This window comes from Dendropsophus ebraccatus, chromosome 12 (genome assembly GCF_027789765.1).
Source record: "Dendropsophus ebraccatus isolate aDenEbr1 chromosome 12, aDenEbr1.pat, whole genome shotgun sequence".
Classification (NCBI taxonomy): Eukaryota; Metazoa; Chordata; class Amphibia; order Anura; family Hylidae; genus Dendropsophus; species Dendropsophus ebraccatus.
The window spans coordinates 43,942,245-44,014,333 of record NC_091465.1 but is presented as its reverse complement, the minus strand read 5'-3'; the positions used below and the strand labels follow the sequence as shown (position 1 = coordinate 44,014,333).

At 41.9% G+C, this 72,089-nt stretch overlaps 1 protein-coding gene across 2 annotated transcripts; it reads left to right on the top strand.

Moving 5' to 3' along the window:
• Positions 1-30,095: 30,095 nt before the first annotated feature.
• On the top strand, positions 30,096-63,876 carry U2AF2 (U2 small nuclear RNA auxiliary factor 2). 2 transcript variants are annotated; one of them, XM_069948055.1, is made up of 11 exons: positions 30,096-30,288; positions 35,691-35,826; positions 36,905-37,008; positions 40,671-40,822; positions 41,604-41,720; positions 41,816-41,921; positions 50,482-50,561; positions 55,988-56,110; positions 59,388-59,474; positions 60,812-61,060; positions 63,358-63,876. In XM_069948055.1, exons 1-11 carry the CDS (start codon positions 30,240-30,242, stop codon positions 63,490-63,492), a joined length of 1,338 nt encoding a protein of 445 aa, XP_069804156.1. In that variant the 5' UTR covers positions 30,096-30,239; the 3' UTR covers positions 63,493-63,876. The 2 variants fall into 2 exon arrangements, with proteins under 2 accessions (XP_069804156.1, XP_069804155.1); XM_069948054.1 differs by having other exon boundaries at positions 41,816-41,954.
• The last annotated feature ends 8,213 nt before the right edge of the window (positions 63,877-72,089 follow it).

The window sequence follows — 72,089 nt, the reverse complement described above, 5'->3', positions numbered from 1 at the left end:
CGGCCCTATCGTAAACGGACCCGTAAAAAATGAACAAGACCATTATTTGCGGCTGGACATGCGGCCGAGGATTGACAGGCGGTCCGTACGGAGTACTTCAAAAATAGCCGGCAATGATGCCGAATGCCGATGCCTCTAATAGTTACTATATTAAATTAATCAAAGACATTTTATTTGTAATCAAGACACTTTCGTTGATCAATAATTTATTTCTAACGAATCCATCATTTTGCAATTAAATATACTGTTAAAAAAAATAGATATATAAATAAATGTATATTTATCTATATATTTATTTTTTGACAGTATATTTAATTGCACAATGATGGATTCGTTAGAATTAAATTATTGACAAACGAAACTGAATTTATTTCCAAGAAAATGTGTTTTATTCATTAAATATTAATTAGTACAGGAAGCTCTATAAGCCGGTAATTCATATGCCGGCAATAGAGCATTCTGTACTAATCATCACTTTACTTTAATGAAAACATCAAATGTTTCTTCTAATTATGTTATGACAATAACATTATTAGAAGAAACATTTAGAATTATATGTGCGCTCAGCTGATTGGCTGTTCGGCTGAGCGCACATATAATGAGCCGGTCCGCAGTACAGTGACTTCATTGTGCTGCGGACCAGCGAAGAGGACACATCGGGGTGAGTATAGAGCTCTCCCCACCCCCTCCCCGGCACTGCACCCCTCCCAGCAAGGAAGGGGGGGTCAGTTAACCCCTTCCTTGCTGGGATGGGTGCAGTCTGACATCAGTCTGGCCCCCAGGGGGTTAAGGGGGATGCAATACATCCTCCCTTAACCCCTTGGGGGCCAGACTGTAAGCAGCGATCTGTAAAGATGCTGCATACTGTAAGGTGCACAACACCGCTCACAATGATGGGTGTTGTGCTCCTGTTTGTGTGTTTTTTGTGTGTTTCTCCCTTTTTGTTTTTCAGATATCGGTATCCTGTGGATTACGTCGGATTCCGTGGACTACGTCGATGACCAGCGGTTGTTCTTTGAATTTTTTAAATAAAATGGTCAATGAGGGGTGTGGGGGTGTTTTTATTTGAATAAAAAAATTTGTAAACTTGTGTCTTGTCTTTATTTCTTTACTTTTTAGACTTAGTAGTGGAAGCCGTCTAATAGATGGAATCCATTACTAAGTTGGGGCCTAGTGTTAGCCGGTATAAAATGGCTAACACTAACCCCCTATTATTACCCCAGTACCCAATGCCACCAGGGGTACTGGGAAGAGCCGGGTGCCAGTGGTCCCGGAGCGTCAAAATTGGCGCTCCTGGACCGGGCGGCAGCAGGCTGGTAAGATTTAGGCTGGGGAGGGCCTAAACCAATGGCTCTTCCCACCCTGGTGTTACCAGGCTGCTGTCGTTTGGTTTTTAACCCGGCTGGTTATAAAAATAGGGGGGACCCTATGCGTTTTTTTTTAATTATTTATTTATTTAAAAAAAAATTCGCATAGGGTCCCCCCTATTTTTATAACCAGCCGGGTTAAAAACCAAACGACAGCAGCCTGGTAACACCAGGGTGGGAAGAGCCATTGGTTTAGGCCCTCCCCAGCCTAAATCTTACCAGCCTGCTGCCGCCCGGTCCAGGAGCGCCAATATTGACGCTCCGGGACCACTGGCACCCGGCTCTTCCCAGTACCCCTGGTGGCATTGGGTACTGGGGTAATAATAGGGGGTTAGTGTTAGCCATTTTATACCGGTTAACACTAGGCCCCAACTTAGTAATGGATTCCGTCTATTAGACGGCTTCCACTACTAAGTCTAAAAAGTAAAGAAATAAAGACAAGACACAAGTTTACAAATTTTTTTATTCAAATAAAAACACCCCCACACCCCTCATTGACCATTTTATTTAAAAAATTCAAAGAACAACCGCTGGTCATCGACGTAGTCCACGGAATCCGACGTAATCCACAGGATACCGATATCTGAAAAACAAAAAGGGAGAAACACACAAAAAACACACAAACAGGAGCACAACACCCATCATTGTGAGCGGTGTTGTGCACCTTACAGTATGCAGCATCTTTACAGATCGCTGCTTACAGTCTGGCCCCCAAGGGGTTAAGGGAGGATGTATTGCATCCCCCTTAACCCCCTGGGGGCCAGACTGATGTCAGACTGCACCCATCCCAGCAAGGAAGGGGTTAACTGACCCCCCCTTCCTTGCTGGGAGGGGTGCAGTGCCGGGGAGGGGGTGTGGAGAGCTCTATACTCACCCCGATGTGTCCTCTTCGCTGGTGCGCAGCACAATGAAGTCACTGTACTGCGGACCGGCTCATTATATGTGCGCTCAGCCGAACAGCCAATCAGCTGAGCGCACATATAATTCTAAATGTTTCTTCTAATAATGTTATTGTGATAACATAATTAGAAGAAACATTTGATGTTTTCATTAAAGTAAAGTGATGATTAGTACAGAATGCTCTATTGCCGGCATATGAATTACCGGCTAATAGAGCTTTCTGTACTAATTAATATTTCATGAATAAAACACATTTTCGTTTAAATAAATACAGTTTCTTTGTTCAATAATTTAATTCTAACGAATCCATCATTGTGCAATTAAATATACTGTCAAAAAATAAATATATATATAAATATACATTTATTTATATATATATTTATTTTAACAGTATATTTAATTGCAAAATGATGGAATCGTTTACATTTAATTATTGAACAATAAAAGGGACTTTATTAGACAGAAAATGTGTTTTATTAATTCAATATATTAACCATGAGAGACATCGGCTATAGTGCAGAGGATCGCAAACCCCGGTAATAGCGATTCATGTAAACTGTGTTCCCTGCTTTCCCAGATGCATCCAGAGGTGTTTGCATCACTTTCTTAACATTTTATTTGTTATTTTTAGTTGAACCAGATTTCCAAGTAAATGACCGTATGTTTTGAGCCGCATGTCTATTTTTTCCCACGGCCGGAGTTTCACCCGCACATTTACAGCCGCATAAAAAATACAGCCGCACAGTTACAGCGTGTGAAACCAGCCTCAGGGTGTTTTTAGGGCTTGTAAAAAACACAGTGGGTTGTTTTCTTTTTTGTTGGAAAAACTCAATAAAAATATGTTAAAAAAACAAAACAAAACAAATAAAAACATTTTTGAAAGGGTGTAAAATAGAAAGTGGTGTAAAATTTTTAGCTAATTTTTAGCCTGTGATTGGTTGTGATTGATTCAGGGTGTCTTTTGTTTTTTTTTGTACTTTTTTGTATCTTTTCACACAGACACTTTTGAGAGACTTTTTTGTCATTTTTTTTAATTATTATTCATTGGTATGATATAGAGAAGCCTGTGGAGAAACACATAACAAAGACTCCATACCCTGTGGGATAATATTTGAAGCCACAGATTCACTACAGAATTTAAAGTGTTACTGTAAAAAAAAACACAACATTTGACTAATCACATAGATACTCCAAAACTATTAATTGGTCAGGATCTTAAAGGGGTTGTTCACCTAAATGCTTTTTCTTTCAAATCAACTGCTGCCATAAAGTGCCAGAGATTTGCAATTTACTTCTATTCAAAAATCTCAAGTCTTCCAGTACTTATCAGCTGCTGTATGTCCTACAGGAAGTGGTGTATTGTCTCCTCTCTGACACAGTGTTCTCTGCTGCTACCTCTGTCCATGTCAGGAACTGTCCAGAGCAGTAGCAAATCCCCATAGAAACCTCTCCTGCTCTCCAGACTGGAAAGAATACAACTTCCCGCAGGACATACAGCAGCTGATAAGGACTGGAATATTTAAGATTTTTGTTTTTATAGAAGTAAATTACAAATCTCTGGCACTTTCTAGCACCAGTTGATTTGAAAGGAAAACATTTTTGGTTATCTACCCCTTTAAGATATAGCCAGACCCCCAGGATCATAAGATATAGCCAGGAGAAGTGGACGGCTCAATCCTCTATTGTGTATAAGGGTGAATTGGGATGTGGGCGTACACAGGTGCACCCGCATCCCAATTCAACAGAAATGAAAATAATCCGTCCGGGATGATCTCAACTGATAATGGACGTTCCGTGACACGGCTGGGTCACAGAACGGCCGGTGTCTTACGCCATGTAAACATGGCCTTACAATGGAGGTTTCCCCTACTACAGGTTGGATCTAATGGTGATCCGTGAGTGAAGTGCTCAGGTGTGCGCTTCTCCCAGCTATATCTAATGATCATTATATACTCATGATGATATATATACTAATGAACATTTGACTAGTCTGTCTGACAGCTGATAGTAAAGTAGCAACAACCAACTTTCAACTTTCTTTTACTGTACATCTTACAACATTTCAAAAGTAGTCATTGCTGTGGTGAGTGGGCAGAGACGACATTCATCTGATATATAAAGCTTTAATCCAGTTCAACGTACTTCACATTGAAGGAGTACTCCGAAGGAAAATAAATTCAATCAACTGGTGTCAGAAAGTTATCCAGATTTGTAAATGACTTGTATTAAAAAAAACTCAATCCTTGCAATACTTGTCAGCTGCTGTATGTCCTGCAGGAAGTGGTGTATTCTTTCCATTTTGAGACAGTTCCTGACATGGACATAGGTGGCAGCAGAGAGCACCGTGTCAGACTGGAAAGCATACACCACTTCCTGCAGGACATACAGCAGCTGATAAGTACTGGCAGACTTAAGAATTTTAAATATTTTTAATAGAAGTAACTTACAAATCTGACACCAGTTAATTTAATTTTTTTTTCTTCTACAGATTACCCCTTAAAGCCTAATGTAAGAAACTTCAGTGCTACTATGCCCTGATATGTGTAAAAAAAAACAAAAAACTGCAGAAACAATTGATTAATCCATTAAGTATGGTTTCCTATGATAGTAACTGATCTTTCCCATAGCTAGAAAAGACCATTAGACCAAACACTCAGGCCCAGTTCACATGCAGTACGTGTTATATTATGCAGTACATTTTATATTATGCAGTACATGTTATATTATACAGTACATGTTATATTATGCAGTACGTGTTATATTATACAGTACATGTTATATTATGCAGTACGTGTTATATTATACAGTACATGTTATGTTATGCAGTACATGTAATATTATACAGTACATGTTATATTATACAGTACATGTTATGTTATGCAGTACATGTTATGTTATGCACATGGCCGTATTTGCCACTAGGCACCCGTGGTCCGGTGCCTAGGGCGGCGCTCTGCGAGGGGCGGCACCCGCAGGACACTTTTTTTTTTATTTATTCATTTTTTGTTAAACCCCTCCTCCGCCGCCCCGGCGCTGACATCTGCGCCCGTGCGGTTTGGGGTGGGTGGGTATTGGGGCTCAGGGGAGTGATGGGTCGGTCGGGGGATCAGGCTGGAAAGGTCTCCATCATGCAGGGCCGGCGTGAGCTTCCGGTACAGACAGGTCGGAAGCTCACAGTGCAGCCCCGCGATGCCCGAACCTCTCTCCTGTTTGGCAGCGGCGTGATGACGTCACACGCACGCTGCTGAGCAGGGAGGAAGTTCAGGCATTGCGGGACTGCACTGTGAGCTTCCGGCCTGTCTGTATCGGAAGCTCACGCCGGCCCTGCATGGGAGAGACCTTTCCAGCCTGCCTCTGTACCTGCCGCCCTGCTGATCCCCCGGACCCCCGGCTGGTTCCCCTGCCAGCCGGATAATCCCCTGGACCCCCAGCTGGTCCCCCTGCCAGCCGGCTAATCCCCCGGACCCCCGGCTGGTCCCCCTGCCACCCAGCTGATCCCTCAGCCCCCCGACCGCTCCCTCTTCCTTCCCTGCCTGTCACCTCAGCTGCCCCCACCCATCCTCTCCCCCTGCCACCCCAGCTTACCCCGATCTTCTCCCCCAGCCCCCCGATCTTCTCCCCCAGCCCCCCGATCTTCTCCCCCTGCAACCCCAGCTGCCCTCCCATCTTCTCCCCCTGCAACCCCAGCCGCCCCCCATCTTCTCCCCCTGCAACCCCAGCTGCCCTCCCATCTTCTCCCTCTGGAACCCCAGCCGCCCCCCATCTTCTCCCCCTGCAACCCGAGCTGCCCTCCCATCTTCTCCCCCTGCAACCCCAGCTGCCCCCCCATCTTCTCCCCTTGCAACCCCAGCCGCCCCCCATCTTCTCCCCTTGCAACCCCAGCTGCCCTCCCATCTTCTCCCCCTGTTGCCCCAGCTGCTCCCCCTGTTCCCCAGGTTCTCCCCCTCCACCGGTCTCCCCAGCTGCTCTCCCTGCCCCCCAGCTTCTCCCTCTGCCACCCCAGCTGCCCTCCCATCTTCTCCCCGTCACCCCAGCTTCTCCCCCTCCCCCTGCCACCCCAGCTGCCATCCCATCTTCTCCCCCTGTCGCCCCAGCTGCTCTCCCTGCCCCCCAGCTTCTTCCCCTCCCCCTGTTGCCCCAGCTGCTATCCCTGCCTCCCTTCCCCAGTCCCCCCCAGCTGCCTCCCTTCCACAGTCACCCCCAGCTGCCTCCCTTCCCCAGTCACCCCCAGCTGCCCGCCTGCAGATGAGTTGTGGTCAGAGAAGTCTTCATGATGGCTGCTCCAGATGGAGAAGAAAGCGAAGTGTGAGCGACGGCAATAGGAGAAGACGTCACCTGTGAGTCATTAGTAACTGCACTATAATCACTTCTATAGTGTGCAGAGCCTGTGCACCATTGGGGTCTTAATGGGCCAGTGTATCATTTGCGGTAGTGTACTGACACAGCCCCGGGGTCACTACAGTACACTAGCGCAAATTTTTAAACTAGGACCCAACTATAAGAGCTGCAGGCACTACAACTCCCAGCGTATGCTGAGGGCTGCAAACTGTCAGTAAATTCTGGGAGTTGTAGTGCCTGCAGCTGTTGTAGTTGGGTCCTGGGTGCATTATACACTGGAGGCTTTGTGGGAGATCAGAATACATAGATCTGTGGGGGCTCAGTGCAGGGAAGTGACCCCAGAACATCACTAATAGGGGATAGGGGGAGATGTTTTTGTTCTGTCCCCTATTAGTGATGTTCTGGGGTCACTTTCCTGCACTGAGCCCCCACAGATCTATGTATTCTGATCTCCCACAAAGCACCAAGTGTATAGGACCCAACTACAACAGCTGCAGGCACTACAACTCCCAGCATGTACTGACAGTCTGCAGCCCTCAGGATATGCTGGGAGTTGTAGTACAGCAGTACAATCCTCTCATAACTGTAGACAGATGTATTGCTGGACCTTCAGGGCAGATGGTAGTCACCCACAGACTGCAGCCACCAGGACACTCTGCACACAGTGATTTATTCAGAGACTACAACTCCCAGCATACCCTGAGTTTTAGTTCGACTGAAAATGTTATTTACAAGAGATTTGTCACAGATACAGATGAATCCAGGAAAGGAGCGGGTCAGCATGTTGCATTTCACTGGTTCTATACTGGTGGGCCCCAGGTGCCCCAGTCCGACACTGGACAGAGGCGGTCCCCACTCAGCAAGCAAGTGCCTAGGGCAGCATGAACTCTAAATACAGGCCTGGTTATGCAGTACATGTAATATTATACAGTACATGTTATATTATACAGTACATGTTATGTTATATTATGCAGAAAATGCACCATGTGTTATGTGCCCATCTTCACTAGTAATGAGCAAACTTGAGAAAACTGTCCGGATTTGGCCACGTGGCCGAACCCAAACACTCAGCATTCAGCTCCCGGCGTCTGGAGAAATTGGATGCCGCCCTAGAGCTGCCTGGAAAACATGGATATAGCCTATGGTTGTATCCATGTTTTCCAGGACTCCCTATGGTGACAATACTCATTACTAGTGAAGATGGGCACATAACACACAGTGCATGAGCCTGGCCATAGAGCGTGCATTACCCACCCTGCAGTGGCCATGCTCCAACTAAGCCCCGCCCCCTCCAGGGAGGAGGCAAAATGGCAGTTGGGAGTCATGGAAACATATTGACACAATGTAAGTTATCAATACATCTGCATCCCGACCACCATCAGTCTCCTATAATACATCCCCATAGTACAGGTGTCATCCCGACCACCATCAGTCTCCTATAATACATCCCCAGTATAAAGGTGTCATCCCGACCACCATCAGTCTCCTATAATACATCCCCATAGTACAGATGTCATCCCGACCACCATCAGTCTCCTATAATACATCCCCATAGTACAGATGTCATCCCTATCACTACCGGTCAGTATACTAAATACTTCTCAGTCACCCCCCTCCCCCCAACTCCATATTATATAGTCATTTTCTAACTCACATAATCCGGGAAAAACAGTGGATAGTCCATGTCCTCGGGGGATGGTCCAAATCCACGCGTAGATCCTCGGTCGCTGTCCAGTAGTCGCTGTCCAAAATCTCTGAAATCGCCTAGAAATAAGATAAAGGATGAAAGATTACACAGAGGAAACATATTGGAAATATAAGGAAAGACATAGAAAACAAATAAGAGTCAATGTAGGAGCATACTTACAATCCAATCCACCAACCGCCAACCCTGAATCCAGAGTGAGGCTGCAGCAGTTTGTATTTGAATTTGTGTCATAGCTGTGATGTCATAATGTACTGTCATTCAAATATCCATTGTACACTGTCACCTAGCAACAAGGACAATAATACTATGACAATTTTTTTTTTTAAACTTTTATTTATTTTATTGTATAATAAACTACTGGCAATTGGTATGTGATGTGTAATTATTGTTAGGGCTGATTATATAGATGTGGGGGCCCAACAGCGGTATTTTACTATGCTTTATACTGAATGATGGTATTATTTAAAGAAAATTGAAAATGTGCAAATTTTTGATGATCTATTGCATGGTTTCATTTTAAGATGACTCCTTATAATACAGCCATATAATATAATATGAGAAAAAAAAATGTATAAAATAATGTTACATATGACTTTATATGTGCAATATTTTGGTGCTATGGTGCAAACCTATAGTAGTTATCTGCTCTATTTAAGCAGGTAGAGACTATTATTTATATAGTCATAGATTTATCTAGGTATTTCCCCCTAAAAAATGAGGGTTTATGGTGTACAGAGAAATGCGTAAAATGGAATAGAATTGTGAATATTACAGAATAATGTGGTTATCTCCACTATAAAAGGTGGGATAAAGCTCTAGATTACAGTCAGGACACAGAGATGGAGTCACACATACCTTGTATTGACATACCCATAAACTGGGGTTGGAGAAACCATCGCTGACTATTTTGTATCTTCTGTAGGCGCCATTGCCCGGCCGGCCACCAGCGTCTTCATGTACAAACATTTTATATGTTATTATTTAGGTCATGTTTGTAGGGTGACAAGAAAAAGATATTCCTAGTAGAGGAAGGCATCAGAGGTCAATATAACTGGACCCCACCTTATTATTAGACTATGTTCCCACAATGTAATAATAAGTGACAATAATGGCCGTTCTGTGCACATATTTTTACATTGTGGAAACATAGTCTTAAAGCGAATTAACCAGGTACATTCTCTTTAAGTATTACCCATGTATAGAACGCCGACCATGCCATGGCGAAGCTGATGCTGCAGTCCTTTTTTTGAACTGCGGCCCGGTTCCCATGTACACTGCTGTTCTATTCATGGGTACCGGGCCGGGGCTGAAGCACTGCCCCAGTGGGAGGAAACCCCCTCCCCTCTATGACATGGCTGCATTATAATCAATAGAGCCATGTATTAAACGGGTGGGGGTTTCCTTTCAATGGGAATGGGCCAGACCACCTCCAGTGCTTCACCCCTGGCCCGATAACTGTGCAGTGGCGGATTATAATATGGGCGGTTTGGGCGGCCGCCCGGGGCTCCGAGGCTCCGGGGGGCCTATGCCACGCCGCTCACATTATAATCCGCCACTGCACTGCCGGTGGTGTCCCGTCCTATCCGCAGCAGCGCGCGCATCAGAGAGCTCCCCGTGCGCCTGTGGCTGTGACTTCCGGCGCACAGGGAGCTCTCTGATGCACGCTGATGGGGATAGGACGGGACACCCCCGACAGCTGCACATCGGCCGGGGACAGACCAGGAGGCGAGAGGCTTGACGGGGGAATGGATGGGAGGTGAGTTGTGTCGTGTTTTTTGTTTTTGTGTGTTATCTGCACAGGGGGGGAAGAGGGTGACCATCTATAAAGGGGGGCAGAGGGTGACCATCTATAAGGGGGGGCAGAGGGGGACCATCTATAAGGAAGGAAGAGGGGGACCATCTATAAGGGGGGGAAGAGGGGGACCATCTATAAGGGGGGGAAGAGGGGGACCATCTATATGGGGGGCAGAGGGTGACCATCTATAAGGGGGGGCAGAGGGGGACCATCTATAAGGAAGGAAGAGGGGGACCATCTATAAGGGGGGGAAGAGGGGGACCATCTATAAGGGGGGGAAGAGGGGGACCATCTATAAGGGGGGCAGAGGGTGACCATCTATAAGGGGGGGCAGAGGGGGACCATCTATAAGGGGGGGCAGAGGGGGACCATCTATAAGGAGGGAATAGGGAGACTATCTATAAGAGGGGGCAGAGGGGGACCATTTTAAGGGGGGGCAGAGGGGGACCATCTATAAGGGGGGGCAGAGGCAAGAGGGGAACCATCTATGAGGGGGGCCATCTTTAAGGGGGGCAGAGTGGGACCATCTATAAGGGGGGAATAGGGAAGAGGGGGACCATCTATAAGGGGGGAGGAGGGGGACCATCTATAAGGGGGGAATAGGGAAGAGGGGGACCATCTATAAGGGGGGAATAGGGAAGAGGGGGACCATCTATAAGGGGGGAATAGGGAAGAGGGGGACCATCTATAAGGGGGGAGGAGGGGGACCATCTATAAGGGGGGAATAGGGAAGAGGGGGACCATCTATAAGGGGGGAATAGGGAAGAGGGGGACCATCTATAAGGAGGAAATAGGGAAGAGGGGGACCATCTATAAGGAGGAAATAGGGAAGAGGGGGACCATCTATAAGGGGGGCAGAGGGGGACCATCTATAAGGGGGGGCAGAGGGGGACCATCTAAAAGGGGGGGCAGAGGGGGACCATCTATGAGGGGGAATTCTAAAAGGGAGGGCAGAGGGGGACCATCTATAAGGGTAGCGGATTATAATGTGGGCGGTTTGGGAGGATTGACCCGGGGGGAGGGCCCAGGTTGGGTGGACAGCCCGGGGCCCAGGGTACATATAATCCTCCACTGTAACCATGAATAGAACAGTGGCGTACACGGAAGCCAGGCCGTAGTTCAAAAAAAGGTCTGCGGCACTGGCTTCCACGCAGCGACACTGTTCTATACACGGGTAATGGTTAAAGCGAATGTACCTGATGGTGCAGTCGCTTTAAGGTACCATATTGGTGTGTAAGCATTCCACAGATTCACTGTTCTCATGGTGAAGAAGTCAGTTCAGGTCTCCAGTTTAGGTGTGATTTGCAATTAAGCTCCATTCAAAACCAAACCCCAAACTGGAGACAAGAGTGGTGCTGTCTCCGGAAGAAATTGGCAATGTTTTTCTAATGTTGGATAACCCCTTTAAATGGGTACTCTGAAGTTTGTTTGTTTTTTAACTAAAACATTACTTTAATAAAGTTATACTAGTTTGAAGGCCTATCTAAGCCCTGCAGTTCCCGATCCCCTGCTTTGATCTATCGGTGCTGCACAGGGCTGCACATGATTGTGTCCGGCAGCCTCCACAGAGGGAGCAATGATAGCAATTACCACCTGTAATGGAGCGTTTTGAAGCCAAAACCAGGAACAGACTATAAACAGGGATCAGGTCATAAAAGAAAGACTGGGATCTATCCTCTTTTCAAATTCTTTCCTGGCTTTGGCTTTCAAAATCTGTCAGATAAATCTTTCTGTGTAAACGCACCCTAAGGGTGGGTTCGCACTATGTAATCTGAAAGAATAAGTTTCGGCAGATTCCGCCGCTTGTACCCGCTTGCGGCGCGCCACACCGCTGGCTTCATGGACACCGTTCTATGGCGGGGCAAATTCCGCTGTCCACCGAAAGAAATGACATGTCAGTTCTTTTGGCGGAAGGTGGAATCGACCTGGCCATAGAATGGTGTCTACGGAGCCGGCGGAGAGGCGCGCCGCAGATTCCGTAGTGTGAACCCACCCTTAGTGAGTAGGCTGTGACTGCCCTGTCTGTGTTAAGTAGTACTTATGTGGTGAGCCCCCGCGGTGCTATAGCGGAGGTATGGCCGGTCACATAAGAAGACATTATTACTATATGGGAGCACAGCAGGGGACATTATTAATATAGGGCACAGCAGGAGACATTATTACTATATAGGGACACAGCAAGGGACATTATTACTATGGGGGTGCACAGCAGGGGGGAAGATGATTGTCTGGCAGGTTCTGAAGAAATGAATTGCAGCTTGAATAAATCATCATGGTGGTCTGAGCCTGATGGAGAGGAAAAGGAAAATAGAACAACTCAGATCAAAGTAGACGTCACCTGTGAGTCACTGAATGACGTTTTTGCATTTTGTAGAACGTTATCTGGTAGGAGTTTCCCAAGGTAGAAAAGGTTGGGAAACACTGGCCTAGAGAATAGGAGTTAGGGCAGACCTCTCAGAGGCTGTGTGTACAGGGGGGGCTGTGAAGGAGCTGCCTGGGCAGTTGTGTGCACCACTACCGATGACAGTGACCTTGACAGGAGCCAAAGGCCGGTGCTGTTTCTGCTTAGTCGCAGTTATTATGAGTGGCAGGAATAGAGCTGGGCTAATAGAGCGGTCACTTGATAGTATAGGATCCAGATCTGTGATAGGAGTATAGTGAGAGTACAATTGCATGTTGAGAGATACGTAGAAGGATCAGAGGTGCAGAGAGGAGCATGACAAGATTATCTCCTTGGCAAATCTTTATCTCCCTAATAGAGCCCAGGTCCAGGTGGGGAGGCGACTCCTGAACACTTTTTATGAGTTTGCTGAAGGGGTAATGATTATTGGGGGGATTTTAATTTTACGTTAGATTCAAGGATGGATAACCCATCGGGGTATAGCTGTATATCTACTTCTCGTTTAGCACAATTCCATAACTTGTTGAGAAACTTAGGCTAACAGATGTTTGGAGAATCCAAAACCCTAGAGTTAGGAATTATACATATTTTTCTTCTACCTATCACTTTTATAGCCGTTTGGATTTTTTTTGGGTTAGCCAGCAGATTTTAGCTTGGCATCAGAGAACAGATATTGAGCCTTCGGTATGGTCAGACCACAATGTGATTTGGCTCTGTGTGGAGGTGCCAGGATTGGCTCCGCGTCCGTGGACATGGGTATTGAATGAGAACCTATTGGACAGGAGGGAGTGTGTGGAAGAGCTGCAGTTAGAGGTGGGGGAATTCTTGTCGGTACATGCTTCTGATCAGACCCCCCTACCTTGTCAGTGGGAAGCTTTTAAATGTGTTGTGAGGGGTATCTTTATCAAACATGGGACGCGTTTGAAGAAAAAGAACAGGGCAAAAATTGTGGAGCTATCGGATAAAATTAATCACTTAGAACAACAACATAAACAAAGCCCGGAGCAAGCGACATTATTGGAACTGCTCTCTGTTCGGGAACAGCTGTTCGATCAGAGATATCGCTTCCTCTGTGACCAACGAAAGAGGTTCTTTTATGAGCATTCCAATAAATGTGGCCGCCCCCTCGCCAGACTTCTGCACCCCCGGGTATCACAAAATACAGTGTTTAATGTTCTTGGAGAGGGTGGGGTGTTAGAGCATGACCCTTCAAAGATCCCTGAGGTTTTTCGGACATATTATGAGCAACTGTATAATATAAAGGGACATTTTGAGGACTTGGGCAACGATGAATTACAACAGAAAATGTTCCCTTATAATTAAGAGACGGCTCTCCCGACCGTTCCAGAGGAGGCCCGGGAGTTGCTCGATGAGGCGTTTTCGGAGGAGGAGGAGGTCAAAGAGGCTATCAAGTCCTCCCCGTCTGGTAGGGCACCAGGACCAGATGGCTTTACCCCAGTTTTTTAAGAAATTTTGCTGAATTTTGACCCTGTTTATGATGAGGGTCTTCAACAGTGTTTCCGCAACCTCTCCGTTTGTGAATCAGTCACTTATGGCTAATATAGTGGTAATTCCAAAACCTGGAAAAGATGAATCTCTGTGCTCCAGCTATCGTCCTATATTGTTAATTTATGTTGACGTAAATTTTTTTTCAAAAATGCTAGCAAATCGCTTAAACCCCCTTCTTCCTTCTATCATACAGTGGGATCAGGTGGGATTTATTAACCCCTTAAGGTCAAAGCCAATTTTCGTTTTTGCGCTTTTGCTTTTTCCATTTTATGTTTAAAAGTCCATAGCGCTTGCATTTTTTTCACCTAGAGACGTATATGAGCACTTACTTTTTGTGAAACCAATTGAACTTTGCATTATTTTTCCATAAAATATGCTGCGAAGCCGGAAAAAAATCATTTGTGCTGTCAAATTGAAAAAAAAAAGGAATTTGTTTTGATTTCGGGGAGTTTTGCATTTACGCCGTTCGCCCTGGGGTAAAACTGACTTGTTATGCATGTTCCTCAAGTTGTTACGATTACAATGATATGTAACATGTATAACTTTTATATTATGTGATGGCTTTTAAAAAATTCAAACCATTGTTAACAAATATATGTTCCTTAAAATCGCTCGATTCCTAGGCTTAGGCTATGTTCACACTAGGTATGAGACCGGCCGTTCCGTGACCCTGGCCGGGTCACGAAACAGCCGGTCTCTGACCGGATCATCTCGGCCAGTACTTAAGTACCGGCCGGGTGATCTTTCCGATGGCAGAGCTCTGATGGGGGCGCATCAGCGTGCGCCCGAATCAGAGCTTACCATAGCACACAGTGAAGCAAGCGGCCGCCGCTGAATTCACTGAATTACGGTCGCAGAAAACTGACCTGTCAGTTTTTTTCCGGCGCCGCACGGGATCCTGGCCGGAGCGCATACGATGTGTGTTCTGCGGCGAGAACTACGGCCGTAGTTTTACGTAGTGTGAACATAGCCTTATAGCGCTTTGAATTTTTGATCACTTTTTATTACATTTTTTTCTGGATTTGAATTGACCAAAAATGCGCAATTTTGCAATTTTGAATTTTTTTGCGCTGACGCCGTTTACCGTGCGAGATCAGGAATGTGATTAATTTAATAGTTTGGGCGATTACGTGCGTGGTGATACCAAATATGTTTATTTATTTGTTTATTTATTAATTTATATTTATAAAATGGGAAAAGGGGGGTGATTCGGACTTTTATTGGGGGGGGATTTTTTTTATTAATAAAAACACTTTTTTTACTTTTTTTTTTTACATGAACTAGAAGTCCCCCTGGGGGACTTGTATATACACAGCACTAATCTCTCATAGAGATCAATACTGTGTATATACACAGCAAAGATCAATCATAGATTGCTTTGTCCTGCTGCAGGCCACAGCAATCTATTGCCGAGCCGGGATCAGCGTCATTGCGCCATTGCGGGCAAAGGAACGGATCTCGATGCGATCGCGGGGGGGAGATCCGTCCCACTAGACACCAGGGATATGAAGTTTGAAGCCCTTCAATGCAGCTGTCAGGTGGGACCCGCGCCGGCTAATAGAGGCACTGCCTGGCTGCACATATGAGCCGAGAGCAGCGCTGTTCAGACCCGGCGGTGGGACCCCGCTCTGAACAACCCCCCGCGGCACCATGACGTTCCAGATACGTCGTGGGTCGCTAAGGGGTTAAAGGCCGTGAAGCCAGACACAACATTGCAAAAACGGTATTGGCGATGGCTGTTGCCCAGGAGAAGGGAACACCGCTGTGTCTGCTGTCTGTAGACACGGAAAAGGTCTTTGACCGTGTACACTGGGGCTTTCTTGGGGGCCCGTTTTTAGGGAGAGGGTTATGGCGCTTTATTCGTCCGAGTGAATGGATTCCTGTCTCGCCCCTTTTCAATTCGGAATGGGACGAGGCAGGGATGCCCTCTCTCACCACTCTTACCACTATTGTTATGGAACATCTGGCAGTTGCTCTCAGGAATAGCCCCAGTGTGCATGGTCTAACAATAGGGTCATCACAGGTTAAAAATGCATTGTATGCGGATGACCTATTGATTTATGTTTCCCAACCACGTGTATCGATACCAAGTATTTTGAAGGCATTTTCCAGGTATGGAAACATGTCCAATTTCAAGGTTAATTTAGCAAAAACTGAAATACTAGATGTGTCTCTTCCAAACGGAGAGGGGGAGCATCTGGCATGGGTCTTCCTAGATGGAAGAAACACTCGATTGAATACCTAGGGATACAGTTGGCTAAGGATTTATCCTCAATGTACAGGTTGAATTATGTACCGATTTTGAAGAAAATGGAGAGGGACATGAGGAGGTATGCTGGAAGACCTATATCGTGGTTTGGGGAGATCAATGTTTTAAAGATGGATGTTATGCCTCGCTTACTTTATTTGTTCCAGGCTCTACCTATTGGTCCTCCAGCATCCTTCTTTAATAGATTAAGAGTTTGTTTAGGTCCTTTATTTGGGGAGGACGAGGTTATAGGATTAGCTTCCGGACGTTGTCAAGGTCCATGGATCGGGGAGGAGTGGGGCTCCCGGACCCAAAACTATATCATTCCGCGGCAGTGTTGCAGAGTGTCTTTGATTGGCACTTTCATAGAGAGACAAAGCAATGGGTGGGTTTAGAGGCCTCTTTAGTTTACCCTCAGTTATATAAATTACCATGGGTTTCAAGGGTGGATAGGCCAAAAAATATTAAATCTTTTTTCTTTTCAGATAAGGTTTTTTCTTATGGGATAGAAAATAATGAAATTATCACAGTAAATCCCCACTTTTTCATAATCCCTCCTTTCCTCCCGCTCTATCAGAAAAAAGGTTTATGGGTTGGGACAAGGAGGATGACACTAGATTTTATCACATATTGGGGGGGAAATCACTACCTAGTATACATACTTTACGTGCACAGGCGCCGGGGGTGTCTATCTCCTGGTTCGCTTATAATCAACTATTTTCTTATGTTAACACTTCGAGATTTAAACATTCAATGAGGGCTAAACCCACAGCACTAGAAAGGTTATTTTTACAAAAAGAAATCCCTACACATACACTTTCATTTTTGTATTCTGTCTTATTGGAATCGGTCACACGAGGACATCCTCACTATGTTGGGTCCTGGGAAGGGGAGCTGCAGATTCCTATTGCTGAGGAGGAATAGGATAAAGCATTTGGTTTCCCCCATAGGATGTCCATTGCTTGTATTGCTCAGGAGAGGAACTATAAGTTGCTCTCGGGATGGTATTGGTGTCCTGCCTTATTACATTCAATTCATTCGGAGGTCCCTGAGGTTTGTTGGCGCTGTGGAGCAGGAAGGGGGACAATCCTTCATATTTGGTGGGATTGCCCATTAATCCGGTCATTCTGGAACAAGATTTTTAATGTGTCTGGGTAATGGGAGGTGTTATAGAAAGGTCCCCCAAAGTTGCCTTGCTATCTATTATTCCTGGGTCTTGGCTCTCTATAAAGAAAGGGTTGTTGCAGCATTTTTTAGTAGCCGCTCGAACAGTTATTCCCAGGAGATGGAAAAACAAAGATCCCCCTAGAGTAGTGGAGAGGATTCATGAGGTTAATATAATCCAGAAGATGGAGGAGTTAATGGCAGAAAGGGGGGGAGGACACGATGACACTTAGGGGATATGGGATCCATGGAACCAAATTTTGGGGTCACAATATATGTCTTTGTTGGATTGAGAGAGAGGGGTGGGGTTCTTTCCTTTTTCCTTTTTTTTTTTCTTTTCTGTTTGTGGGGTGGGGGTGGGGATATGTGTGGGGTTGGAACATTATGTATAGCCGAGAGGTGGGCGGGGTGTTCACCTTTTGTGGTAAGAATTAATGCTGTTAGGTGTAGTTGGGAAATGTTCTATCCTCAATTTGTTTATATTGTTTGTCTTTTTAAAAAAAAAAATTAATAAAGAGAGATTGAGATCAGAGAGGAGGATGTTGTGAAAGTCCCAACCCAGGTAGTACTGTGCTCTGCCGGGATGTTGGAGGATGAAGTAGAAGAATACTGAAGAAGAAAGAGAGAATACTTGTGCCCATGTTTTGACCTTTGGGTCTTCGCATCACCTGTTGCCCTACCAGTGTCGGGAGACCCGACCAAGTGGGTGACACAAGCCCCAGACCCTGTAACCTGGGATGAGCGGAATGCTGAGGTTTCCCTGCTGACAATCGCACTGTAAGATAGAGGTCATAGGCTTCTAGAAACTTTGCTCTATCCGGATGAGTTCGTAGCGTTTTGCTCTTTGTGGATACTGTCCTGCACTGTGACTCTCCTAGTCCACAGCATTGGTTGAGATTATCTCTGACATGTCCTCTCCTGTAAGGGGTTTAACACTGCATAGTGCTTAGCAAAGTTGCTTGAGGAGAAACTGTTAGGTGCGACTTGTCTTGCTTTCTCACCATACAGGAACCAGACTAAGACTGCATACGAAAGCTGGGGGACCTGGTAGAGGGCCAGGGCCCAAAGGGACCACTGTAGGGAGCGTTCTAGCTTGCGTCCTTCCCTTACAGAGTCTAGTGACAAAAGACTTCTACCCATGTGACTTCCTATCTCCAGCATATCTAAAATGTGCTGTGAGTGGGTGAAGAGTGCATAAGAAGAAATAAAGTAAGAGCTGATAGGACAGCAGAAGATACTCCCATAGGTTTACAGATCCACGTGACATATAAATGAACAATAACCCTTTCCATACTTCAGCCTTGCAGCAACTAAGTGCATATAACTATAACAGGGACATCTAGAGGCGAAACTTTATCACTACTACATCACACTTACAATAAGTACAGGCTTTTGCGAAGGGTGTAACCAATAGCAACACCCATGGTGGGACACCACACTTAAAGCATACAGTGTGAATTCACACTATGTAAAAACGGCCGTTATTTCCACAACAATGGCCGTTGTTACGAAATATGGCACTTGGGAAAAGACCAGCGCCAAGCATGGGAAACGGGCGCAGTTTTTAAAAAAAGGACAGGCTCACCGGCATCCATGCTTCAGCACCAATCAATTAAGGGAAGGAAAATCAGTGATGTACCTGATATGTTTTATGCCTCACACCCTCCAACATATTTGCAGCCCATCTCTGGACCAATTCTATGTAATTAAAGGGTACAGCAAAATAATAATAACAATAATAATTGTTTCTAATCAACAGGAGCCAGAGATTTGTAATTTACTTCTATTTAAAAATCTCAAGTCTTCCAGTACTTATCAGTTGCTGTATGCCCTGCTGGAAGTGATATTCTTTTCAGTCTGGAGAGCAGTAGAGGTTTTCTATGGGAATTTGCTACTGCCCTGGACAGTTCCTGTCATGGACAAAGGTGGCAGCAGAGAGCACTGTGTCAGACTGGAAAGAATACATCCTTTCCTGTAGGAAATACAGCAGCTGATAAGTACTGGAAGACTTGAGATTTTTTTTTTAACCCCTTAGTGACTGGCCTATTTTAAAAAAGGAGGAGGTCGCGGGGAGTCCGACCTCTGTACCCTGCCCCACTGGCCTCAAAGCTATATTCATTCCAATGGAGCCGAAAGAGGCAAGTACATAGCTCTTCTGCGTACTTGTCTCTTTCCATTTCTCCATAGGAATGAATAGAGCAGTGGTCACGTGCTGTACCCACGGCTCTATTCATTACAGAGCCAATGGTACCCAATACGGAGATTGACGGGGGATAGGGGAAAAGTGAATTGTTCCTGGACAACCTCTTTAAAAGGGGAACTCCAGGTAGAGGTTAAAAAAACAAAGAAATTTGCTGCAGAAGCAGATAGTATTGCTTACCTGTCTAACCCAGTTTTGAAACTACCAAAAATCCATTTGTTTTGGGGGGTTTTATTCTGCATTGTATTTCTGTACTTCCTGGTTGAGCAGTTCTACACAGTAGTACAGGTTCCAGAATGCAATTCTTTCCCTCAGCTGTTCCATCACAGCCCCCCCACCTTGCCTATTCCCCGCCCAAATCTGTTGCAGAACATCTAGGCTGTGTTCACACATTGCAGTTTCATTCTTTTACTGAATTAATTGCAGTACTTTATTATTTCATTGTGTTCTCACCCACAAAGCTCGCTGTTACTACCTATAACGCCAATTTTGGAATAAAGAACTTTAAAAAAAAAAATTTCTTTTCATCTCCACATACATATTATGAAAGAGCATCTTTTGTCTTTGACCTTGAGCCCCGGTATTATCTTACATGGGATAAACTGTTTATGCCTCGTTTTTTGTCCAGGTGGGATTGGCAGTGCTGGCTCTGATCCTCTCTGCCGTTTAGCATCATTTATGTGTTGTGTTACTGCATCATTTTTGTGAAGACGCTGCGGTACTGCAATGAAGCTCCAACATGTGTGAATACAGCCCTAATGTCACTGCGCACTTTTGCACAATCAGTGAAGTTGCAGCAGCTGCTTCTATCACTCCTTGCCTGCTCAGGTGTAGACTAAAGGCTAAAGAGGCCGGTCAGAGATGGTGAATCACTTAGCAGATTGGGGGATGCAGCCAAGCCTCCTGTGACATCACGCCCTGCCCCCTGTCTGCATCATCAGCCTGTACCCAGCAAACACAATCAATGTGAGAGCAGTGGGAGCAGTAGACAATGTGAATTGGCACAGAGGCCATTCTTCACTTCCTGGATGTCAATCAGTGTGGCAGAACCATACAGATATGGTAATGCATTAGACACATCTATATAAATTTTAATTAAAAAAAAAAAACTTTTCCTTATCTGGAGTTCCCCTTTAAGGCCATGTTCATGTGCTGTTAAACAGTGGCTGCTGTCTGTGAGGTTTACCCCGGATGGTAAAAAAAAAAACATACCAGGATTGCAGATTTTTTTATTATATTTTATATATAAACAAATAAACAGTGATCCAAAGTACACAAATATGATATTAATAAAAACTAGAGATCGTGGCGCAAAAAAATAATACCACAAACAGCCCCATAGGTGAAAAAATAAAAGACCATTTTAAATATACCTATTTGCAATAAAAAGTTTTACTGTTAATAAAAATATGCAGGACAATCCAAAATAAATATACTTATATTTCTTTATTAAAGTAGAATTTAATTTAAAATACATACAGAAAAAATAATAAATAATAAAGCACAAAACTTGGGGGAATGAAACAACACACAATACATAGAACGGTGATGGGACATAAAGCAATGTTTTATGAAGTCATATATTGCACATGCATGAAAGTTGAATTTAATATAATCATGGCAGTATAAGCACCCTCCATTGAATAAAAAAATAGTGTAGATAGTATTTAATTAGCAGCAAAGAATAAAGTGCATAAAGTGCATAAGGTAAACAGCCTATTTAAAGCTGCAATTTGCTGAATAAGCAACTATCAAGGTGAAGTCACCAACAAATATATATCAAATAGACATACAAACTAGGAGGATGCGTATACTGCAACAAGTCCCACACACCTACTCACCCTACGCACGTTTCGCGTGGCTCGCTTTGTCAAGGGATATGAGTAATGAGGATCAAACCACATTCTTTTATACTAGATATAACCAATCAGAATGCCTCTACACAGGTGAAATAACTCACCAAGATGGTGACCATGGACTCAGAAAGACGAGCATGACGGAGAGAACCGGAAGTATGTGCCGATCATGTGACACCAGACGTCACACGCGACCGGAAGTGGCGCCGGCAGACCCCGATCACATGACCGCAACACGCGGCCACGTCACCAACGGACACACCTGACCCAAATACCGGTCATGTGGCAGAATGCGTCACACACAGCCTAAAGTGGTATCAGTAAACTCCGGTCACATGACCGCACATGCGGACACGTGACCAAAGAAGACATGAATATATACATATAATGGAAAAACAACAACAAAGCCCAATGAAATGGATGGAAGATAAACCTGATATCGTATGAGGATGGAATTTATTATACTACTATATACAGATTATTACGCATGCGCAGGCACCACCAGACCACAGTTAATAACCAATGTCTGTATAACGCCGTAGCTGACAAATACAAGTATATATATGTGTGAACCCAGTGGCAAATACATAAACGTAAATAAATGGAAAATAAATAATAAATAATAAATATAAAGATAAAGAAAAAAAATAAATAAAATGAAAAAATAAATAAAGAAAAAAATGAAATAAATATAAAAATAAATATAAATATAAAAATAAAAATAAATATAAATATAAATGAATATAAAAATAAATATAAAAATAATAATAATAAATAAAATAAATAATAATAAAAAATAAATAAATGAAAAAAAAAAATAAAAAAAAATATATATATATAAAAATAAATACGAATGTAAATATAAATGTAAATATAAAGAGATGCAAGTGATAAGTGAAAGTGAAAGTGCTGAAGTGCTCAGTGAACCATGCAAACAAAGGTGAAAAAAACAACAAAGTGCCCAAGTGAATACTTACCACTGACTAAATTAATAAATGGCTAAATTAATTGAATAAAAAGATAAATAAGTAATCATGTACAATAAAAATATATAAATATATATATAAATATACATCTCCATACAAAAATAGTTAGTAGTACATGTAAAAGTGCAAGTGCCTATCAGGTACATCATATAATTCCAAGGTGCTAGTTAAGTATGCGCATTTATATCAAACAAATACCATAATACAATACATAACACATACATATATTTCAGTGCATAATCCCTATGTCATCATGTAAAATAAATATCATGATTAGTGTCACATATATTAAATCTTATAAGGAGTGCTGTGCAAATTTGCAGTGCAAAATATGATCGCATAAAGCAGCGAATAAAAATACAATTAGCGTGTAGATAAAGTGTGAATTGAATGTAACAAAAAAGGGGCAAGAAAAAGAAAAAGAAAAAGAAAAAAGGAAAAAGAAAACAAAACAAAAGAAATCCATCCTTAGGCAACGCGCCCATCTCGTATTCATTGGCTTGATACATTCCAGGTTCTTAGTTGATTGCAGATCACAAAGGTTTTTTACTAAAACATGATAAACATAAATCAGACATACATAACAAATAAAAAACTCCATATTAATTATTAAAAATGCGTGTGCCAAAGGCTCCAGCACATGAATTAAAATCAGAGGAAAAAAGAAAACGGTTTCCTCAACAAAGTGATATTACTCATAAGGACATAAATGCAGAGAGAATAAGTTATACGGCGTCACTATAAGAAAGGGGCAAAACTATTGTGTTCATTGAGTCCCAAGGGGGCCATTGTTTTCAAAAGGTAAATCCACCTAGTTTCTTTTTGTGCCAGGCGTTTCTTGATGTCACCACCCCGTATACTGACAGGGATCACATCGATCCCCCGTACCCTCAAGCCACTCTCATCACAGTTATGCATCATTTTAAAATGTCTTGGTAGTGATTTAAGACCCATAGTGTCTGAAACGTCTTTAGCCGCTCGGATGTCCAGAACGTGTTCTCGAACACGTCTTCTGAGCTGACGAGTCGTCATGCCGACATAGATCTTGTCGCAAGGGCATGTGGCAAAGTAGATGACTCCCTTTGTGTCACAAGAAATATGGTGTCTGATCTCATATTGTTTAGTCTTGTCAGAGTTAAAGAAGTAGTTGGTTTTACATATATTTGGACAAGACACACACTTACCACAAGTGGTAGTTCCAAGATTCTTCCTTGCTCCCTTAAAAATTTCTACTGAATTAACTGCTTGATAGTGGCTGTGAACCATCTGATCCCGCAAATTTCTTGAACGACGATAGGTGATGGATGCCTGTGAAGGTAGGATGGTATTGAGAGCTTCATCCACACGTAAAACAGGCCAATATTTATTTAAGGCTTGAACAATTGCGTGACTCTGTCCATTAAAATCTGTAATGAACCTCACCTGTGTCTCCCCAGTCTCCGTCTTCTTCTTCGAATGAAGCAAGTCGGGTCTATGGGCATGTTTTGCTCGTAGGTAAGCTCGTTTGATACATCTATTGCTGTAGCCTCGCTCACGAAACCGTGCTTTCAAATCATCAGCCTGTTTCTCAAATAATTCATCAGTGGAGCAGATCCGTTTAGCCCTGAGGAATTGGCCAACTGGGATGTTCTTGATCAGATGTGAAGGATGGGAAGAGGATGCATGTAGAAGAGTGTTAGCAGATGTTGCCTTTCGGTATAAATCCGTCTGGATAAAGCCAGATTGGTCGACCTGCAAAGAAACATCGAGGAAATCAATCCTTGTGCGGCTGAATTTATACGTAAGCCGAATATTGCGCTCATTTTGATTAAGCAACTGCATGAAGGTCTGTAATTCCTGTGTTGACCCCTGCCATATCATGACAATGTCATCGATATATCGTCCCCATGTGATGACCTGTTCAATGCCTGGCAGGGGATCCACTTGAAAAATCTCCCTCTCCCACAACCCCAGGAACAAATTAGCATATGAGGGCGCACAAGCCGCCCCCATTGCTGTGCCCTGGAGCTGCAGGTAGAGGGAGTCTCTGAAAGTAAAAAAATTGTGAGTCAGGACAAAACGCAGTGCTTCCGCAATGAAGTCACATGTTTCAGGGTTATGGCAACCAGTAGATAAGAAAAAGTAAGCTGCCCGTATGCCATCCTCGTGTCGAATAGAGGTGTATAGTGACTCTACATCACAGGTGACGATAAACATATTATCCTCAAGTTGTACCCCATCCATTTTGGCCAGGAAGTCACTTGTATCCTTAATATAGGATGGCAGGACTTCAACAAGGGGACGTAAGACATAATCGATATATTTGCACAAGGGTTCACACAAATTATTGTTCCCTGACACAATGGGCCTCCCCGGGGGATTATTAAGATCTTTGTGTACCTTTGGCAATAGGTATATTGTAGAGATTGTTGGTGATTCCACTGTTAATGGAATCACATTAACAGTGGAATCACTAACAGTGGAATCACCAACAATCTCTACAATATACCTATTGCCAAAGGTACACAAAGATCTTAATAATCCCCCGGGGAGGCCCATTGTGTCAGGGAACAATAATTTGTGTGAACCCTTGTGCAAATATATCGATTATGTCTTACGTCCCCTTGTTGAAGTCCTGCCATCCTATATTAAGGATACAAGTGACTTCCTGGCCAAAATGGATGGGGTACAACTTGAGGATAATATGTTTATCGTCACCTGTGATGTAGAGTCACTATACACCTCTATTCGACACGAGGATGGCATACGGGCAGCTTACTTTTTCTTATCTACTGGTTGCCATAACCCTGAAACATGTGACTTCATTGCGGAAGCACTGCGTTTTGTCCTGACTCACAATTTTTTTACTTTCAGAGACTCCCTCTACCTGCAGCTCCAGGGCACAGCAATGGGGGCGGCTTGTGCGCCCTCATATGCTAATTTGTTCCTGGGGTTGTGGGAGAGGGAGATTTTTCAAGTGGATCCCCTGCCAGGCATTGAACAGGTCATCACATGGGGACGATATATCGATGACATTGTCATGATATGGCAGGGGTCAACACAGGAATTACAGACCTTCATGCAGTTGCTTAATCAAAATGAGCGCAATATTCGGCTTACGTATAAATTCAGCCGCACAAGGATTGATTTCCTCGATGTTTCTTTGCAGGTCGACCAATCTGGCTTTATCCAGACGGATTTATACCGAAAGGCAACATCTGCTAACACTCTTCTACATGCATCCTCTTCCCATCCTTCACATCTGATCAAGAACATCCCAGTTGGCCAATTCCTCAGGGCTAAACGGATCTGCTCCACTGATGAATTATTTGAGAAACAGGCTGATGATTTGAAAGCACGGTTTCGTGAGCGAGGCTACAGCAATAGATGTATTAAACGAGCTTACCTACGAGCAAAACATGCCCATAGACCCGACTTGCTTCATTCGAAGAAGAAGACGGAGACTGGGGAGACACAGGTGAGGTTCATTACAGATTTTAATGGACAGAGTCACGCAATTGTTCAAGCCTTAAATAAATATTGGCCTGTTTTACGTGTGGATGAAGCTCTCAATACCATCCTACCTTCACAGGCATCCATCACCTATCGTCGTTCAAGAAATTTGCGGGATCAGATGGTTCACAGCCACTATCAAGCAGTTAATTCAGTAGAAATTTTTAAGGGAGCAAGGAAGAATCTTGGAACTACCACTTGTGGTAAGTGTGTGTCTTGTCCAAATATATGTAAAACCAACTACTTCTTTAACTCTGACAAGACTAAACAATATGAGATCAGACACCATATTTCTTGTGACACAAAGGGAGTCATCTACTTTGCCACATGCCCTTGCGACAAGATCTATGTCGGCATGACGACTCGTCAGCTCAGAAGACGTGTTCGAGAACACGTTCTGGACATCCGAGCGGCTAAAGACGTTTCAGACACTATGGGTCTTAAATCACTACCAAGACATTTTAAAATGATGCATAACTGTGATGAGAGTGGCTTGAGGGTACGGGGGATCGATGTGATCCCTGTCAGTATACGGGGTGGTGACATCAAGAAACGCCTGGCACAAAAAGAAACTAGGTGGATTTACCTTTTGAAAACAATGGCCCCCTTGGGACTCAATGAACACAATAGTTTTGCCCCTTTCTTATAGTGACGCCGTATAACTTATTCTCTCTGCATTTATGTCCTTATGAGTAATATCACTTTGTTGAGGAAACCGTTTTCTTTTTTCCTCTGATTTTAATTCATGTGCTGGAGCCTTTGGCACACGCATTTTTAATAATTAATATGGAGTTTTTTATTTGTTATGTATGTCTGATTTATGTTTATCATGTTTTAGTAAAAAACCTTTGTGATCTGCAATCAACTAAGAACCTGGAATGTATCAAGCCAATGAATACGAGATGGGCGCGTTGCCTAAGGATGGATTTCTTTTGTTTTGTTTTCTTTTTCCTTTTTTCTTTTTCTTTTTCTTGCCCCTTTTTTGTTACATTCAATTCACACTTTATCTACACGCTAATTGTATTTTTATTCGCTGCTTTATGCGATCATATTTTGCACTGCAAATTTGCACAGCACTCCTTATAAGATTTAATATATGTGACACTAATCATGATATTTATTTTACATGATGACATAGGGATTATGCACTGAAATATATGTATGTGTTATGTATTGTATTATGGTATTTGTTTGATATAAATGCGCATACTTAACTAGCACCTTGGAATTATATGATGTACCTGATAGGCACTTGCACTTTTACATGTACTACTAACTATTTTTGTATGGAGATGTATATTTATATATATATTTATATATTTTTATTGTACATGATTACTTATTTATCTTTTTATTCAATTAATTTAGCCATTTATTAATTTAGTCAGTGGTAAGTATTCACTTGGGCACTTTGTTGTTTTTTTCACCTTTGTTTGCATGGTTCACTGAGCACTTCAGCACTTTCACTTTCACTTATCACTTGCATCTCTTTATATTTACATTTATATTTACATTCGTATTTATTTTTATATATATATATTTTTTTTTTTTTTTCATTTATTTATTTTTTATTATTATTTATTTTATTTATTATTATTATTTTTATATTTATTTTTATATTCATTTATATTTATATTTATTTTTATATTTATATTTATTTTTATATTTATTTCATTTTTTTCTTTATTTATTTTTTCATTTTATTTATTTTTTTTCTTTATCTTTATATTTATTATTTATTATTTATTTTCCATTTATTTACGTTTATGTATTTGCCACTGGGTTCACACATATATATACTTGTATTTGTCAGCTACGGCGTTATACAGACATTGGTTATTAACTGTGGTCTGGTGGTGCCTGCGCATGCGTAATAATCTGTATATAGTAGTATAATAAATTCCATCCTCATACGATATCAGGTTTATCTTCCATCCATTTCATTGGGCTTTGTTGTTGTTTTTCCATTATATGTATATATTCATGTCTTCTTTGGTCACGTGTCCGCATGTGCGGTCATGTGACCGGAGTTTACTGATACCACTTTAGGCTGTGTGTGACGCATTCTGCCACATGACCGGTATTTGGGTCAGGTGTGTCCGTTGGTGACGTGGCCGCGTGTTGCGGTCATGTGATCGGGGTCTGCCGGCGCCACTTCCGGTCGCGTGTGACGTCTGGTGTCACATGATCGGCACATACTTCCGGTTCTCTCCGTCATGCTCGTCTTTCTGAGTCCATGGTCACCATCTTGGTGAGTTATTTCACCTGTGTAGAGGCATTCTGATTGGTTATATCTAGTATAAAAGAATGTGGTTTGATCCTCATTACTCATATCCCTTGACAAAGCGAGCCACGCGAAACGTGCGTAGGGTGAGTAGGTGTGTGGGACTTGTTGCAGTATACGCATCCTCCTAGTTTGTATGTCTATTTGATATATATTTGTTGGTGACTTCACCTTGATAGTTGCTTATTCAGCAAATTGCAGCTTTAAATAGGCTGTTTACCTTATGCACTTTATGCACTTTATTCTTTGCTGCTAATTAAATACTATCTACACTATTTTTTTATTCAATGGAGGGTGCTTATACTGCCATGATTATATTAAATTCAACTTTCATGCATGTGCAATATATGACTTCATAAAACATTGCTTTATGTCCCATCACCGTTCTATGTATTGTGTGTTGTTTCATTCCCCCAAGTTTTGTGCTTTATTATTTATTATTTTTTCTGTATGTATTTTAAATTAAATTCTACTTTAATAAAGAAATATAAGTATATTTATTTTGGATTGTCCTGCATTTTTTTTGATCCTCCTTTGGATTTTGTATAATACAATTTTTTGTGCGTTTAGGACTGTAATTACTTTTGGGCATTTTTTATCTGGATGTTAATAAAAATAGTAAAACATTAGAAAACCTATGTAAACTACATATCGCTGTATGAAGACTGACCGATAGAATAAAATTGCATTACGTAAACAAGAATATCCCCCAAAGCTTACGGATTTACATTTTTAATTCCAAAGTGATATTTTGGGGGTTCCGTCATTGAATTTATGGTAGATTGAAAGTTTCCATTACAAAGTACACCTGTGCCTGAAAAAAATAAGCCCTCACATGGTCCTTATTATATAGTTATATCTCTTATGGCCTTATTACACGGGACGATTATCGTGTGAAAAATCGTAATATCGTTCGAATTTAAACGATAATCATTCTGTGTAATTGAAGGCAACAATCGAAAAATCGTTCATATGTCGTTGATTTAGATCTGAACCTAAAATTATCGTTGTTCGCTAAATGTTCGCTGTAATTCCACATTAGTTCGCTGTAGTTCCGCATTTGTTCACTAATCGTTCAGTGTAATTGCACATTGTTCATTGTTTTGCTGGGATCAGAAGGAGTAAACGATCGTAGTAACGATTGTAACTAACAACCATCGTTCTGTATAATATGGTGAACGATTTCAGGTTATCGATAAACAAACTCGTTTGTCATTGTTTATCGTGTAATAGGACCCTAAGAAGGCGAGGAGGAAAAAGCTAAAATGCAAATACGAAAATTGGCCTGGTCTTTTAGGCCATTTTTGGCTCTGTACCTAAGGGGTTAAGGTGATGATTAAGCAACGGCCGTTGTGTAATAAAAAATACATTGTGTGAACGTGGCCTGAAGCTTTAGCTGTCCGGGCATGATGGGAATTGTAGTTCTGCAACAGTTGGAGGGTCACAAGTCTGACCTTCTCTTCATGGGGTCCAACACCATAGACTTACATGGTGCTTGGTGTCACACTGAAGATGGGCGGGAAGCTATCTCGTGTAAATTACGTGGCTATTCCTGCCGTAATCCCATATGCTAGTGTGAAACCGGCCTTAGATCTGGGGCTGCATTATAGGGATGTGGGTGACTGATCCTGCAGTCTGGCCCCCTTACCCCCATATTACACATGTATCACCCAGGCCTGGCCTAATTTAGCGTGGAGCACGCTGAGATACCGCCGGGCACTCCGCCACCTCTCTCGCCTTTTGTTCCAAGGTTTTAAGCGGCCCCTCCCACATCTCCGGAAATAGCCGAAGTTTGAGCGCTTTCCTCCATTTTCGTTCCGGGAATAGGCGATGCTCTCCGTAAGCTCCGCCCCTTATTCCGGAAACAGTCGAAGCAGTTAGGTAAGTGTGTAGCTGCTGCCTCGTTCTGCTGTTGGAGCCCGTGCAGCGCGGACAGCAGGCGTGTGCGGAGACGTTCTCGTACAGGCCGGAGCCTTGTGGAGGTCGCCATCATGTCTGACTTCGACGAGTTCGAGCGTCAGCTGAATGAGAATAAGCAAGGTGAGCGGTGGCGGGTGTGTGCGGGCGGCGCGGCCTCCGGCCCGGGGAGCTGCGCGGCTTTGTCCTGTTAGGGCGGTGACTGGGTGAGGATTTAGGCAGCAGATGGCCGCTGGGGAGCCGTGTATAGTACCGCCCTGAGCTCAGTGTGCGCCCTGGTCTCCCCTCCATGAGCGGCGCTGCCGCCACTCTCCCCCTCTCAGGCCTAGTACAGCTGCGGGCCTAGGCCGCGGACGGACACTCTCGCTTTCCGGCATGACGCGGCTCTGCTAATAGGCGCCCAGACTCGTGTAGCGAGAGCCGTGAAATGTCCGCCATTTACGCTCGGGGGTTGTAGCTGTGTCCGGGCGGGGGATGGCTGCGGCCACATTGCTGTGCACGGGGTATTATCCAGTGCTGACCCAGAGCTGCTATTCTACCATAACTAATAGCCCTGCTCTTTAGCATAAAGCAATGGCTGACATAGTAGTGTGGCTGGCGCCGGGGTACGCTTTATTTACACAGTGCATTGCTTTTGTTTGTCAGCCATAGCCGATCATTGTATGGGGATAGAAAATACACTAAAACCTGCCCGTCCTAACCATAGACTGCCTAAGGGTTTCATCCCCAGCCGTACTGATCAATGGTGGCGTCCATGTGGTGGATACGTTACATATCAATTGCTGTGTGGGGTCACCACTAGAGATGAGCGATGTGTGAGCGCCGGGGTCTGTCCATACCACAGTGTGCAGTAGTTGGATGCAGCCCTTAGGGTCTTATTACTCAGAGCGATTTTTTTTTTTTTTTTTTTTTTTAACGATAAATGATTGCAAACGAGATTTGTTTATAATTAACCTGAAATCGTTCACCATATTACACAGAACGATGGTTGTTAGTTATGATCGATACTATGATCGTTTATTCCATCTGATCTCAGCAAAACAATAAAGAATGTGCAATTACACTGAACGATTAGTAAACAAATGCGGAACTACAGCGAACGACTGTGGAATTACAGCGAACGATTAACGATAATTGTAGGTTTAGATCTAAATCAACCTCATACAAACGATTTTTCGATCGTTGCTTGCAATTACAAAGAACGATTATCGTTTAAATTCGAACGATATAACTATTTTCGGTACGATTGTACTGTGTAATAGGGCCCTAAGGCTGCCTGCAAATCCTGGGTACAGCAATAGGCCGTATCTATGTTTTTCAGGACGCTCTAGGGCTGCATCCACCTTCTGCATCGGTGATAAAATGCTGCACACTCGGGGACGGACTCAGACAGGCGCTGCACTCATCTCTAGTTCCTAAACATCCTCTGCAGCTGTGGGGGGTCAGGTATAGGAATATGCGGCTCTGACCCCTGGCTATAAGCATATCACCCATTGCCACGCTTGTTTCCTAAAGGCTTTGTCTCTTCAAGGCAACTTTTTTTTTTTTTAACAACATTGTCTTTGTTCTTCAGAAGGTATAAAGAGACCTCTACAGAGGAAAGGTAGCATTGTATGGTGCCCATTTCAAGCAAATAAACCAGAAGATTTAGTAAAAAAAAAAAGGGGGGGCTTAAAGGAGAAGTCCAACCTCCGAAGGGGTTTTAAAAACTCAGGGGCATGGAGGAAAGTAACAAAGGGTATTAATGCCCCTCTCCCCAGCACTGCACACGTCACGACTAGAGATGAGCGAACCTCAGGCATGCTCGAGTCCATCCGAACCCGATCGTTCAGTATTTGATTAGCGGGGGCTGCTGAACTTTGATAAAGCTCTAAGGTTGTTTGGAAAACATGGATACAGCCAATGACTATATCCATGATTTCCACATAGCCTTAGGGCTTTATCCAACTTCAGCAGCCACCGCTAATCAAATGCCGTAAGTTCGGGTTCGGATGGACTCGAGCATGCCTGAGGTTCGCTCATCTCTAGTCATGACCCGCTGATGGACTGGCCGCTCATCCAGTCAGATTGTCTAAGCGGGCTGACATCATTTCAACTCGGTGGGGAAAATGCCTTCTGGGGGGAGAGGTCCTGAGGCTGGTCCCGCCGCTCACCAGGGGCACGGGGAGAGGTACCGTATTTTCTGGCGTATAAGACTACTTTTTAACCCCGAAAGTCACCTAGTGCCCGTTCCAGGCGCAGGCAGTGTGACGTACACTACCTGCACCGGAGACAGAGATCTCCGAACCTCTCCCTAGCAGCCTAGAGTCTTATCAGAGAGGCTCGGAGACGCTCTTCTGCCGGGAGAGCTTCGGGAGAATGAGAGGCGCGCTGGAAGTTGCCGAAGCCTCCCTCATTCTCCCAAAGCTCTCCCTGCAGCCGAGCGTCTCTGAGCCTCTCCGATGACACTCGGCTGCTAGGGAGAGGTTTGGCGATCTCCGGCGCAGGTAGTGTACGTCACACTGCCTGCGCCGGGAACGGGCCCTAGGTGAGTTAAATGTTTGTTTTTGTTTTTTTATTTAGCTGCAGCTAACCCCTGTCAGGCAGGGGTTAACATTTTCCGGCGTATAAGGCGAACCCCTGACAATCTGCTTAAAAGTCAGGGGTCGCCTTATACGCCGGAAAATACGGTAAGTTAGGACTCCTTTTCCAGGCAACATGGCCACATGGTCTGCACAGCGATCATTTGTGTTGCTTGGTTAATCGTGCCGTGTAAAGGCACTTAAAGCGAGTGCTGATCTTCCTGTTCAGCACTAGTTTGATGCACATTGGTCTGTGTAAAAGGGTGTTTGTTTTTTGTTAATAAAAATTTCACGTTTCAGGGCATATTAAATGGATGAAACCTGCTGATGGATTGTAATAGGGGTGCGTGGCCATATTTTTATTAAGAAGGTTTGCTGACCCATTAAAGGAGTAGTGCGGTGTAAGACCTTTTTTCACTAGATAACACACATTACAAAGTTATACAACATTGTAATGTGTGATATTTAAGTAATTGCCCCCCGGCCTTGGACCCGAAAGTGTGGTACAGTATTCTTATGTAATCACTGTCGACCAATCGCGGCTGAGCAGCTGATGACTCGCAGGAGGGGGCCGGCATGAGGGAGGGCTGGAGCAGTCAAGTCGGTCTCCTGAAGATGAGGTGATTGTCCCAAAATGGCGGCCAAGGTCGACTGTGATTCCATAAGTATACTGTATCACACTTCCGGGTGCACGGCCGGGCGGGGGGGACACATGGGGAGGGGGCCATTACAATGTTGTGTAACTTTGTATTGTGTGTTTAGTAAAAAAATGTCTTAGACTGCACTACCCCTTTAAAGGGGTTATCCCAATTGGTAAAATATATGTTTAATCATCCTTCTCCCTCCTGGAGACTATTCATTCCATACATGTCATCACCTTTTCTGTCTCCTTCCTTCAGTTTTCAGCTGCTACTTGACGCTAAAGACACAGAAAACGGTGTCTGACTTGTTGAGTCCGTCTCTGTTCTTAACCCCCTCGTCTTCCCCCCCCCCCCCCCCTTCCTTCTGAGACAGCTGATGTAGAGAAGTCCCTTTCTGTAACTTTGTGTTAACGTTGTAATGCTGGGAGGGATAATGACAGTGAGTTCATTAGCAACTTTATCTCTGAAAAACTCTCCCAGCATTACAAAGAAGCTACAAGGTTGCAGATAAGGATTTCTTTACAATAGACATCTCGGAAGGAAGAGGGAGGAGGGGATTGAGAGCAGCGAAGGACTGAAAAGCTCAGATAAAGTTTTCTGTGTCTTTAGCAGAAAGCAGCAGCTCAGAACTGAGGGAAGGAGACAGAAACGGTAATGACATGTATGAAATGAATTGTTAGTCTTCAGGAGGGGGGATGATTCAACATGTATTTTACCTATCATTATCACCTCTTTAAACCCATTCTTCTCTGAGGCCCGCTGTGTGCCTAAACATCAATTTATGGTTCTTTATAGAGTAATGCCCAACTAGGGAGAAATTGTGTACAAATTTTAGGGTGCTTATACCTTAGTGTTCCTTGTAAACATGGGGGACTTTGAGCCAAAAACATTTACTTAAAAGAAAGCAAACTTTCATGTGTGGCCCAGTGCTAAAAACTTTACGCGAACACTTGCTGGGTCCAAGTGCTCAGTACACCTGTTAATTAATACTTTGAGGGGTATAGCTTCTAAACTAAAGTAACTTCTGAGGGGTTTAGCTGCACTGGTAATATTAGGTGTTGCAAGTAGAAAAAAAATATATATAAATTAGCAAAAAAGGAAAGTAATTTCACATCCATTCTGGTAATCCTTTAGGTGGTTCAGAGAAATTAAAGCAAAGTTCCTTTGTAAATTCTTTGCAGTGAAATCTGATGCTTTATGGGGGTTTCCAGCATACCACCGGCCTCTGATTCATTTAAGAAATGGATTGGTTCCTTGGTGTTGGAAATTTTAATGAAAAAAAAAACACTGTCGACATATAAATGAGAATTCTCAGTGGCATGACTATCTTTCTTACAAGTAGACAGTTGCTAACTTCTGCAAATTTCCGCAAAATTTTGTCAGTTTTCACAAATTCTGGCTAAATGCATCTACCAAAATTTACCACTACAATTTACATACAATTTTTAAACGATAGAATCACTTGGGTCTGTTAAAGCATTACAAAGTTTCCCCCACACAAGTAATTTATTCATGGAAGCCTCTGCTCATTCTGGACTAAGTTGTCATGTGGGCGGTCCTATTCAGTGATTGCTTTCTTTATACAAGTGTGCCTATAGATAAAGTTGTCAGTTACTGAGTGGGGACCACCCACACCATCACTTAGCAGAGGATTCCATAAATAAACTACCATTTATTCTGGTACTTTACACAAGACCGTATATCAGTGTGCTGCTCTTGTGGAGAAAATATTTTTAAATCAACTGGTGGCAAAAAAAAATTAATCTTAAGTCTTTCAGTACTTATCAGCTGCTGTATGTCCTGCAGGAAGTGGTGTATTCTTTCCAGTCTGACAGTGCTCTCTGCTGCCACCTCTCTCTGTCTCAGTACTATCCAAAACAGTAGTAAATCCCCATAGAAAACCTCTACTGCTCTGAAAGGTTCATAAGATGGACAGAGGTGGCAGCAGAGAGCACTTTGTCAGTCAGGAAAGAATACACCACTTCTTACAGGACATACAGCAGCTAAGTACTGAAAGACTTAAGATTTTAAATATTTACAAATCTGTGTTACTTTCAGATTAGTAAAATACATTTTCTTTGGAGTGCTCCTTTTACATGATCTCTAACAGTTGGACTGTATTTTCATTGTAAGATCCCTTTAGTAGGCCTTGTATTGATAAAAGGTCACTAATCCTACTGTGGTTTAAAGAAGTCCGGCCTGAACAAACAATACATTGCATGCAGGGTGCAGGAACGATAAAAAAAATCAATGTAATTCTGATAGGTACATTGTTCATCATAATGACCAATTTATTTTATTTTTTTTCCCTTTACCAATCAAGAGCGAGACAAAGAGAACCGCCATCGAAAACGCAGTCATAGCCGTTCTAGAAGTCGTGATAGAAAGCGGAGAAGTCGTAGCAGGGATAGGAGGGCTAGAGAACAGCGCAGTGGATCCAGAGACCGGCGGAGACGCAGGTTATTGTTAAAGAAAATTATATATTAAATCTGTCTTCATTTTGTCTACGGTGAAACAAGCAAAGCACATGCCTGTTTACATGGCTCCTTACATACAAGATTTTATTTCCATTTTATAAACTAAATGGCATAATACGATATGCATTCTCTTCATGCAGACATATTTCTTCTTACACTTTTTTTTTTACTTATTAGATGTTCATGACATATGAGTGTTTGCAAGATGTTGGTCTCAGTTTTTGTTTAATCTATTTTTTTTTTAATTTGGGTACTAACTTTTAAAGCAGTTTTCCAGGATGAGAAAAAAATTAGTTGCTTTCTTCCAAAAATAGCACCACACCTGGTTATGTGTAGTACTATGGCTCTGCTGCTTTCTTTTCAGTGGAGCTGAAGTGCAGCACAATGCACAAATGGGATATTGCTCTGTTCATATTTTACGGGAGGATTTTCAAGCAGAAATTAAGAGCAGATTCAGCTTCAAATTCCTTGCGTATTCCTTAGTCTGCACATACCCTTGCACATACCCTTACACAGCTCAGACAGACATATTACAGAGAAACTACCCTCATTATACTCATTATTGCTATAGCATTGCATCCATACTTTGTACAGTAAATGGGCTGCATTTTAGAGAGGAAATTGAATTACACTTTGAAAAATTGATATGATGATACAGATGAAATCCATATTTTAATGCTTGTCTATAAACAAGTGCATGCTGCCTTTAAAAAAAAAAAGTGTATATTTATATGTGGCCATGTGAATAGTCCTGTCGATTAACTTTTAGTTCTGTATTATGGACTGCAAAAACTAAATGACATGAAAGATGAATAAAATAAATAAATAAAATAAATGAGTACTATAGTTACTGTGTATATTGGGACACAGCAACATCCCTGGATGTATGCAGCGTAATTCACTGCCACATTTGTAAACATAAAATTTTAGGTTAATCATTTGCACAGCTGTCAGCATTACATTACACTGTCGTCTAGAGCAGCAAGGTAGTATCATAAATGACAAATGGTGACTACTATTAATGTAACGTGGTTGAGCTTATTTATGTATTTTGTTTTAGTCGGTCACCAAGACATGAAAAGAAAAAGAAGGTTCGTAAATACTGGGATGTTCCACCTCCTGGCTTTGAGCACATCACTCCCATACAGTATAAAGCCATGCAAGGTATGTTATTGATTGTTAAGTACGATATGTTAGCTTTGTAAGTGGATGCAGTTGACTTTTTTATTACTCATACAGTTCCAGCTACCATACTGCTCGGTTGGTGCTTCTATCTGTTGCTGACGGTTGGTAGTTGTGGTACTAATAGAAAAACTACAGATACAAATAGAACATGGTGATGCAGTTTTCTATTTTTAAATTACCAGAATTTGCTATAGTTATCTGTGCCGACCTGCAGAATAGACTTAACATGTCATTTTTACTGTACAATTTGGAAAAGGAAGAAAACAGTTAAAAAATGAAGTTTGAGGTGTTACCATCTATTGAACCCCAAAATGGTACCCTTAAGTGCAACTTGTTCTACAAAAAAAAATTTGTCTGTCAACGGAAAAATAAAGTTATAGCTCTTTGAATGCAGCATGAGTTTTATTGCTTGGTATTTGATCACATGATCGCTCTGCATTCAACTCCCGACAGCCATAGGCTGTATCCATGTTTTCCCAGACTCCCTAGGGCTGCATTCAACTTCAGCCTCAGGTAATCAAATGCTGAGCGATCAGACATGCTCGAGCTGCAGTTGTCTCTAGTTAATATGTATAATTCTTATAAAATACATGAATAGTTTTACTATAATTAGCACACAGTGGAGTGGAGGAAAATCATCGCCATAAGCTGACAAGCTGTGGGCGATTGGGTAATAGAGACTGAAAGGGGACAAATCAGGGAAAGAGCTGGAGCTGCGCTCAGTCATGGGGAAGCATGTGCAATTTTTACCTTGAGGAACTTGGTCATGTATGCAGATATTAGGTTTTCATTACCCTGCACTTAGCCTTTAATGGTGGTTATATATTACAAAAACATGTCTGTCTTGTCCTATAGTGTGGGACACTTGTCCGGAGGGCTGTGTTTAGTTTTGTAGCTCTGCCACATAAGATGACAATAGCAAGCACTGCCTAAATGGGTTGTAATGGGTACTTATAGGGTCCATTTACACAGAAAGATTATCTGACAGATTATCTGCCAATGATTTGAAGCCAAAGCCAGAAACAAACTATAAACAGAGATCATGTCATAAAGGAAAGACTGAGATTTCTCCTCTTTTCAAATCTATTCCTGGCTTTGGCTTCAAATCTTTGGCATAAAATCTGTCAGATCTTTCTGTGTAAATTGACCCTTAGGCACTATTCTTGTCTAAGACCCCAAACTAGATTCTTCTTACAGTGCCATTATAGCTTTGAGCTAAAGGCTCAGCACAGAAACAGACTTATTTTTATGGACACAGAACTGTGTAATGTTATGTTACACCATACCATGGTCTCTACCTTCTACTTCTAAATTTGGGAGAAAATATCCTTAATGAAAAGGGGTGGGAAGACTCGTCAATGTGCAAATGATGAGTTTTTCACCGATCATTTTATCATTTTTGTCTTATGTTTCTTTATAACTCTCACTCTGTTCATATTCAGCCTTGTTAGTATGTTTAGAAACACACGTTCCAAATGGGTATATGCAATGAATTGTCAGTAAGGGGTCTGTTGCTTTACCCCAAATCCTTGTTAACCCAAAACAAACTCGCTACTAAAAAAGCCTATAAACCATATATTGTATACCAAAAGAAAAAAGCAGAAGAAAGGCTCTCAATAAAATATCATGATTTAATTAACATATAACAATTACATTACATGTATAAATAAAAACACATTTTCAAAAAAGAAAAGAATAAAATAGTATCCCACAAACACACTGCATGCAATAATAATTTGTAAAAAATGGGACAATACCATATACTATAGAGTCAATGGAACTGTTATTTAAATTATGAAGCAAGCCTCCCAACTATGGGTTATAAAATACAGAGTTAAATCTGGCCGCTATCTAAGAATATATGAAAAAATACAGTTATAACTATTCACTTTGACTCACCCATGGCAGTGTGATAGTGCTTAACCCCAACGCACGTTTCACGTTGCTACGCTTCCTCAGGAAGCCCCCTGAGGAAGCGTAGCAACGTGAAACGTGCGTTGGGGTTAAGCACTATCACACTGCCATGGGTGAGTCAAAGTGAATAGTTATAACTGTATTTTTTCATATATTCTTAGATAGCGGCCAGATTTAACTCTGTATTTTATAACCCATAGTTGGGAGGCTTGCTTCATAATTAAAATAACAGTTCCATTGACTCTATAGTATATGGTATTGTCCCATTTTTTACAAATTATTATTGCATGCAGTGTGTTTGTGGGATACTATTTTATTCTTTTCTTTTTTGAAAATGTGTTTTTATTTATACATGTAATGTAATTGTTATATGTTAATTAAATCATGATATTTTATTGAGAGCCTTTCTTCTGCTTTTTTCTTTTGGTATACAAAATTGTTAGTATGTTTGTATATTCTGAGGTTTTATGCACATACAGCTACCACTGGTGAAGTCAGTCTCATGTGCACATTTTTGCAGATGGTAGCTGAGCAGTGCCAAAAGATGGTAGTAGTATAGATTCTGGCATTGAAGCTCCATCTGTTACAATTTTCTTTGCTTAGATTTTTTATTTTTATTTTATTTACGTAGTTTAACCTTGCAAGTATGTATGTATGTATTTGTGTGTGTGTATATGTGTATATGTGTATATATATATATATATATATATATATATATATATATATATATTTAGTATGTATGTGTATATATACAATTTAAATGTCTCCAAATAGGCAGTTTTTAACAATAACTGGCCATGCAGTATAGTACAGACATATTCTTGCATAGAAATATGCAATATCCACAGTTTTGTGTTTTAATTAAACCGTAACTAGCGATAATGAATTTACAGTAATAAAGCAAATCACTTTCTCGGAAATCTGCTTGTCAGCCTGCTGCCTTTTAACTCTGTGCTGGGAAAAGCTGGATCCAGTCCTCAGAAACTATGCTTTTCCAGGCACCCGGGCAGGAGCAGCACTGAGATAAAAGGCAGCAGACTGATGAACAGATTTCTGAGATAATGAAGTTATTCTCTTTTTTTTACTGTAAAGTCGCTCATATCTAATCTTAACAAAGTAACAATACAGTCCATTACAGTATATAGATATTTTATGGTCTAAAGCCCCTATTACACATGGTGACGTAGAGAAGCAAACGAGGGCTGTCAGCGCTCACTTGTTCCTCGTTTCCCGCACGCTGCCTGCGCTATTACATGCATCAGCAGCGAGCGGGTGAGTACAGGGGGGTGCTGCCCGGGTGATCGCTTGATCGTCCAGGCTGCCCACAGCAGATAGTGGGGGTCTGCTGCCGCCGCTCCAATCCGCAGAGCGACAGCAGCAGATCGCTGCTATGTTAGTAGTTTGTCTTTCAGCCGTTCGTGTCGGCTGATCGTTGCCTCCTATTACACAATACCGCTATCGTCCGGCCAAATACGGCCGATCGTTTCGTGTAATAGGGTCTTTAATGTCACTCGTTTAAAATCTGACACTTTGAGATCCCTACCAATTACTAGAACAAGCGGGGAGGAGGAGATGGGTAGAGAAGCGATCAGATTCTCAGTATCCAGACTGCAACTGACCAAACCGTTTGTCGTATTTTTGTGATGTGAAGTATTTGTTTTAAAGACCATAACACTTCATTGTTTACCCCACATTCACGCTATATTCCTACAATTTTATGTTAACAGCTGCTGGTCAAATTCCTGCTACAGCACTTCTGCCAACAATGACACCTGATGGACTAGCTGTTACTCCGACACCAGTGCCTGTTGTGGGTAGTCAGATGACGAGACAGGCCCGTCGTCTTTATGTGGGAAATATTCCATTTGGAATTACTGAGGTACTAAGGTTTTTCTATTAACATTTACTTTTCTCCATTTTTTTTTATTTTTTTCCCCCTTCCTGTTGACCTCCGTTTGGAAGGATTACACTAATTATATCTACCTTGTACACATTTGAGTATAAGGTGCGGTGTGTGTTTTTTTTTTTTTTTTTTCTTTTTGCACGGTCTTTGCAATCATATTGCAAAAGGCAACAAAAAAAATGATGTGGTAAGTCGCCCTTGTTTTGCCAAATTTAACACAAAGCGAAGCTAAATTCGCTTAAAAATGTGCATATAAATGTATATTTGGAAGAGGAAACAGATTACAGGTAAGTTTGTGAACCCTGGTCTATTGTAGTCCACTTGCTACTTTTTCTTTTGAGCTAGGCATACTATGGGTATATCAGTGTTTACTTTTTTTACTTCTGGAAATGGTAACTATTTTAGACAAAGGAAAGAAGTCCCACTGGCCCTGCGAACTGTATGTATTGCCTCTGTTTCAAAGTTTGACCAAATTATACTGAGGTTAGTTTGGTGTTTTTGGAAATTAGTAATTGGTCTATGTAAACTTTTTTTTAAGCAAACTTTGAATAAAACCCTTTCCATTTGAAAAAAAACAAGATCAAAGAGTTGTTTCCATTTCTTTTTAAAGTGAAAATTGTGGGGCTGAAATCCCTTCGTAGCAAAATAAGTTTGCTACCATCATGAAAGGCAAGTAGGACATTCTAGATCTTACAAATGCTCTCTCTTACTAGTAACATGGGCATCAAATGTGGTGTTTTCTTTTCTCCCCTCACAGGAAGCGATGATGGATTTTTTTAATGCCCAGATGCGCCTTGGTGGGTTAACGCAGGCCCCTGGAAATCCGGTCCTTGCAGTCCAGATCAACCAAGATAAAAATTTTGCCTTCTTAGAGGTAGGTAAAAGTTCATAGCCCAGTGCTGCGTTATTTTTGGTAATGGGACAATGTGAATATAGATCTGATTTATTTACATAAATATATTTTTATAGTTCCGTTCTGTTGATGAGACAACACAGGCGATGGCTTTTGATGGAATAATTTTTCAAGGCCAGTCATTGAAGATTCGTCGTCCACATGATTATCAGCCTTTACCTGGTATGTCGGAGAACCCATCTGTATATGTTCCAGGTAACCATTTCTTTTTTTTTTTTTTTTTTCTTCTTGCACCTTTTTATTTTTATAAAACCTTTTTATTAGAATTTTTCAACTACATTACAGACAATGACAACAAGGAGTACATAATCCTGTCAAGAATATACTTATGCTAGTGATGTCACGATGCCAGAATTTTGAGTTAGATACCGATACCAGCTGTTTTATTTCGATACTCTATACCATTTCAATACTAAAGTTTAAAAAAAATTAAAAAAAAAAAATGTAAAAATACAAATATAATGCCCCACCCACCCACCTCAGACTGCAGATATGTGCTCAACAACTCCCAGCATACCTCTATGTGCACGAGGAGATATGCTGGGAGTTGTTGTGCACAAGGAGGCTGCTGCTGTACAACTGCAACTCCCAAAATATCTTTGTGCACTGCAACTCTCACCAATCAGCTAGATATTCCGTATCCTATATTTTGGGAGACCCCTTTGAGTCTGTGGTGGTTGCAATGCAGTTATTGCCCACAAGGTATTTAAATATGTAAAAACTTGCAACAAATAACCATACCGCCGTATGTGAACACAGCTGCAACGGGCCAGTAACTTGTGTCATAACAATTATTGCAAGTGGTCCAGATAATTATAGGATTGTTATATATACTGTTAGTGTTTGTATATATTGTGGCACTGCAGCGGGTCTATGCACAGCACCAGGGTTGGCACAATGTACATGGGGGAGACTGCCACATAATATTCAATGCAATGCCATAGTGAGATAGGAGATATAGGGGAGAGAAAGAGAGATAGATAAAACAGAGAGGGAGGGAGATAGCGGGGGGGGGGGGGGAGATGGGGAAATAGGGTAGATAGAGAGGTAGACACTCACACTGATTGATGGACACAAGGTAAGAAGCCAGAGGAAACTAGTGATGTAATTAAACAGACAGAGATAGGAGATAATAATCCTCAGGCTTACAGCACAGGGAGAGGGTCCTGGAGGGTCACCACACTGCCTGGGAAGCATGGCTTGTGCTATGGAGAACGCTGCCTCACATACAGACCCATGATTTATGACCTAACGACCAGTCCTGCACAGCGTCCAGCAGGCTGTCGGGAGGCTGCAGCATTATCTTTAGGCCCCCTGCTTCCCGGTCAGTGGGATTTCCCCTGGACGCTGTCTACACTGGAATGCCGCACAGAAAAGGAAGGCCGCACAGCCCGCACCCGTGTGAGGAGGTGATCGCAGGGGGCCTGGGGTGGCACACAGAGAACATGGCCGGCGCTTAGCTAGCCGCCGGCAGTGTTCTCAGCTCTATACTTTGTATTAAGCTGCGTTGTTATGCAGCCCAACATAAAGTATCGATACCAGGAAATCCTGGTACAGAACCGTATTTTTGCCCGAAATATTGACAGTAGTATCGATATTTCGGTGCATCGTGCATCCCTAATTTATGCTTTTACAATTCATCACTTAACTTTCTTTACATAAGTACGGATGTCTGTACTTGGGAGGAGGGAGGATATAGGTCAGGTAGGGGGAATCAACAAGGAAGTAACCAAACCATTACAAAGGTTCACTGTCATCCAGTCTTGTATATGCAGCAATAAAAACTTGCAAGTGCATGGAGAAATAAATTTAGAATCCTAAATTCAGAGTTATCACAAAAAAAATCCATTAGAGATTCAGAGTCCCAAACTTTCCTGCTTTAAAGAGAACCAATCACGGGCGAAATTAGATGTAAATCCTAATTTTAACAATATTTGTAAATATAATTAATTAATTTTAAAGCTGCGTTTTTTAAAATATTTCTGTTTTACTTTCCTGCCTCGCGCCGGCTCTTTTCAAAAGAGCCGGCGCGAGACAGGAAGCTCCCCTCATGCAGAGCGGCAGCAAGGCCTGTGGGGGCCCGCCATCTTGATGACGTCACTTGCGTTCCACCGCTGGAACGCAAGTCACGTCTTCAAGATGGCGCGCCCCCCCCCCCCCCCCCCCCCCCCCCCCCCCCCCCCCCCCCCCCCGGCCTAGCTACACCAAACAAGCGGATTAGGTAAAGTAGAACACTGTAAAGGCAGTCTGTATCTTCATGAAGTCTATTTATGAAGATACAGACTGCCTTTGCCTTACCTACTACTGTGCCGGTGCAGCAGGGCCGCCACCGCCATCTTGATTACGTCTTTGCGTTCCACCGCTGGAACGCAAGTTACGTCATCAAGATGGCGGCGCCGGCCTTGCTGCACAGAACAGAGGATTAGGTAAAGTAGAAGATACAGACTGTAAAGACAGTCTGTATCTTCATAAATAGACTTCATGAAGATACAGACTGCCTTTACAGTCTATCTTCTACTTTACCTAATCCTCTGTTTCTGTGCAAGCAAGGCCAGGCGCCGCCATCTTGATGACGCAACTTGCGTTCCAACGGTGGAACGCAAATGACGTCATCAAGATGGCGGCGCCCGGCCTTGCTTACACAGATACGAAAGAGTAGGTAAGGCATAAGATACAGACTGCAAAGGCAGTCTGTATCTTCATAGATAGACTTAGGGAAAGATATACTTTAATATTAGGGACAGTGAAATTTAGATAGGTTCTCTTTAAGGTAAAATGATTTTCTAGGGCATTTGGAAACCTCTATGGCCCAAGGAGACCAAATGGCCAAGAACTTGTCTAGTATCTCCTTATGCAGTGCTTCTCAATTCCAGTCCTCAGACCTCACCAACAGGTCATGTTTTGAGGATTTCCCATACAAAAACATCTGTGATAATACATGATCCACTGAGTACAATTATATCACCTGTGACATACTAAGGAAATCCTCAAAACATGACCTGTTGGTGAGGCCTGAGGACTGGAATTGAGAAGCACTGCCCTAATGTGATAACTCCTACATACAGTGTATTTGGTTGACTCTAAACTTCCACTCTTTAACATAGTTAAGTCCAATAATAGCCAATATGTTTGAACAAGCAGGCAGGCAGCCAAGAGCAGGTGGCCTGATAGTCTGCACCTTTTTGGATGTAACCCTAAGAGGGCCATCTCTGATGTTGGAGCAACCTGTGTTTTGCAGACAGAATTGCTATTGTGAAATATATGTAACCACCAAGTGGGGAGAGAAGAACAATGTTACCAGATGTGGGAAAAAGGGGAATAATCATATTTACACTTCCTCACTTCCAGCATTTAGCGCAGTTTTTGTAAACTATAAAGAGATGAGATCTCTGGGGTTTCGTACTAGTGGGACGCCTTATAGCCATCCTCCTGAATATGAACACATCTAGAGGATTTTTGTGGGGTAGATAGAAGTATATGCATTAGTTTTGTTTTTTTTTTAAATGGAAGATAAAACCTTCACCCGGGGTATAAGTGTCTGCCCATCAACTCTCCAAACCATAGAATCGATTCACCAAAATTATGGTTCACACTTTAAGCAAAGACATTCTGAAATACGGTCATGTGATTTGCGTCAAGGCATATCTAGGAAAGTCGAGAAGCCAGGTACCATGAAAGGACTCATACATTATTTAAAAAAGAGGTGGTGTCCTTAACCTCATAGGAACGCTTTCGAACAGGGGTTTGGGGGCACTATTAACAATAGCCCTTGTCTGAAATGGGGCAGGTTGTGTAATATGTGATAATTATCGCATTAGCCAGTGCCACAAATGTTTTTCATACACTTTGATAGCGTGAGCACCAAACAGAAGGAGGATATTAAAAATTAGAGATGAGCGCAACTTGAGCATGCTTGTGTCCGAACGTTTGACATTTGAATACGGGTGGCTGAAGAAGCTGTATGCAGCCCCTAAATGCATAACAATCAGGCTTAATGGTGCATTTACACAGAGATTTATCTGACAGATTTTGGAAGCCAAAGCCAGGAATGGATTAGAAAAGAGCAGGAATCTCTGTTTTCTTTTATGATTTGTTCTTTGTTTATAGTTCAAGGTTTTGGCTTCAGAAATCTGTCAGATAAATCTGTCTGTATAAACGCACCATAAGTTGCGCTCATCTCTATTCAGTACAGACTTTATTATAACATCTTAAAATGTGCTTTTTGTTCTTTAACCCCTTAGCGACCCATTATCTGATACGTCATGGCGCCGCGGGGGGTGTTCAGAGCGGGGTCCCGCCGGGACCCCGCTCTGAACGGCGCTGATCCCGGCTGACACGTGCAGCCGGGCAGTGCCTCTGTTAGCCAGCGCGGGTCCCGTTGCCGCGCCGGCTAATTAAGCACTTCAATGCAGCTGTCAAACCTGCTTTATGCACACTATCCCTGGTGTCTAGTGGGTCGGATCTCCCCCCGACCCCCCCCCCCCCCCCCCCGCGATCGCATCGCGGGGGGAGATCCGTTCTTCTGCCCGTGCCAGGCCTCAGCGTTGGAATGACGCTGATCCCGGCTCGGCAATAGATTGCTGTGGCCTGCAGTAGGCCATAGCAATCTATGACCGATCTGATGGATCTTTGCTGTGTATATACACAGCATTGATCTCTATGAGAGATCAGTGCTGTCTATATACAAGCCCCCCAGGGGGGCTTCTAGTCCATGTAAAAAAGTGTTTTTATTAATAAAAAATCCCCTCCCCTAATAAAAGTCCAAATCACCCCCCTTTTCCCATTTTATAAATATAAATTAATAAATAAATAAACATATTTAGTATCGCCGCGCGCGTAATCGCCCGAACTATTAATTAATCACATTCCTGATCTCGCACAGTAAACGGCGTCAGCGCAAAAAATTCCAAAGTGCAAAATTGCGCATTTTTGGTCGCATCAAATCCAGAAAAAATGTAATAAAAAACGATCAAAAAGTCGTATATGCGCAATCAAGGTACCGATAGAAAGAACACATCATGGCGCAAAAACTTGACACCTCACACAGCCCCATAGACCAAAGGATAAAAGCGCTATAAGCCTGGGAATGGAGCGATTTTAAGGAACGTATATTTGATAACAATGGTTTGAATTTTTTACAGGCCATCAGATACAATATAAGTTATACATGTTATATATCATAGTAATCGTAACGACTTGAGGAACATACATAACAAGTCAGTTTTACCATAGGACGGACGGCGTAAATGCAAAACTCCCCGAAATCAAAACAAATTAGTTTTTTTTTTCAATTTGACAGCGCAAATGATTTTTTTCCGGTTTCGCAGCATATGTTATGGAAAAATAATGCCGGTCATTGCAAAGTACAATTGGTTTCGCAAAAAATAAGCGCTCATATAAGTCTCTAGGTGAAAAAATGCAAGCGCTATGGACTTTTAAACTTAAAATGGAAAAAGCAAAAGCGCAAAAACGAAAATAGACTTTGACCTTAAGGAGTTAAGGAAAATTGAAACTGCAGGCTTTGTCATTTGCATGTATGATTGACTAAGCCTAGGTACACATCTGTGTTTTCTCTACCCTTTTGGATGGATTCATTCATTTACATGAACAGATCGTAGAAAATGAATGACAGGCGTACACAAATGTTCAGTTTTACATCTGTCACCATAGACTTCAATGTAAAAATGTGAATAGAGTTTTAATTTTTACTCCAGAATCTATTCTGAATAAAAAAAAATGCAAGCTACTTTTTTTTGCCCATTCAAAAAAAAAAGTAACAAAGAAATTGACATGAACTTATACACAAACTCCCCCACTGAAATCAATAGGATTGGTACATTGCCTTTTTTTTTTTTATCATTTCAGAACAGATTAGACAAGTCGAAAGCAGGTGTAAATCCAGTCTAAGCCACTTTCTTTTGTCTGAGCAACAGTCACCCCTGACTGCCTAGATAGCTGGTGGCACTGTTGGATAGATGTCAATAACTGCATCCAGAACACACCTTTGTCACTTGTTTTTTATTTTATTTTATTTTTTAAAAGCCTTTTTATGGGCCATGAATAGTGTCGAGGAGGAGCCTATAGTTCCTGGGACCTAGCACTGCTATGCCTCACTATACTGTATACACAATGCTCAACCCTGATTATGCAAGAGGGTGGAAATACAGTAGTGAGTTGTAGGATTTTTTTTATTTTTTATAAAAATAGAAACAGAGGCAACATGGGCATGTTCTGAATGCTGTCACTTACATCTTTCAAAGTTTTACTTAATTTTTAAGGGACTTTGTCACCCAAAAACACCCGTTATCAGTATATTATACATTAGTAGAGTATACAACTCTGATTCTAGATTGCAATTTTTCTTATGTTCTTGCATTCCTTTGCTATAAGCAACAAATAAAGGAGTCTAAGTATTCATCTCCATTATATTCTTGAGCTAAGTAGTCCTCTATGCATCACAGTTTGTAACTTAGAACAATGAAATTTGAAGGAGTAGAAAGCTACAATTGGCAGATTTGGAATCTGCATCCTTTATCCTACTTACAGAGGACTTTAGTTTGGGTTTTTCAGGAGGGAGAGTTGGAAGTGAGAGTTCCTTTTTAAAGGAATATCCTGCAAAAATATTTTTTTTTTCAAATCAACTGATATCAGAAAGTTTTATATAGATTTGTATTTCACTTCTATTAAAAAACCTCAAGTCTTCCCATATGTATTAGCTGCTGTATGTCCTGCAGGAAGTGGTGTTTATTTTCAGTCAGATACAGTGCTCTCTGCTGACATCTCTGGCCGAGGCAGGAACTCTTTTCTATGAATCCCTATAAAAAACCTCTCCTGCTCTGGACAGTTCCAGTCTCGGCCAGAGATGTCAGCAGAGAGCACTGTGTCAGACAAAGTAAAACATTTCCTGCATGACATATAGTAGCTGTTAAGTATGGGAAGACTTGAGATTTTTTAATAGAAGTAAATTAAAAATCTATATAACTTTTTTGACACCAGTTTATTTGAAAGAAACATTTTCACTGGACAACCCCTTTAAATATTGCCATTTGTGGGATTTCTGCTGACTTTTTTTTTTTTTTTTCTTACATCTGCTACATTTTCTATACCGCCTCTGGCGTTGTACGGTAGAGCGAGAGGGGGGGTGGTGTCACATCGCTCCATTTACAGATCAGTAACCTAGAACAAAGTGCTTGTTCACACAAGCAAAAACTATTTCAATAGAGAATGTTCTGAAAAATCGCAAGGTACAAAACAACCGCTTATGCAGAAAAGCCACAAATTTAAATCAGTGGAACCTTTACAGGTGTCGTTCTCCAAGTGTTTTTGATTTATTGGCGCTAAACAGCCTGACCTTGAGACTTGGATATACTTTATCAAAAATATTTGTGCAGCTCATATGTTTAGCCCTGCAGTATAAAATTTCAGTTGCATTGAAAAAGGACTGTCAGTGTTTTACCTAGGCCGTGTGAAAGTGATTCTTATTTAGTGCCAGCAATTTATGATCACTTTAAAGGGAACCATTCACATGAAAAATCCATATGATGCCAATAATCTGTGCTGATACAATGCCAATAATCTGTGCTGATACACTGTCTAGCACACTTTCCACACGTGTATCTATAGCATCTGCCTCTGCCCATACACCACAAAATCATAGTTTGATCTTGTCTCCACCGTATGCGAATTCCAGTAAGGTAGTCATGTGGGCGTTTGTTCAGGCCAAGTAGTCACAGCCTCGGGGGGCGGGGTATTGCTTTAGTCACGCCTCTATGGGCGTCATTCACAGCCCCCTGTCTCTGCATCATCATCCTGGGGCAGGGCTGGGACTGTGTAGCTGAGATCCAGTGGTTGCCTATTCCCCTGCACTCTATATGTGTGAACCAGTCTCTCACACAGGCAGCTGCTGCTGTACACAGCGTCCCTGAATGAAGGATTTCAACCCAGCTGCAAGGGTTAAATGATTCATTCAGGGACGCTCTTATCCTCCCTCCCCCTGCTCTTCTTCCACATGTGCTTTTGTGCTGCTCCCTGTGACAGTAGTGGCCTGGCTCCTCTCCTATGACCAATCATCCTCCTGCTGCTGATTATCAGTGTGTGGCCGCAGCACTCTCTCTTATCTCCCTCTCTGACAGCATCCTGGATGTCAGGGAGAGAGGCAGACCAGCACCAGAAGCACATGTGGCAGGAGAGGAGGGGGGATAAGAGCGTCCCTGAATGAATCATTTAACCCTTCTGCTGGGTTGAAATCCTTAATTCAGGGACGCTGAATTAAGGCCGTGACTACTTGGCCTGAACCAATGCCCACATGACTACCTTACTGGAATTAGCATAATCAAGATCAAAGTATGATTTTGGGGTGTATGGGGCAGCTGCTATAAATGTGTGTGGAAAGTGTGTTAGACAGTGTATCAGCACAGATTATTGGCATCATATCGGTTTTTTTAGGTGATTGGTTCCCTTTAATATTCAGCTTTGGCTTCCCACTGATAAAATGATTGGCCAGCCCTATGATGTGTTCTAGTGTGTGTAATGTACATTGTGTGTGTGTGTGTGTATGTATGTATTTATAATATGAGAGGAATCTCTATGTATGTGTAAATGTATGAGATTTTTATTTTTATATGTATATATCTAGTGCTGCGGAATCTGTGTGCACTATACATATAAAAGCATTATTTATTACATAATGCCTAAGCCAAGGTTTCTTATTCTATCACCATAGGAGTGGTATCCACTGTTGTTCCAGACTCTGCACACAAACTATTCATTGGAGGTTTACCCAACTATCTGAATGACGACCAGGTAAGTGTTCTACTTATCAAACTTCCCTGGAAGTGGAAGGGTTATTGTCATTAAGTTTGGTCAAGGGTTGAAGATGGGGTTAGTAGATCTTGTTTGCTTAGTGTTCTCTTTTGACCACTGAAACATTCTGCAGTAGTGCAAAGTAATGTAATATGCATTTGAGTCTATTACATTGAGAAAGTGACCTTAACATGTCGCTTAACAAAGTAATTACAGCCTGCACATTTATTCTAACACTTGTTCACACTATGCAGTTTGCACACAGCCATGGCTAGCAATAAATCAAAACAGAAAGTTGCTGCAGCAAAGCACAAGTGCCATATAACATTTTAGTTTAAGGAAATTTTTGAAACCTTTGTTTGAAAAAAAAATTTTTTAAGTTTTCTTTTGAAAAGGGTTCTTAGCAAAAAGTTTGATCAAACTGGATGTACCAACTCACCACGTTAAGGTGCCCTCAGAGAATTGGACCTACATGAACAATGGCCTCTCTCAGACTATAAGTCTCCATATCTGGGCATGTAAGAGCAACTGAACTGTGTAAGGGTATATTCACACGAACGGACTCGCAGCGAGATTCTCGGTGCGAGTCCGGCAGGTCCTGGCAGTTCCCACACACTACATACTCGCTGCAGTCTGAACGACCGCAGCGAGTATGTAATTCTACCGCCCTTAACCCCTTCTGCTCCCGGCCGGCTCCCCCGCTTTAAGCATACATTACCTCTCCTCGCTGCACGGGTCCGGCGGGAGAGCAGGACGCCGGACCCGTGCAGCGAGGACAGGTAATGTATGCTTACAGCGGGGGAGCCGGGCGGGAGCAGAAGGGGTTAAGGGCGGTAGAATTACATACTCGCTGCGGTCGTTCAGACCGCAGTGAGTATATAGTGTGTGGGAACTGCCAGGACCTGCCGGACTTGCACCGAGAATCTTGCTGCGAGTCCGTTCGTGTGAATATACCCTAACACACCTACAGGAGCTGGGTGAAGTGCACGGCTATAAAGGAGGGAGCCACACCCCACACATGTGAAACATAACAAAGTAATTACAGCCTGTACATTTATTCTAACACTTGTTTACACTATGCAGTTTGCACACAGCTATGGCTAGCAGTGCGCACTTATGGCACTTGCGCTTTGCTGCAGCAACTTTGTTTTTGATTTACTTCTAGCCATGACTGTGTGCAAACTGCATAGTGTGAACAAGTGTTAGAATATATGTGCAGGCTGTAATTACTTTGTTTCACATGTGGGGGGTGTGGCTCCCTCCTTTATAGCCGTGCACTTCACCCAGCTCCTACAGATGTGCTACACAGTTATGTTACCCCTATATGCCCAGATATGGTGAATTCTAGTCCAAGAGAGGCCATTGTTAGTGTAGGTCCAACTCTGATGGCACCTTAACGTGGTGAGTTGATACATTCAGTTTGATCAAACCGTTTGCTAAGAACTTTTTTTTTTTTTAAATACTTTTGAAAACTTTTTTTTTTTTTAAGTTTCAAAAATTTCCTTAAACTTAAATGTTATATGGCACTTGCGCTTTGCTGCAGCAACTTCCTTTTTTTGACTTTGATAAAGACATCAAAGATTTTGAGCAGTTGGGTCTGGGTGCGGAGACCCCCAATAATTGATAAAAGAAGCAGAGAGAAGCTCTCAGCTAGACACTTCTCTCCCTGTTAGCTGCTTGGTGCCATTAACAAGCTTTATAGATGTTTTTTGTACAGCAAATGTTTCTCCTACAGCAAATACAGAACCTCTTAGCAGAGTGCTTCTCCCCACCTGTTCTAGCAATCAGTGGGGGGGTCACCCAGACCCGACTTATCAAATCATTTCACATGTTTAAAGCAACCCACAAAGTTTATTTTCATTATGGGATTGTTAGGGTTCTGTTACACAAAACTATTATCGTCCGTACGTGGCCGATAATCGTTTGGTATAACAGCCCATGTTGAAAGGCAACGATCAGCTGGCATGCATAATGTCGGCTGATAGTTGTCACTTAGCATGTTCTAAAATCCAGATCTCTATAGTGGTCTGCTGCCCACCACCACCGTAATAGGAGCGGCAGCAGCAGATCGTCATGAGCCCTCTGTACCCTCCTAACGTTGGCATGACTGGTATACTCGTCATCTATCAGTAAAGGGGTTGGCCACTTTATAGTAAAGTTGTTCAATGTACAGTATGTTCTCACAGCATTTACTGACTGCAGCTTCCTGTCTCGTTCTCCATGCTGTGGTGAGTCTGTCCATAAGATGTGACCATACCCTGCTGCCAGTGTCCACCACTAAGCCTGTATATGCCTATAGAGAACGCAGGGCAGCGTAGCCTGGAGGAGGGGAGTCTGATTTTAGCTCTGAGGTACACAGGCTGCTGTCAGTGAGTGCAGTGAGCACACTTACTAATAAGGAACAAAGTGGTAAAACCCTTAAAGGGGTTATGCAGAATTAGGGGAAAAAAAACAGATTTTTTTCCAAAAACTTCATCCTCATTGTGTGTGATATTGCAGTTAAGCTCCATTCACTTCAATGGAACTGAGCTACAAAACCCACATCTAAACGGAGGACAGGAGAGGTGTTGTTTTTGGAGGGAAGGGTCCATGGCTTTGTAAACCTTGGCAATCCCATTAACACATGCCATACGTGCATGTCACGACCACGTGGGCTTTAGTGCACCATATCACACATGATGTAGGCATGCTTTCATTATAGTACTATGACGCGAGATGACTAGTGTCAGCCAGTACTCTGTCTATGACGGACATTGGTGATCTTGCTGATTTCTGCTCCTTAACCACTTGAAGAGTCACTGTCAAAATTTATTTTTGCAGAAATCAATAGTCCAGGCGATTTTAAGAAACTTTGTAATTGGGTTTATTAGGCAAATATGCCTTTTATCTGCATTTAAAAAGCCAGGTTTCCCCCCTCTCCTTTCTGTCATCCACTGCTCAGAATCAGGAAATCTTGACTGTTTTACATCAGTCGGATCCTGTCTGTGCTATGGACAGGGGAGGGAGGAGGGAGGGGGGGATTAGTCGGCAGCAAAGAGCAGAGAACAAAGTATTACACCACAGGGAGCCGCTGAAAGCTCCTATTCAGAGGTCAGCGCTGATGTCAGAGGAGAAAGCTTGGTGATGTAGCTGAAAATTATCTTTGTTGTCCTGTTTTGGTGCCTCATCTCTTCCTTCTCCATAGAGAACAATGAAGACAGGGGAGAGCTTCAAACTGCTTTTTCATGATAAAAATACATTTTTCAGCTAATAAACCCAATTACAAAGTTTCTTAAAATTGCCTGTACTATTGATTTTTGCAAAAAAAAACAAAAAAAAAAAACACAATTTAGTCACAGTGACACTTTAAAGGGGTAGTCCACCAAAAAATTTTTTCTTTCAAATCAACTGGTGTCATAAAGTGCCAGAGATTTGTAATTCACTTCTATTAAAAAATCTTAAGTCTTCCAGTACTTATCAGCTGCTGTGTGTCCAGCAGGAAGTGGTGTTTTCTTTCCTGTCTGACCCATTGCTCTCTGTTGCCTCCTCTGTCCATGTCAGGAACTGTCCAAAGCAGGAGCAAATCCCCATAGAAAACCTCTCCTGCTCTCCAGACTGGAAATAATACAACTTCCTGTTGGGCATACAGCAGCTGATAAGTACTGGAAGACTTGAGATTTTTTAATAGAAGTAAATTACAAATCTCTGGCACTTCATGGTAGCAGTTGATTTGAAAGAATTTTTTTTTTGGGTGGACTACCCCTTTAATGCTGCGGTGTATAATGCATGGCTTTTAAGCTTGTCAGTGACTGCAGTGGTGCTGATCAGTATCTAGGACAGCAGAATACTGTTTGCTTACATCTATGCTTTCTGATCTGTTTCTAGAGTACATTATTATGAGGGCTGCCATTTTGCCTGAGCTGTTTTTAACAGCATTTAGTGACATGCTTTAGAGGAAGATCAGGACAATACAGGACCTGTCCCATTGATGTATGTGAAACATTACTGAGCATACTCTGTGGCCTTTAAAATGTGTCACTCCACAAGGAGCTGCTATTATCGAAGACAAAAAAATTTAGACAATTTTCAGAATTTTCAGACTTCATATACAGTAACATAATTTGATTCAAACAATAGGTAATTTTCTGAAGATACATTTCCTTTTAAAAAAAAAAATATAAAAATTACAAAGCCCCTAATACGTTTAAATCGCCCCTCTTCTTTTTTAAAGAAACATAAAAAAAATTGGTTAAGCATGCAGAATTGTCTGAGCTATTAATAGCTAACTATTGAGACCTAACAATGAAAGGGGTTAATTTATAAACTTTCTGTTTTGTGTGGGGTTTCTTTGCATGTTACTGACACTGTTGGCTCATGCTGGAATAATACACAGCAGTTTTTTTGGAAAATTGCCACTGCAGCACTTGTGCCCAAACCAGGGATGGTAAATATATAAAGGGAGGACTTGTACTTCTTCTTTCCTGTTGGATCCTCTTCTGTTTTTGGCACAAAAACTGCGCTGGCAGTTTAAAAAAAAAAAAATGCTGTGTGTGAAACAAGCATCGAGAAGGCTCATAGAAAGAAGTTTTATTACTAGTGCGAAGTGTTCCCAAGCTCATGAAGGCTATAACACCACTGAATGCTTAAGGCTATAACACCACTTCTCTCTATCACTACTGTACTTGATTGACCTTTTAGAAGCAGAGACCTGACTCCTAATCTCTTATCTGTGCAGAATTCAGATGCACAGCGCAGGATGGAGATTTGGAGGCTAAGCCCTGACTCTATTATAGAGAACCACTCACAAGAAAATCTATAAACACTGTGTTATATAGCCGCCCAGTTTCCGACCATATAAGCAATTACTATCACCATGTATTTTGTAAATCCCCCACGCCTTATGTAAATTATACCTATGTCGTCAGTGGGTACATAGTCATGGCTGGCAGGAAACCTCTCCAGTAATTATGCCTCTTATTGGCATAGGAGCTAGTAGTGCCATAGAGCGCCGACATTTCCAAAGATGCTTACTTACCAAAGATGTTTCAGTACCGAGACAAGGTTTTCCCACCAGCTGTGAATACTTGGCCACTGAGGACCGCCCTGATGCCTTCATAGGTATACTGTGCATACAGCGCAGGAGATTTACAAGGCACATTTTTGGGCCATATGAGTAAAGCTGATGACAGTTACTTGTTACGTGGTATGAAACAGTGCTGGTGACTATATAACATTCTCGTGAGTGGTTTGCTTTAAGCAGAGATAGTGGGTAAGAAAAGCATTCCAGCCCTCAGCACTTCAGGGGCTTAGGAGCACTGAAGATTAATATATGAAAGGTATCATGTGTCCCCTTGACCAAACCGTGTCATCCTTAAATTCTTGTCGCCAGTAAAGAGTGCAATATGAAACCTCTAACTTGTGTTGACTCAACTTGTATTTCTCAACAGGTTAAAGAGTTGCTTACTTCTTTTGGACCTTTGAAAGCTTTTAATTTGGTAAAGGACAGTGCTACAGGCCTGTCTAAAGGATATGCTTTTTGTGAATATGTGGACATCAATGTCACAGATCAGGTAAGTAAATTAAGTTTCAAAAGGGTGCCACTATTGGGACTCATTTTTCTCTTTAACACCACCTTAGGTGGCAGTCACACATGTAGTTTTTGTATCTGGTCAGGAGTAACTACCTAAAGAATGAAGATTTTAAATGTATAATTGGCACTGGCACTACTTGCCTTTCTGCATACAGTGTTTTTTGACTGTATGTGGCCATGGATCAATGTTTGACCCCTGGCTTTTACCCTGGGTTATTTAGGAACAATACTGCTAAGTAAAGAAGTCCGGCGAAAATTTTTATTAAAGTATTGTATTGCCCTCAAGTTATACAAATTCCCAATATACACTTATTACAGGAAATGCTTATAAAGTGCTTTTTTCCCTGCACTTTACTACTGCATCAAGGCTTCACTTCCTGGATAACATGGTGTCACGACCCGACACCCAGAGCTGTGGCTGCTGGAGAGGATGATGGCAGGGGGATGCTCAGTGTCCCTCCAGTGCCCTGTGTCCCTCAGTGTCCCCCTGCCATCATCCTCTCCAGCAGCCACAGCCTGCACAGCTCTGGGAGTCAGGTTGTGACATCACCATGTTATCTAGGAAGTGAAGCCTTGATGTAGTAGTAAGTACAGGGGAAAAAAGCACTTCATGTGCATTTCCTTTAAGTGTATATTGGTGATTTGTATAGCTTTTTGGGGACAATACAATACTTTAATAAAAAAATTTCACTGGACTTCTTTAACTATTTTGAATACACTTTGTAGATAAAAGTATTGGGACACCTAGTGCCCCTTTTGTAGTTAGAACAGGTTCCAGTCCCCTGGGAACACTACAAGATTTCACACCATGCTCACAAAAACCCACCCGCATGGGCTTTGCTTTTTTCAGTAGGGCACATGCTAAAATAGAATAGAGCCTTCCCCAGAATGTTCCCACAACTGTTCTATCTAACACTTGACCCTCTGCGTGTTACTGCAGAAGACCACTGTGAGGCTGAAGGTGGTGTTAGTAGGAGTTTAGAGACGACTGGTTGGTATGTGTTGATGGGGAGCCAGTAGTGAAGTGGTCAGTAGCGTGGTTGCAGGGCCTGGTGATGGGTATATAATAGCTGTTTAAAGGTTGGAGCGGGATTAAAAGGGTTGAGTGATATTTGGGGAGCTGGTCAGTGACAGGAGGGTAACATACTGGATTGTATTTGTTTAGGAGGTTGATGGTTAGAGAAAATGTTGCCAGCTGTCATGAGAAGCAGGGATGGCGATAGCTACATAAATGGAGAAATACATAATTTACCTGTAGCAGTCTGGGCAATGGACAGATTTTGAGAATTAGGACAGTTATGATGATGTGCAGAATAAACATTATTTTACTTGGTAACATGAGGGGGCAAAAAAAGTAGGTAATTACCAACCATTCCCTTCTGGGTCAGTTCAGGTTTCATTTCTGCTGTCTCGCTTTCACGATCATCTACTAAGCAGACTTCTTGCGAGTAAAAAAAAAAAAATCCACAATACAAATCTGTAAAATGTATGGATGTCATGTCCTTAGTATGCTGTCTGTAATTGTGTACCTATGGGATTTTGATGGCAAATCAAATTACAATACTGATTATATAATGATACAATACAGATGCATACATATATTTAATCCCTCTCCATGCTTTGTTTAATCCCTCTCCATGCTTTGTTTAATCCCTCTCCATGCTTTGTTTAAGAAAAAATACGGTGATGTGAATAGGCCTATAGATTAAAGGAGAAGTTCGGCGAAAAAGCTATACAAATTACTAATATACACTTATTACGGGAATGCTTATAAAGTGCTTTTTTTTCCCTGCACTTACTACTGCATCAAGGCTTCCTGGATAAAATGGTGATGTCACGACCAGACTCCTAGAGCTGTGGGGGCTGTGGCTGCTGGAGAGGATGATGGCAGAGGGATGCTCAGTGTTCCTCCAGTGCCCTGTGTCCCTCAGTGTCCCCCTGCCATCATCCTCTCCAGCAGCCACAGCCCACACAGCTCTGGGAGTCGGACCGTGACATCACCATGTTATCCAGGAAGTGAAGCCTTGATGCAGTAATAAGTGCAGGGAAAAAAGCACTTTATAAGCATTTCCGGCAATAAGTGTATGTTAGTAATTTGTATAACTTTTGGGGGGCACTTTAGTAAATATTTTTGCCGGACTTCTCCTTTAATATCATTGGTGCTATGATTGGTTCTTGCTAGTATTCTAGAAAATTAATCCAAGTAACACATGAGTGCTTATTTGAGCCCCATGAGACTATTTATATAGCCTTAATAAAGAGTTCGAGTTCCCATGTTCAGCATTCTTTATGCCATTTTTTAAAAAATATTTTTGTACATTAATGCGAATATTGGACAAACTATCCTTTTGACATAAATGGACAAGGTGTCTGGGTGATCTGATATATATATTTTTTTAAGAGGTAGTTCCACAGGGAAGGCCGACCCATGAACTTCTTTTCTTTATCAACTGGTGTCCCCTTTTTCTGTAATGCTGTACAGATCACTTTCCAGCAGCCTCCACATCACTGACAGAACAGGAATTCTCTGATTAGTTTTTGGCCTAGTGAAAAGTTAGGAAGAAAAACTTCACTATGCATAAAGAAATATGTAACACAAAGTGGGAGATTTATCAAACAGGTGAAGAGTAGAATTGTCTTAGTTGCCCCTAGCAACCAATCAGATTCCACCTTTAATTTTTCAAAGAATCTGAGAAATAAAAAGTGTAATGGGATTGGTTGCTAGGGGCCACTAATACAATTCTACGTTACACTAGTTTGATAAATCTCCCCCCAAAAGTTTAAACAATCATCACTGTTTAAATCATTTTTGATGTCACATTCCCCTAAAAAGGCATTTCTTAATATATACAATATATACACTACAGTATTTTATAGTAAATATTCTAGCATGGGAGCCTAACATTGATGATGGGTAATATTTACAATACATGGCTTTCTGAGGGTTTAGGTGTGAGGTTCAACTTTGGTTTAACTTCTCGAACTTTCCTTGTGTTTCACTCCCTTTTATTTGTATAGAGGTTTGTTTGGGGTCATTAGGTAAAACCTTCTCTAAGGCAGCATAGTACAGTCTACCCAGTGTAAGCAATATTCAGCAACTGTAGTCTAGGCTGCCTTGTTCACAAGCTATCATACTTGACTGTATAGATATGTGTGTATAGGAAGTTTTAGAGGGATATTGCAGTACCCTAAAATCTTTCATATTTTTATAGTAATGAAAAATTTTCTAATCTACCGTAATTATTTACATTTTAAAGGCCATTGCGGGACTTAACGGAATGCAGTTGGGTGACAAAAAACTTCTTGTGCAAAGAGCAAGTGTTGGAGCAAAGAATGCAACACTGGTAAGTTTTTTTTTTTTTTTTTTTTTTTTTTTTTTAAAGAATTATTGGCTTTAATATAACTAACTACTGTGAAAGTGTGGGTATGGGTGTAACTAATCTAATTCTAAAGGGAATGCATTGTGTAGAGAGCTGGTGCTATCTACTGTTGTCACCTGTTGCTGTAATTCTTTATGGGCCACTTTACAGCAAACTTCACATTCATTATTAGATAGATCTCTGCACTATAACTACACATGCCACAACACTGTTTTTAGAGCAGAGTGGTAGTCTGTAATCTAGACAATGAAATGTGAACAATAAGGAAAATAGCAGCATCAGGAGAAAAGTTTGATAAGTAAATAGATTTGCAAAAAAATATTTAACTTGAGCCCTACATGTTTAAAATTATTTGATATTAATAATATTAATACCGTATTTTCCGGCATATAAGACAGCCCACAACTTTTCCAGTTAAAATGGAGTTTGGGATATACTCGCCGTATAAGACTACCCCTCTTAATGCACACCAAATAAAAATGAATAGAAAACATCAGACAAGCAGCGAGATTCGAGAGGCAGAGAAGGAGGTACAGTAATACCGGTAGCATACAAGGATGGGCCAGATAGGGGAAAGGTGTGTTTTTCTGGGCACAGCCCCACTCTACCATATGTCCTTTTTCTATACTCATGACTCCTGCAGCTTGCTCTGCCATTAATAGGGTCACTGCATACGGCAGTGATGCGGCTGCTTTTTTAGCTCCCCCCACTATAAGACGACCCCTGACTTTTGGGAAGATTCTCCTAGGTTAAAAAGTAGTCTTATATGCAGGAAAGTACTAATTATTCATGCGTTTTTAATGCTTTGCTGTATGGGGGGGAAGAAAGAAAACTGGCCCAACCAGAACTTGAACTAGGTATAAGATGCAAAAAAATTACTTAAGCAGCCACTCATCTTAGGTTTTATACATTTGGTGTGGATAAGCCAGGTAAAAAACTATTGCATGGACTCTTGGGGGGAGATTTATGAAAGGGTGTAAATATACACCTGGTGTAAACTGCCCACACCAACCAATCACAGCTTCTCTTATATTTTACCAGAGCTGAAAGCTGAGCTGTGATTGGTTGCTGTGGGCAGTTTACGCCAGGTGTATATTTACACCCTTTCATAAATCTTCTCCTTGGTATCCTATCTATCATGAGAATGGTGGCAGTGTGCATGCTTGTGGCTGAAACACATCCTCCCCTTCCATCCCTGGTCCTGGTTGGTGCTTAGCTTGCAATAGTGGACATGGCATGGTGTGAAAGGGGTGGCCCGCCAGATTCACTTTGACTTACTCTTGTATTTTTGTTTTTTCCAGAGCACAATAAATCAGACTCCAGTAACACTGCAAGTTCCTGGGCTCATGAGTTCCCAGGTGCAGATGGGTGGTCACCCAACAGAAGTACTTTGTTTGATGAACATGGTTTTGCCAGAAGAACTTCTGGATGATGATGAATATGAAGAGATTGTGGAAGATGTGCGAGATGAGTGCAGCAAATACGGCATTGTTAAATCTATTGAAATACCACGACCAGTTGATGGTGTTGAGGTACCAGGATGTGGGAAGGTAGGTATTTGAATTACAGTTTAATGGTTAATGATGTGTTTCTGTTCTTAGGATATTTATTAAGCCAAGGACTATATATTATAGTTTAAACCCTAATTATATAATGATATAGAAATCTACATCTTTAAAGAGACTGTCAGTAGGTTTAACCTTTCCTGTCTAAGGGTAGCATAAACTAGTAATCAGACTGATGTATCACTTTATTTGTTCATTGCAGCTGATTTGGAGATATCCACCTGAATAACAATGACTTTGAGCACTGCGTCCATTATGTGCATGTGCTCAGTAGTCCTTGATGTTCATGAACACCAGCTGCTGATTAGCCATTACCTGCCTTTATTGTATAAAGGCAGCATATACCTAGTGACAGATTCCCTTTAACGTATAGTGTATTGGTAGGAAAATGTGTTCGGTAAATGAAAATGTATCTGTTTAAATGTTATAATGTAAGATGCATACATTGTGGAACCAGTAATCGGAAAACCGATGTTACAGCTGTAAATGGTTTTTTTTCTATGATGCCAGCACTGTTTCTACTTTATATGTCCCAAAAGCATACTTTGTAAAACCTACTGATGTTGGCATGTGGGCGGTACGGAGCTCCTACCTAAAGAGCTCCTTGGGAGTATTGGCGTATAGGACCCTTTAGTGTCAGAGGGGCTGTCTCTGCGCCCTAGTGCCCCTAGGGAGGCCTGATTACTGCCAAGATTTCTCACCAGCTGTGACTGGTTAATAGCTCTGTACCGCCGACATGACTACAATCGGTGAGTTTTTAGAAAGTAAGCTTTCGGGCCATATGAGTAACGCCCACAGCGTTTACTTGTATCCCTGGAAACAGTGCTGGGGGGCATAGAAAAACATTTTATAGCTGTAACAGCAGTTTTCTCATTGTTCGTTTTAACACCTCTGTTTTATGGACAAGTGCCATACATGTATGTCACACTTACTGTAAAAAAAGCTCAGGAACAGAGCTGTTTTCATAGACAATGAGTACCGGCTTCTGTCAGTAGCAAACACTTGCAGATAGTAGTTTCACTACTCTGTAACTGGCAGCACTTAAAGTGATATTGTCACCATCTTTCCATAGTATCATTCTTAAAGCGACTCTGTACACACACACTCACCCCATCAGGAAAAAAGTCTGATGCAAGCACACATTACCATTGTGCCAGAAAAAGCTGTAAAACCCCTCTTAGGGCCCTATTACACAGACGATTATCATGCGAAAAATCGTTAAATCGTTTATATTTAAACGATAATCTGTAATTGCAGGCAACGATTGAAAAACTGTTTCTATGTCGTTGATTTAGATCTGAACCTAAAATTATCATTAATCATTTGCTGTACCCACAATCTGCGCGCTCCCCCTTTCCCCAAAACCACTTGTACCTTCGGATAGCTGCTTTTAATCCAAGATCTGTCCTGCGGTCCGTTCGGCAGGTGATGCAGTTATTGTCCTAAAGAAATCTTTTAAACTTGAAGCCCAAACGGGAGAATCTGTGCCCTAACTTTGCACCACCCCTCCGTCCCTCCTCCCCACCCTCTTCATCATTAGAAATGCTCCAGGCAAATTGCCTCCTATTCCCCACCTGTGGCAGCCCGGCACATGGGCTGGATCGTTAAGGACCTGTGCAATGTTCAGCATGGAGAAAATGTTTGTGGCATTCCTAATGATGAAGAGGGTGGGGAGGAGGGACGGAGGGGTGGTGCAAAGTTAGGGCACAGATACACTCGTTTGGCACAGGGCTTCAAGTTTTAAAAGTGTTTTTGGACAATAACTGCATCACCTGCCGAACGGACTACAGGACAGATCTTGGATTAAAAGCAGCTATCCGAAGGTACAAGTGGTTTTTGGGGGGGTCAGATTGTGGGTACAGCGAGTAATTAATGATTTTAGGTTCCGATCTAAATCAACGACATACAAACTGTTTTTCAATCGTCGCCTGCAATTACACAGATTATTGTTTAAATACAAATGATTTAACGATTTTTCGCACTATAATCGTCCTGTGTAATAGGGCCCTAAGAGGGGTTTTACAGCTTTTTCTGGCACAATGGTAATGTGTGCTTGCGTCAGACTTTTTTCCTTTTATATTACCCAGTCTGCTCCACCAGACAACACTATTAAACTTTATTAGCATTGTCAAGGGAATATTGTATGTTAGAACTGAATTCTAATCAATATGTGAAAACAATATGAATGTATTTGGCACAATTTTGGATCTCTAAAAATGAACAGTGTTCAAAGGGGTACTTGCTACAACATTAATGTTTTTTTTTTTTAATTTTATTTTCAGATTTTTGTTGAATTCACTTCAGTGTTTGACTGTCAGAAAGCCATGCAAGGACTCACAGGCCGGAAGTTTGCCAACAGGGTGGTCGTCACAAAGTACTGCGATCCAGATGGTTACCATCGTCGTGATTTCTGGTAGATGTAGCTACATCAAAGAGAGAAAAATTATCTTGAGGTTTCAAAGAAAACTCAGGACAACTTTGTATCTCCCTCTATTCATGTTTTTCCAGGAGACTGTTTCTGATTAAATGTCCCCCCTCCCTCTCCCTTGCTATCCTCTTTATTTACCTCCTCAGGCCTCTGTGACCTTACCTCCTTTTAAAACACATTGACATGTATTCTTTGTCCAGTTCCATAGTTAATGCAAAAATAAACCTGGAAGTCACCTTTTCTTGGACTGTTGGACCATGAGAACTATTGGTGGTTAAACTGTAGTAATTGTCTTATCCTAATTTTTTCTTTTTTTTTTTTTGTGGCAGTTTCTTATTTACAAAGACAAATTAAAACATTTTGTTGTATTTTACTTGTATTCCTTTATAGTATTTGTTGTCTGGTTGGATTGTGTAATCTTATCAAGTGTGACATGTCGGATCATGTTAAAGTGACAATAGCTGATTGCACGCTGGTTTTTACCTATATTTTTTTTTTCTAAAATAAAAACACAATTACAAAATAGAGTGAAAAAGAAGAAATATTCTCTAGTGTCCAGTAAGTAAATGTCTGACTCATTTTTAGACTAAGGCTTCTCATGAAAAGCCATTACCACAATGTGCCAGTCGCCCTTTAAGAGGGAAATGTTGTCTTCCACAATTTTCTTCCTGTAGGGTAAGGTTGTAAAAAAAAACTTCCACAACATAAACCCGTTTTGTTTGGGAGCCTTAGAAGATGATTCTGGTAAAGCTGGGGGCTCAACTGAAAAAAAAAACGTACTTCTGAAATAACTACCCTTTTAGGCAAGATAGCAACTCTAGATAGACAACACAAGTACACTCAGGTGATAGTAGTAGAACTACTGCGAGGGCTGAGGAGTAAGTTAAGAGCTTATGTTCGCAAAAGCTCGAGTAGCTCTTGCAAAATGCAAATGTGGGTTTTATGAATTTGGCAACAAACCCAGCAAAGTGCTAGCTCGAGCACTCAGGACACAACGATCACGGTCTCTCATTCCACATATAACGACATCAAATGGTGTTAAGGTGACCTTATCTGAACAAATTGCGGAAACATTTTAAAAACTATTACGCATCTCTTTATGGTCTCAGACGAACGAGAGCCTTCCATGTCGTTTCTGTCATCTATTGACACATATATTTTTGATTCAGGCATGTCTGGTGTCTCTGGAGAGGCAATTGCCGCTCTTGAGGCACCCCCTAGAGATGCAGGAACTTGAAGCCATTAAATCCACACGGGCAGGCAAGGCTCCGGGTCCGGATGGGTTTACATTAAAATACTATAAGAAGTTCTTTCCAGAAATTAGGGAACATTTTATACAGACCTTTTAACTCTCTCTCTCAGGAGGTGGCCAGTAACCTATAGATACTCTTAGAGCTCATATAACGGTCATTCCCAAGGAGGGGAAGGATCATTCAGTTTGCCAGAGTAACAGACCTATTTCATTGTTAAATGAAGATCTGAAACTCTTCGCAAGGATACTCACAGCTCGTATTATGCCACACATGTGAAGCCCGAGATAATATACCATGCGGATACTCACAACATTTCATTAATGCTTTTATCAACAGATGCAGAGAAGGCCTTTGACAGAGTTAGCTGGCCCTTCCTAAAGCAAGTGCTGCGCTATATGGGTTTGGGACCGAATAAGATGAGCTGGATAAACTTTGTTATACTCTAACCCTTCAGCGTCAGTCTCGGTCAATGGCCTTTTCTTATCCTTTAGCATACATAATGGTACACGGCAAGGGTGTCCCCTTTCCCCATTATTTTTTTTTTTTACTCACGTTAGAACCTTTATTATGTCACATAAGAAAAAGTATTGATATCACTGATTTACAAATAAACGGAAACACTCAAAGTTGCTGCTTATGCAGATGACTTGTTCTTTCTTTCTAACCCCAACATATCACTACCTAATCTAATTCACGAATTGTCACAATATGGAAATTTATCAAATTACAAGATTAATATGCAGATGTCAGAGGCACTTAATATTAATTTACAGACTTCGGTCGTTTCTGCACTGTCCTCTTCCTTTTTCTTTTCGTTGGAAACAATTCATTAATTTATTTAGGGGTGCACCTTCACATATTTCTTAGTTATATCAGGCTAATTATGCTCCGGTGTTAAAAACCATAATGAATGACTTAAATAGGTGGCAAAAAGGAACATTCACATGGTTTGGTAGATGATCGTCAAAATGAATGTGTTGCCGTGGTTATTGTATCAGTTACAGACCCTGCCGATCGTTGTTTCTAAAAAAAAATTTTGGGGCTATTGACTTTATGTTCAGGAGGTTTGTCTGGGCGCAAAAAGCAGCATGGGTTGCCAGAAATACGTTATGTAGGCAAAAGAAAGAAGGTGGTGTTGGTCTCCCAAATATATATATATCATTACTATGCTGCATGTCAGTTGGCGTGGGTAGTCTCCAAGCTTTGGGTGAATATGGAGCAAAGTGTTTCATCCTTTGAGTTGACTGCGGCCCCCTGGATACCCAAAGTGTTAAAACATATCTCAAAACACCCCACGATTACTCCCACTCTTAAAATCTGTGAGAAATTTCTAATTAAGGGTCATCTAGCACCATATCCGTCCCCCCTTTACCCTATTCTGAAAAATCTGTATTTGCCCTATGACAGCACCCCTGGAGAGCATCCTTCCCCCTTCCCAAGAGACAGGAAACAGCCGCCAAGGATGAATGCTTTAAAAGCGGCAGGACTGACCCCAAACTCCAGTTCTGTTTCCTGACTTCTAGGAAGAGGATGGGAGAGTGAGACCTCCGGTCGCACTCTCCCAGGAAGCAGATCCAACCGACGGGTACAGAGATTTTATTCACTGAATCCAGTAGAGATGCCATCGGGAGTGGATGCATTTGCTCAGGACTGGAGCAGGAATCTACTATATGCTTTTCCCCCCATACGTATGTTATCCAGAATGCTGAGAAAGGTGAGGGCAGACACAGCCCTGATTATAGTCGTTGCACCCTTTTGGCCCAGAAGGGTATGGTTTACTTGGCTGAGGAAGCTCTCAATAGCCAGGCCGTGGGTTCTTCCGGACAACCTGGATCTCCTATCCCAGGGCCCAGTTCTACATCCCACATCACAGCATCTTCATCTGACAGCCTGGCTGTTGAGAGGCAGCTAATGATAGATAGGGGTCTGTCCTCATCAGTTATTGACACTCTCTTAGCTAGTAGGAAGGTTACTTCACAAATTTATCTAAGAACGTGGAAAGTGTTTTGTAGATTTATGGGCTCTCCTGTTAAGGTCCTCGATCCACCTGACATACCAAGGGTATTAGAATTTCTACAAAAGGGTTTAGAGTTGGGGTTAAAGAGAACCAATCACCTAGTTTTTTTTTTTGGTAATATTATTCTAACTGGCTGCCATAATGCTTTTCTATAGATACAGACTGCTTCTGCAGTCTGTATCTAAGAAATTACCGTATTCCGCTGCTCCGGCCGGGTCCCGTCGGGCGCCGCCATCTTGTCCGCCATCTTTGTTTTCCTCCATGCGGATCATCAGTGCGTTCCACTGATGTCCCGCCTCTTCCGGCTCTTCCGGCGCATGCGCAATCACAGTGGCTGGCCGGAACACAGCGGAGCGCATCGCGCAGGAGACGGAAGATAGAAGAGCAGAAGATAGAAGAATAAAGAAGAAGAGCCTCATTTGGTGAGTATGAAATGTATTTATATGTCTGTTTTGTGAGGGGTGGATGCCGGATATTTGAGGGCCCCTGACACCCGGGATGAGGGGGGGCTGGAGATGTAGATGGGGGGAAGGAGGCTGGAGATGGAGATGGGGGGAAGGAGGCTGGAGATGGGGGGGAAGGAGGCTGGAAATGGGGGGAAGGAGGCTGAAGATGGGGGGGAAGGAGGCTGGAAATGGGGGGGAAGGAGGCTGGAAATGGGGGGGAAGGAGGCTGGAGATGGAGATGGGGGGAAGGAGGCTGGAAATGGTGCTGGGGGGAAGGAGGCTGGAGATGGGGCTGGGGGGAAGGAGGCTGGGGGGGATGGAGGCTGGAGATGGGGCTGGGGGGAAGGAGGCTGGGGGGGATGGAGGCTGGAGATGGGGCTGGGGGGAAGGAGGCAGGAGGGATGGAGGCTGGAGATGGGGCTGGGGGGATAAAGGCTGGAGTGTATACCTACACTGTATATGTATATTATACTCATACAGGGGGATGATACCATACAGCTCCCAGCACCTCATCCCCAGCCTCTTGTCCTCGGCACCTCAGCCCCAGCCCTTCATCCCCATCCCCAACCTCATACCCCTGTATGAGTGTGTATATATCTCTCCACTCTGTGTAGGTATACAGCAGTGTATTATGTACTTATTATCCCCCTCCTGTATGAGTGTGTATATATCTCCCCATTCTGTGTAGGTATACAGCAGTGTACTATATACTTATTATCCCCCTCATGTATGAGTGTGTATTTATCTCTCCATTCTGTGTAGGTATACAGCAGTGTATTATATACTTATTATCCTCCTGTATGAGTGTGTATATATCCCCCCATTCTGTGTAGGTATACAGCAGTGTATTATATACTTATTATCCCCCTGTATGAGTGTGTATATATCTCCCCATTCTGTGTAGGTATACAGCAGTGTACTATATACTTATTATCCCCCTCATGTATGAGTGTGTATTTATCTCTCCATTCTGTGTAGGTATACAGCAGTGTATTATATACTTATTATCCTCCTGTATGAGTGTGTATATATCCCCCCATTCTGTGTAGGTATACAGCAGTGTATTATATACTTATTATCCCCCTGTATGAGTGTGTATATATCTCCCCATTCTGTGTATGGATACAGCTGTGTATTATATACTTATTATCCCCCTGTATGAGTGTGTATATATCCCCCCATTCTGTGTAGGTATACAGCAGTGTATTATATACTTATTATCCCCCTGTATGAGTGTGTATATATCTCCCCATTCTGTGTAGGTATACAGCAATGTATTATATACTTATTATCCCCCTGTATGAATGTGTATATATATATATATATCCCCATTCTGTGTAGGTATACAGCAGTGTATTATATACTTATTATCCTACTGTATGAGTGTGTTTATATCTCCCCATTCTGTGTAGGTGGATCAGTAGTGTTTATTTATATACTTACATAATTATTATAATACACTTTTTGCTCATCTACACAGAATGGAGCATACAGGGGTAGTATAGTAAGTATATAATAACCTGCTGATCACCTACACAGTATACACTCATACAGTCGGATAATAAGTATATTATACACTGCTGTACACCTACACAAAATCATGTCACATGATTTTCTATCCAAAGGTGCCTGCCGATGCTTTGTTGAAAGGTTATTTATATACACTAAGTATATAGAAAGGTGGTGATGTTGAAATGTGATGGGATAGGGTGGTTGGTGTAGGGTGATCTGTATACAGTTTATTATATAGAACTGGGGTCATGGGTAAACAAGACAGGAACGGCTATTTTATGGTGTGGCCATATTTTTGGCTGTATGTTGCTATTATAACTGTTTGTTGTTATTTTATATTAAAGTTAATTTTTTTTCTATTTCATTCATTTCCTGTGAACAATGAATTTTAGCAAGATCCTTGTGGACAGCAGATCCGAGACATCATCACATCTAATTGTAAGTTCTAAAATGATTAAAATGTGCATTTGTATACTTTGAATAAAATTTAATTTTTTAATAGTCTCCTGTCTTTATTTATTCTTTTTTTACATTCACTTCAGAGCGCTGTGTATATTGATATGTGACCGCTATATTATATACAGTCACATATTACGATATACAGTGAATTATGGTATATATATATATATATATATATATATATATATAATCACAGGCTGTTGTTTATTGACTGTGGCCATTTGCATTGGTTTGTTTTGGACACCGGCCTTGGTGTATGCACTCTGTATACACTAGAGCTGGTGTCATGTGTGGCCAAACCTAAAACGCACATGTTTATTTTGTGCAGCCACTATTTAGTGAATAGTTGTTGTACAAAAATAGGCTGTGCACACAATGTAAAGTATGGCTTTCAGGCCCCCCCCCCCCCATTGATGTCAAGTGACCACACAGACCTCTGACAGCAGCCCTGCTTCTCTATTCTAGCCTGTTGTACTACGCTACTGCATTATGGGGATCTGCATCTCCATTCTGTATCTACACACTGCTGCTGTTTCTTCAGGTTTATACACTTGCTATACATTATAGACCACATGCTGATTGCTATACTGTACAGTAACTTATATATCACACATCCAGCTGCTGTGTTATCAGGGTTATACAGTTACTATACATTATACTCCACATGCTGCTATACTGTACAGTAACTTATATATCACATATCCAGCTGCTGTGTTATCAGGGTTATACAGTTGCTATACATTATATACCACATGCTGCTATACTGTACAGTAACTTATATATCACATATCCAGCTGCTGTGTTATCAGGGTTATACAGTTGCTATACATTATATACCACATGCTGCTATACTGTACAGTAACTTATATATCACATATCCAGCTGCTGTGTTATCAGGGTTATACAGTTACTATACATTATACACCACATGCTGATTGCTATACTGTACAGTAACTTATATATCACATATCCAGCTGCTGCTGTTTCCATCAGGTTTATGCAGTTACTATACATTATACTCCACATGCTGCTATACTGTACAGTAACTTATATATCACATATACAGCTGCTGTGTTATCAGGGTTATACAGTTACTATACATTATACACCACATGCTGCTATACTGTACAGTAACTTATATATCACATATACAGCTGCTGCTGTTTCCATCAGGTTTATGCAGTTACTATACATTATATACCACATGCTGCTATACTGTACAGTAACTTATATATCACATATACAGCTGCAGTGTTATCAGGGTTATACAGTTACTATACATTATACTCCACATGCTGCTATACTGTACAGTAACTTATATATCACATATACAGCAGTTTTTTAAATCTTTCATCTGTTCTGCATGTTAATCTGAATATAAAATCATTATTTTTGGGTTGTGGAACCAATTTCCTGCATTTCAATCCTTTCTTATATGAAAATTTGCTTTGGTGTAGGTGTAAGTGTGGATGTGGATTACAAGCACGGCCTGGGACGAATTATGCTGGTAATCCAAGGCACCACTGTATTTCAAATTATTATTTTTTTTTATAGCTCAATATACATATTCATACTTTTTATTTAGGCCTAGTTTACATATATAATTTGTGTCAGTTTCAGTTTTTATGTAGGAAACAGACTACAACTGATGTCACAACTGAAGCCAAAAAGGCATCAGTTGTCATCAGGTTTTCAATCATCAGTTGACATCACTAATTGTCAGTTGCCATAAGTTTGTTATTAGTTTTTTTCTATCATTTTTTCCCCCCTAAACAAAGTATAGGGGGCAGAAGCATTACAGGGGGCCATCTATATAAGGGACAGAAGCACAGGGAGCCCTTTAATGTGGACAGCAATACCTGGGGACATCTCCTAGAGCTGGGATATGGAAGCTTGGCTTTCCAGCTGTTGGAAAACTACAACTACCATCATGCCAGGAAATCCCAGACATGATGGGAGTTTTAGTTTTGCAACAGCTGGAGAGCCAAGGTTCCCTATCCCTGTCCTAAAGGGAGCTGCACCTGAACAGAGAAGTAGGGGGGCTGGCCATGGTGAAAGGGGCCATTATGCTGAAGAAGGGGGGGGGGCAGGGACATTTCCATGGATCGCGGTAGGCAAAAGCTGGAGGATGCATAATGCATGTGTCTGTACACGGCATGCCTCCAGCGCTCCATAGACTTTTATGGATGCGGTGTCAGAGATGCGTTTCCCTCCAGTGCTTCTCTACTGCAGTGTAGGGAAACGCTGCTTGATGTATGTAAACTAGGCTTTATTCTTCCAGGTCATGACCCAACCTTTAGGGGTAAATATGGGCTTTTTTAGATAACACTTTTGCTGCCACTATGCAAATTGTAGAACACTGAGTGCTGTGAGAATTGAGCCCTGACAATCCTAAAGTCACAAAGTCAAACAAAGTTAAAAAAAAAAAAAAGGTGTGTGTGGGGGTGCTAAAAAAAATGGACTGCACCTCAGATAATTCATATGGAGTAAATTGTTCCCTGCATTGATGTAAATGACATATGCTCCAGGTCAATTATCTGTGAGGTGCAGTCCATATATTCAACCCCTTTTTTGCCTTTGTCTGGCATAATTAGACATGTAATTTCCTAGTTACATGTGTATTTTAGATAATAAAAAGTATAATTATTTAAATTTATATAGACATTTTAAATTTTTTATGTAGAAAAAAAAATGGCTACAAACTCAGGAGGTTAGAGAATCGAGAGCAGATAAGGTAAAATAATTTATATTCAGTAATTCATTTGCAAGTGATGTACTATTTACATGTATATGATCTTGTGCCTTTTTGATGTGACAACTTTTATTCTGCTTTGCATCTTTTACTTACCTTTGCATGTACAATTTCAGGTTATGTTCACGACGTCATTTCCCTAACAAT

What these genes read in the sequence shown, in the direction of transcription:
- U2AF2 (XM_069948054.1), top strand. Translation starts at nt 30,240, where the DNA reads ATGTCTGACTTCGACGAGTTCGAGCGTCAGCTGAATGAGAATAAGCAA. An exon ending in GCTGAATGAGAATAAGCAAG is followed by an intron (nt 30,289 to 35,690) that starts GTGAGCGGTGGC and finishes TTACCAATCAAG; the next exon opens with AGCGAGACAAAGAGAACCGC. An exon ending in CCCATCTGTATATGTTCCAG is followed by an intron (nt 41,955 to 50,481) that starts GTAACCATTTCT and finishes CTATCACCATAG; the next exon opens with GAGTGGTATCCACTGTTGTT.